This window comes from Triticum urartu, chromosome 1A, assembly GCF_056163025.1.
Source record: "Triticum urartu cultivar PI428250 chromosome 1A, HENAU_Tu73, whole genome shotgun sequence".
Classification (NCBI taxonomy): domain Eukaryota; kingdom Viridiplantae; phylum Streptophyta; class Magnoliopsida; order Poales; family Poaceae; genus Triticum; species Triticum urartu.
Window position 1 is genome coordinate 22935740 of NC_141873.1, and position 71217 is coordinate 23006956.

At 45.2% G+C, this 71217-nt stretch overlaps 5 protein-coding genes across 6 annotated transcripts; 3 read left to right on the forward strand and 2 right to left on the reverse strand.

Annotated features, from left to right (window-relative positions):
• Positions 1–6267: 6267 nt before the first annotated feature.
• On the forward strand, positions 6268–13300 carry LOC147988630 (uncharacterized). Its single transcript, XM_087535305.1, has 2 exons — positions 6268–6615; positions 11725–13300. Exons 1-2 carry the CDS (start codon positions 6314–6316, stop codon positions 13298–13300), a joined length of 1878 nt encoding a protein of 625 aa, XP_087391431.1. The 5' UTR covers positions 6268–6313.
• Positions 13301–16596: 3296 nt separating this feature from the next.
• LOC125543639 (2-oxoglutarate (2OG) and Fe(II)-dependent oxygenase superfamily protein) lies at positions 16597–18518 on the forward strand. Of its 2 annotated transcripts, XR_007298643.2 has the most exons (3): positions 16597–16923; positions 17059–18264; positions 18348–18518. XR_007298643.2 is itself a non-coding variant. In XM_048707052.2 (2 exons), the coding sequence occupies exons 1-2, from the start codon at positions 16645–16647 to the stop codon at positions 18196–18198; spliced, it is 1419 nt and encodes a 472-aa protein (XP_048563009.1). In that variant the 5' UTR covers positions 16597–16644; the 3' UTR covers positions 18199–18518. The 2 variants fall into 2 exon arrangements, 1 of the variants encoding a protein (XP_048563009.1); XM_048707052.2 differs by having other exon boundaries at positions 17059–18518.
• Positions 18519–20835: 2317 nt separating this feature from the next.
• On the forward strand, positions 20836–25625 carry LOC125543632 (replication protein A 70 kDa DNA-binding subunit C-like). The gene is made up of 2 exons (XM_048707045.2): positions 20836–21301; positions 22566–25625. Exons 1-2 carry the CDS (start codon positions 21009–21011, stop codon positions 25354–25356), a joined length of 3084 nt encoding a protein of 1027 aa, XP_048563002.1. The 5' UTR covers positions 20836–21008; the 3' UTR covers positions 25357–25625.
• Positions 25626–33080: 7455 nt separating this feature from the next.
• Positions 33081–35881, reverse strand: LOC125542182 (uncharacterized). Its single transcript, XM_048705167.2, has 2 exons — positions 35793–35881; positions 33081–35315 (listed from the first exon to the last, which is right to left on the reverse strand). The coding sequence occupies exons 1-2, from the start codon at positions 35879–35881 to the stop codon at positions 33293–33295; spliced, it is 2112 nt and encodes a 703-aa protein (XP_048561124.2). The 3' UTR covers positions 33081–33292.
• A 3355-nt stretch (positions 35882–39236) lies between these two features.
• Positions 39237–41168, reverse strand: LOC125542573 (indole-2-monooxygenase-like). The gene is made up of 2 exons (XM_048705683.2): positions 40273–41168; positions 39237–40155 (listed from the first exon to the last, which is right to left on the reverse strand). Exons 1-2 carry the CDS (start codon positions 41155–41157, stop codon positions 39541–39543), a joined length of 1500 nt encoding a protein of 499 aa, XP_048561640.1. The 5' UTR covers positions 41158–41168; the 3' UTR covers positions 39237–39540.
• Between the last annotated feature and the right edge of the window lie 30049 nt (positions 41169–71217).

Below are 71217 nucleotides of genomic sequence, written 5' to 3' on the forward strand. Positions count from 1 at the left end.
GCTCCATAGGTTTATTCGGCGTGAGGTCGTCCGGAATGCCGTTTTCGCCAGGGGAGGGATGTTCGGTTTCTCTATCTGTGTTGCCCTGTTCGGACGGTTGCTCTAAGGCCTGCTCGTCGTCTACCGGCTCGTCCTGCTCTATGGCTGGGTTTTTGTCGAGGCGTGGCTTGGGTCGGCTTTTACGCCGACGCTTTGATTGCTTTTCGGGGGGTCGATCTCCCGTCCCATCCCCTTTTTCCTCGTTGTCACTTCCTTTAGGGGTATCCACCATGTACACATCGTGAGATGAGGTGGCTGTCCAATGCCCGATGGGCGTTGGTTCGTCGGTATCTCCTGCATCGTCATCCATGCTGTCGATGTCTCCGGAGTCGAAGTTGAGCACGTCGTTTAAATTGTCGACAGTGGCTACCAAGTGGGTGGTGGGTGGGCTTTGAATTTCTTCATCGTCCGTATCCCATCCTCGCTAACCGTAGTTCGGCCAGGGCTCTCCTGATAAGGAGAGAGACTTGAGAGAGTTCAGGATATCGCCACAAGGCGAATGTTGAAAGATGTCTGCGGTGGTGAACTCCATTATCGGCGCCCCATCGGATTCGATTGGCAGGGGCGCGGGGGGTTCGGAGTCCGGGGAGGAGTCCGGATCCTCGGAGTCACGGGTCGTGCAAAGTGCGGGGCTAGCATTCGGCTCAATCGCTTTCGGGATCGCAGCCCCCGAGGTGACGTCCAACCGCTCATCCTCAATTGGCACAATAGGCTCCGAGTTAGGGGTCGGAACCGATGCGTGTGCGGCCTCCAGGACACTGTCCGGGGGCAGAGCTAGATCATGCCCCTCGAGATAGTGCGGCGCACTTGGCCGTGGCTCGAGCCCGTCGAAGATCAAGTCTCCGCGGATGTCAGCCGTGTAGTTTAAGCTTCCAAACCTGACTTGATGGCCAGGGGCGTAGCTTTCGATCTGCTCCAGGTGGCCGAGCGGATTGGCCCGCAGAGCGAAGCCGCCGAAGACGAAGATCTGTCCGGGGAGAAAAGTCTCACCCTGCACCGTATCGTTGTTGATGATCAAAGGAGCCATCGGGCCTAAAGGCGACGACACAGAGGAACTCTCAATGAAAGCACCAATGTCGGTGTCAAAACCGGCGGATCTCGGGTAGGGGGTCCCGAACTGTGCGTCAAGGACGGATGGTAACAGGAGACAAGGGACAGGATGTTTTTTACCCAGGTTCGGGCCCTCTCGATGGAGGTAATACCCTACTCCTGCTTGATTAATATTGATGATATGGGTAGTACAAGAGTAGATCTACCACGAGATCAAGGAGGCTAAACCCTAGAAGCTAGCCTATGGTATGATTGTTGTGTATGGAGTTGATTGCCTATGGACTACAACCCTCTGGTTTATATAGACATCGGATAGGGTTAGGGTTACACAGAGTCGGTTACAATGGTAAGAGATCTTGAATATCCGCATCGCCAATCTTGCCTTCCACACCAAGGAAAGTCCCATCCGGACACGGGACGAAGTCTTCAATCTTGTATCTTCATAGTCCAGGAGTCCGGCTGAAGGTATAGTCCGGCTACCCGAACACCCCCTAATCCAGGACTCCCTCATTCACCTTTTCCGCATCTGTGCATCCTGCTGTGGTCAACTCCCTAGTTGTCTTGTGGAGCCAATCATCTGCTACTATCGGCTCGGTGCTCCTAGAGAACACCAGCGGATTCAGCCTAAGAAAATGGGCTAAGTGGTCAACAGGTGGTGGTGGTGATGGTGGGTTGTTGTTGTTGTTCCCCTGATTCTGATTCTGGACTAGCAACTGCATCAATGTGTTCTGCTGCTGGATCAACTGAGTGAGCTCCGGTGGGAAGGTAATTCCGGGGTCACGTCTCGGAGGCATCTAAGGGTTTAGAAAAGATGAGATTAAGAATAGAGGGGGTCTAGAGAGAAAACACTACCCATATGCACATGAGGCAAAACAAACAATTCACTGCATTCAATCAAACAAGGGCATACAAATCGATCTAACTATCGCAACAGTGCTCGGACTACTATATTTACATGGTGGACTACTACTACTGATGAGGTGGTCTACTAGAAATATTCTTCGGTTGCAGACTCCATGATATCTACTCCAGCTTCATCAACATAGTCATCATCACTATCATCTGGATCCGAGTCGGTGTCGTCGATGATGATGTAGTCTTCAGGGCGAATCTCCTTGGGTTCTTCGTCTTCTTCTACTGGTGTAGGGCCTCCCATAAATATTCCAATCTTCTTGATCAGGTCGTCATTCTTCTCCACTAGTACTTCGATTTCCTCTTCATAATCTTCACGTGTAGCCTTGAGTTCTTCCTCCAGTTCCTTGATTCTTGTCCTCGCCTTCTTCAGATCTATCATGTCGGCGCACATCTAGTTCTTCTGACGTCGAATGTGCTAGTTTAACTCCTGGATAAAAGCTGCAATTGATCTATCCTTCTTGGTGCTGATCATCTCCCAGTGCTCATCTCGGCGCCCACAAATCTGGTAGATAGTATCCTTGAGATCATTGCGGTAGACTTCTCCAATACGTCCCATGGCGATGTGAGCTGCCATGCTCCTTGCTAGACTCCATGTCGGTGCATCAAAGGAAAACTCTATGGGCTCGGTGACTGGCATGAACGTCCTTCCTGGAACTTGAACTTGAATCATCCAGCGCTCCTCTTCAGGTAAAGTGGCGTTGTAGGTTCCGGTGAAGCTTGGTACTCCGATGTTTAGGTACTTAGTGACTTCCTTCAGGTGACGTCCAAAGGGTGTATCTTCATCCAGCTGTGTGAACTTGTTCCTTGCATCCGCCATCCTAAAAGAGTAGAAAAGATGAGGAGTCAGAATGAGAAGAGTGAGTAGTGATCTAGGGCTTTAGCTTAGTGGTCGTGTCCTACAGTCAAAGTGTGCTCTGATACCATCTTATAGCGACCAGACCTCAAACGGTCCAATCTCTGTGCTCCGGTGTCATCCCTGGATCAGTAATGCTGATACCACATAGTACTTGAAGGATTTATAACAGAGTAGCAATCACACTCTTATTACATCGAATGTCTCAAAAGAGAACTTATTACAATAAATATGGCTTAAGGCCATCTAATCACGATAACAGCGGAAGGCTTGGAAGATAAGTGAGTCCATCAACTCCAACAGCATCACTAAGTATAGAACCACGACCTAAAAGCACCTTACTCGTCGTCTGAAAAGTCTGCAATATGAACGTTGCAGCCCGAAACAGGTCAGCACATGGAATATGCTGGCAAAGTAACACATAGAGAGCAATGAAAGAATAAGGCTATACTACATGCATATTTGGCTGGTGGTAAACTCTATGGTTACAGTTTTGTGTAAAGCCAAATTTTCCCTACTGCAAAGGAATAAATTTTATTTAACTATCATGGTAGTTGTTAAACATTGAGAGTGTAGACACCCTCTCAATCCCAATTAAGCATCATCATTAAAACCCAACAAAATTAATTTAGAGTGACATGATGAGATTCACATGATAATCCAAGTACTAGATACTCAAGATGTCCATAACCGGGGACACGGCTAACCATGACTGCAGAGGTTTGCGCACTTTTCCCCACAAGACTCGATCTCCTCCGTTGGGATTCTCGCACTACATAATGTTTGAGAAACGGATGACCGAGACATAGTTTTTCAGAAGTGCTTGCACCTTACGAACGGGTAGACCGTACCAACCTACATCCCCTACATCTGCTAGTCTACCACTGTAAGAGTTCGCACGACTTAGTCAACTATGCTAGAGCCCATAGTAGCTTGTGGCTGCACACGGAAGTTTCTGGTATGAAAAATCTCATGATCCCTTTGAGCCTGGGTGGCGATCCAAAAGAAAAATAGGCAATCGCTGGAATACCCAGGTGCCTCAATCCACCCAGATGTGTGTTTAGGTTGCCACCTTAAGTAAACCATTAATTTAAAAATCTCACATCTGTCGTGGATACACTCACCCAATCCACGTCTACTGGCATCGCATGGCATAACAAGCAAACGTAGAAGTAACTCCCAAAGGTTTGATAATAAAACAGGTAATAGGTACTACCTCATCTACTTCCCAAACCCACAATTTAATTAGATCCTAATCATGCAATGGTGTGAGGATTGATCTAATGCAATAAAACTGGGTAGTAGGAGGTATGATCAAAGAGTTACTTGCCTTGCTGATGATCCGCAAAACCTAGCAATTCGAAGTAGCAAGCGGCGCACTCCGGGTACTCTATCGCAAACAAACAAGCATACAATGAGTACTCATCTAATGCACAGGTAAAACTCGAATAAGAGATCTAACCAGATAGTTCAACTTAAGAACTCCGGTTGGCAAAAAGAATCAAATCAAACGAAGCAACGAAAGACAAACGACGAAAGAAACAAGCTTCGTTTACTATTCTGGATCTAGGTCAAATTTTACAAAGGCAAAAACTTGTTTGACTTCGTTAAATGGAAAGAGGGTTTCGAGACGAAACTCCAGGCGCTTGAATCGCCTGATTCCGATAAACAAGCGAAAAGTTAAACTAGAACGAAAATCGGATCAGAAATCGCGATCAGAAATAATCACGGAATAATCCGAGAAAAAGAAAAATGACGGACAGAATAACGAACGAACGTTCGTTTTCTGGAACTAAACGATGAACGCGTTCGTTAAAACGAACGGACAAGCGAACGCTCGCTAAATAAATAAACCGGAAAAAAATGATCTATTTAAAAAAATGAAAACTAGGGTTTTCTAAAAAAACCGAATCGGTTTTTATCAAAAAACCGGGCGGCGGGGCGGCTACCTCGGCTCGGTCCGGCGGGGCTCCGGGCGGCGGCGATGGGCAGCATCGGCGGCGGGGCGGTGGGCAGCATCGGCGGCGGGGCAGCAGCGGCGGCAGGTGGCGGCGGCGGCAGCAGCGTCGGCGGGGCGACGTGCGGCGCGGCTCGGCGGTGCGGGCGGGGCGACTCGGGGCTCCCAGGGGGGCCCCGGGGTGGCTATTTAAGGAGGAAGGGGGGGCCTTGCTTGGGGAGGGGGTCGGCGGCGGAGGCGTGCCCGGCTCGGTCTCCCCGAGTCCGGCGGCAGGTCGGTGAGGGAGGCGGTGACCTCGCGGGCCGGCCTGGCTCGGCTGAGCCTTTGGCCTAGTCGGGCGCAGGTTTTTTTTTAAATAATTTCACCGAAATTAAGAAAAATTCTAGAAAAATAAATAAAAATCTAAAATTGCCAAAAAAAAAACCACAGTCTAAATAAAATTTTTAGAACAGGATGAACATTTTCTTGGCCCTAAATGCAATTTTTCAAAACGTGCAATTTTTCCTAAATTCAAATAAAACCACGAAAAAACTCGAGAATAAAACCTTATTTGATTTTTTTTATTAAATCCTCAATATTTCTTTATTTTGGGAAAGTCATTTTATTCCCTCTCTCATATTTTTATAATAGAAATAATTGAAGATAAAATAAATAAAATCAAATGATTTTATTTTCAAAATTTGAGAAAACTCAAATATGAAAATAGTGAAATCCCCAACTCTCTCCGAGGGTCCTTGAGTTGCGTAGAATTTCTAGGATCAACCCAAAAGGCAAATAAATATGATATGCGGTGATGATCTATTGTATAACATTCAAAATTCAAAATTTGGGATGTTACAGACATCTATAAGACGGAACGTGTGCTGGGTTCGTGGTTCGTGGATGACAGGTATGGTTTCCTCCTTCGGCGTTTTAGTCGTGGTGGGGTGTCAGATCTAGAGTTCGATGACGTGTCCGGGGTGTTGCCCCGGTCTAATTCGTTCAACGGCAATGGCTTTACTTTTGGTGAGCCACCTTGGAGGTCCGCAAAGCTGTATATCATCGATGGAGCCGCGTCGAGCTCGGGTGAGGAGGTGATCCGACATTTTTTTCTTCGGTGGCTGTTGTGGGGGTGCGAGAGGCAGGTGACCGGCGTTGGTGTCAAACTCAGAGATGTTCTATTATCTTTTCAGTTTTGTCACATGGGTCTTTACGTGACTTCTAATTTGTTCTTTATGATATAAATGAGACACGTATTATCATGTAAAATAATACCCAAACGGAACCTAAAAAATGGTAGTTGAATATATCCAGTCGCAAAAAAAAAGAATATATCCAGTAGAGTTTAGCCCAAGTCAAACGTATATATCTTATCTGGCCACGAGACGGCTCGTCAAATCAAATAACTAACCGTCCCAACAACTTGAGAAGACCTCGCTGCACCCAATCCCAACCCCTGAACCCTGCCCCCTGCCCCCCACTCTCCTCGGGATCGCCTTCTCCTCGCAGCCCGGCCGGCGATGGGTGGAGGGATGGCAGCAGACCTGACGCACGGGGCGGTGGCGGCGCTGGTGTCGGGGCTGGGGCAGGTGATGGGCGCCGTGCTGCAGGTTGTGGGCGCGCCGGGGCCAGCGCCGGCGGGAACCGTGGCCGGCACGGGGCAGTTCGGCCTCGTGCTCTCCGACGGCGTGCACTCGCTGGAGGCGGTGCTGGACGTCACCATGGACGTCACCATGGACGGCCTCGTCACCGCCGGCCTCCTCCGCGCCGGCTCCGTTGTCCGAGTCCTCGACTACCGCTACAGCTATGCCACGAACCGAAGGTACTGATCACCATGCGACGGATCGTTAACTCCCTCTCCCCACATCGATCGGTGCTAGATGGATTAGGGTTTTGCAAGGTTTTTGTGCGTGTTGCCGTGATTCTAATCATGCGTTAGGGTTTCGCATCCAGTCTAAGTCTAACTGGTTCATGCGGTGGAATTAACTTTCACCATTCAGGCAGGACCCCATGCAATTTACAAATCTGGAGTAAGTAACCTGACATCTATTTTTGGTAAACTGGGATCGGCCGGTGTTTCCAAAATTACAACCTGCTAGGGCTAGACTTGTCTGTAGGGATAGTTATTTTGTGCTCGGATCAATCACGTACCGAGAGTGTTTTATTATGTCTGTATATGTATCACATAAATCCTTCACAGCAATTCCAAATAGTGCTGGCTGCACGCAAACCCACCTGATAGCAGAAGTTTGTTTGGAAGATCGGAATTCTGGTTTTTCCTTTATCTGCTTGTGGGTTTAGCCTTTCTTGTTGGATGACAATAACGCCCACAAGTTCGGTCTGGGGACCCCAGACCGAACGAGTTGCTTGGTACCAGCTGTCAACCTACCGAACAATTTCGTTCGATAAGGAAACACCACAGCCCAAACGCTCTGCTCATCGGTCCCTACAGGCCTTTTCCGTGTAAAAACCCCTCCAAAAAATAAAAGACCAATAAAAGAAAAGACCAGATTTTCACTACATTTCCATTGTCCTTAAAAAAACTGGGCTTTATTAGTCACAGCAAAATCTGAGCTTTATAAAATACATTTGTCGTATTTTGCCATGGCAAAAAAACTACATTTGTCATTGTCCAGAAAAGTAAATTTGTCGTAGCAGAAGAAAAATAGAAACTAGAAATTTTTCATGAGCATTTAAAAAAATGCCGTGTATGTTATAGTAATTTGCCATTGCGATACAGGAAGATTAGCCATGCGAGAAAAATGAAGGTAAATTTGCTGTGGGAAAAAAATAAATTTTGCCATGGATGAAAAACAAATGAAAAAATCCTATGGTTCAGAAAAAGTGAAAAATGTCATTTTTGTATCAACTACATTTGCCTGATCCATAAAACTAAAAATGCCATGTGCACATAGAAAAGAGGTATTTTTGCCTTGTTGCGAAGAGAAAATTCACCATGGTTTTAAAAAAAGAACATATAAAAAATGTTCTAAGCTCATGGCAAAAACGGAGTAGTAATTGCCATGGCAATTTTGTAGACTATGAAAAATTGGGTGAAAATTGCCATGGTCCAATAAAGAAAAAGTTAGCCATAATCCAACCAAAAAAATTACCATGGTCCATAAAGTGAAAAATTGCCATGTTGGAGGAAAAAAAATTCCATTATCCCAAGAAAAATTTCCATGGTCCATAACATGAAATTGCCATGGTACATAAAGCAAATTTGCCATAGTTCGTAATTAAAAAATGTTTGACATCATCATGAAAAAACAAGAACTTGCCTAGGAAACTAAGTGAACTTGCCATGGGCATTAAGTGAATTTGCCGTGGGACATCTAGTGAATTTGCCACGGCAAAATCACTAAAAAAAAGTTTGCCATCATCGTGAAAAAAGAAACTTGCCATGCGCATTAAAGTGAATTTGCCATGGGACATCTAGTGAATTTGGCATGGCAAAATCACTAAAAAAATTGATATCGTCGTGAAAAAAACACTAAATTCAATTTGCCGTAGGACATCTAGTGAATTTACCATGGCAAAATCACTAACAATTTTTTGACATTGTTGTGAAAAAAGAAACTTGCCATGGCAAATTAAATTTTGCCATTGTGTTGTGTAAAAACGTGGTAATACTTTACCATGAGACATAGGGACAAACTCCAAAGCAATTACATGTGATCGCTACAAATAAAACAAGATTCTACAAAGTTGCCATGATTAAGAAGACATTTGCTGAGAATATTGCCATGGGCTTGAACAAAAACTTTACTAAAATTTGTCATGGCCCCCATGTACAACCACATGCCATCTTCAGCAAAAAGTACTGTCCTACTGCCCACATGTAAATTGCATATTTTGTAGATTGAAGGTCCAACCTCTCCCAGGAAATGCATGCTAACTGGATGAAGATTGTGGCTAAAGTACTATTGGGGCGCAAAGCAAAAAAAGAGAGAGATACATTTCAAAGAACTTCATCCAATAAAGGGATACACATGTCGTTGTGCTTTTGAGAGCAACTAAAACATTTGGTCAAGTTTGAAGCCACAAAATTTTCAGAAATTTTTTTTGTTTGCTATTTTTTACTGTTTGTCATAAAATCCAATAAAGAGATGTTTTTTTTTTTACAAAAACATGTCTCTCGTCGCAAAATCCGTGAAAGCAAAAACTATTATCACATTAACAACTAGATATACAGATTAACATGCGGCTCGTGTGAAAACACCAAGACTAGATTTTTCAACATAAATGCTTCTGTAATACTAACGTTTAACTAGAAAAAAACAGTAGTGTGGTGCCATCTCAGGCAAGACAACATCAATATTAGTAACAAGCACAGTAATTTTTAATAGCCGACATGGATTTTCAACTAGTACACAATTTGTATCTCCTTCTGTAGATCGTATACTTTTCTAGGAATACGTCTCTAACACTATAACTTAATCATCAAACTAACACTATAACGTGAAGTGTATTTGCATCTCCTTCTGTAGATCGTATACTTTTCTAGGAATACATCTCTAACACTATAACTTAATCATCAAACTAACACTATAACGTTAAGTGTTAATTTGAGGACCTGCTTTTTAACTATCACCAGGAATATTTTTTGCGATTTTCCTCTAGTTATCTTGGTGTCTCCGATCTCGCAGGTTCTCTTGATTTACCAGAGCAAATGTACCTTTGTTTCTTAACAACATGTGTTCGGACAAATTAACCCTTCTCGGTCACACACGCCGAGCGGCCTCCCAGCGACACAAACGCCGGATAGAGGCAGACAAAGGAGACACCATAATTTTTCCGGCGACGAACGCTGCGGCACACGAACGCATGTATCTTGGCTTTATTTCTCACAACGACTCGGACACATACATGGAGATGGAGGTACACACAGTACTACACAGAGGAGCTCTCCTGCCGGCCGGGCGCATATCACGGTTCCGACGAAGACTACGGGGCTGTTTGGTTATAGGACTACCATTGCCACACTTTGCCATAAATTTTTGCCAAACTTGTTTAAGGTTAGTTCATTAAAATAAGAGCCATAAGTTGGCAAGTCTAAGAAAATCTTGCCACACTTTTTATGTGTATGCTATATGGGGCCCAAGTGTGGCTTGCCTAAGGTGTGGCTTGAACCAAACACTCACCTAACTTGATCAAACTTGCCTAATCTTAGATGTAGCGATCTTTGACAAAGTTAATCACAAACCATACGTCTGCCTCATCTCTGGCTCCGCTGTGACTCGGCTCATACCGTCTCACACAAGAGAGGGTTTTATACGCGTGCACACACACCCACACGCATGACCAGGTCACAAGCACACGTACAAAGGTAACCAACTAACCCGGCCGCACTACCAGCACGACTCACACGGCGCCAGGACTCAGCCACTCCTCTCGCCACGGCTGCATCACATGCATGCATGCCATCCACTAACAGCCCACACCGCAAGCAACAGACATGCTCGCCACGACCATCGATGCGGCCACGCACCGGTGTCTGGCTCGACACGCACACACACGCGTGGCTTATGTATAACACTAGATTGTAAGCATTAATCTTGATCACAGTCAGTTGCTCTAGGCCGAGCCGTCTGCGGGAGCTGGCAACAAACAGCTGCACCCACGTATGGGTCGTGTGGCCGTTCAGTCAATGGCCGACGTCGTCGACGAGTCGGGGCTCCTGCTGCCAGGCCGCGAGGTGTGTTCGTGGCTTAGGGGGGGAGTTTTAGACATAAGCCACGCGTGTGTGTGCGCATCGAGCCAGGTGCTGGTGCGTGGGCGCGTTGATGGTCGTGGCGAGTTGCTTGCGGTGTGGGCTGTTAGTGCATGGCGTGCATGCATGTGATGCAGCCGCGGCGAGAGGACCGGCTGAGTCCTCCTGGCGCCGTGTGAGTCGTGCTGGTAGTGCGGCTGGGTTAGTTGGTTAGCTTTGTACGTGTGCTAGTGGCCTGGTCATGCGTGCGGGTGCGTGCGAACAAGTATAAAACCCTCCCTCCTGTATTGCTTTATAAAGTGTACTCGGCTGTGAGGCCATCAGTGAGGAGCCTGAGGAGAGATGTAGTCTTCAGGTGCGTGTGTGCGCTCACCATGAGGAGTAGTAGCCCGATTTAGTCTCCAGGGCATGTAGTCTCCCATGTAAGTGCTACAAATTGTTTTCGAGCCGGGTATGTTCCCTGAAAAGAAATTGCCGTTTGCGTGGCATGGCGCCGTTCGTGTAGCATTGGCATTTGTGCGCCGGAAAAAAAAATCAGTGTGCTCCTTCCTTCACCTTCGTCTGTGTTAGAGAGAGAGAGAGAGAAAGAGAGTTCGTCCGGGGTATTTCCAACAACATGCATCACTCTATGAATAGGAAAATCTTGTAACGATCAGAGCAGTATTTTAAAGAATGTCACCTTCGTCTGTGTTAGAGAGAGAGAGAGTTGGTCCGGGGTATGTCCAACAACATGCACCACTCTATGAATAGGAAAATCTTGTAACGATCAGAGCAGTATTTTAAAGAATGTGGTGAAACAATGTTATGTCACCCGTTAGATTCACACACTATTACAGGTTTAAGTGCTATAGGGACTAATGGACAAATTTATAAATACCTTGTCTTGAGTTTGTAATAGTGTACATATGTTGTTTTGTGATTATTTTTCTTAAGACTGCAAATTTCCGAGCTACAGATTGATTTTACTTTTACTGGTTATTTTGCGAGTTTTCACTTGTTTTTATCAATTATCATAGTCTGCATGAATGTTATTTCTGGTTCAATTCTTTTGTTTACTCCTTTGCTCTTGTTGATTTTCATTTAACGGTTCTGTTTTTGTCAATGCAGTCTATTCCACTTCCACGCAACTTTTCTTTCAATTGAACTACTTATGTGTGTTTTATCCGTCCACAATTATATAATATTTTCTGTTATGTATTCTTTTAATTTTCTGTTCAGGGCCTTCGTTGTTTTCCAGCTCGAAATACTGCAAGCTGAGTGCACGCTGATCGGGAGTCCCACAATTTATGAGGTCAGTGACGCCGCTCAGCTGAAGAACGGATGCTATTCTGATAGACTGGGCATATATAGGCCTGACATGATCTCAAAGGTTCAGCAAGGTGTTACCAACATAGCATGTTCTCGTGATCAAGGCTTGGCAGGTTCCTCTCGTGCTCCAAGGGTAAAGCATGCTGTGAACAATCTGCATGGATTTTATGATTTAGTGTCAGCCCAGAACACAGTAGATGCCAAGATGCAGCAGCTTTCACTGAGGAATCAAGGCCAAGGGCTCGCGGCTCCTCCGACAAACTGGGAAGGCTTCGACTGTACCGGCAATACATACCAAACCATTGCACAGATCAAGGATGAGAACTTTAGGATGTCCAGTCAACCTGACTTGATCACGGTTGTGGCTGCAGTTTCACATGTAGACAGTGGTGCCTTCTGCTACCCATCTTGCGCCTTGATGTTCGACGGTGAGAAATGCAATAACAAGCTGAAAGTTGATGGTGATGGGTGGTGGTGCACGAGATGCCTCTGGAGGTCCCAGACCTGCGAGTACCGGTACATGCTGAACTGCCAAATCAGTGACCATACTGGTTCAACCAATGCTACAGTCTTGCAAGAGGCTGCCGAGGAAATAATTGGCCACACAGCACAAGAACTCCTCATGATAAAAGATGTCGAGAAAGACGGTGTAAAATTTGAGGAAATCATGCAGGGGATCCTTTGGCGTCAGTATGTACTTAAGCTGAGAGTCGAGGGGCATGGTGTGATAACGAAACGCAGCATAGTTGAGGCTGAGAAGTTGGAGTCACCGTATACGAGCCATCTCCTAGGGGTGATCGGCAACCTGTTAAAGAGTGATTCGTCCTCAACTCCATGGGTGCAATGTGGCGTGGCCCCAACCGCCCGTCGTCCCACAAATCTGAAGGCACAACACACTTTTGGAACTTCCAACAACTCCTATGGCAGCATGAGGAGCACCAGGGGCGCAAGCTACCGGCGCCCCGCGGATCAGCTTCCGCATTTCTCTACTCCACCATCAGCCTATGGCAGCATGATGAGCACGGGTGGCGCAAGCTATCGGCACACGTCAGATCAGCTTCTGCAGATGGCTACCCCACCATCAGCCTATGGCAGCATGATAAGCACCGGTGACGCAAGCTATCTGCGCTCCGCACCAGGTCAGCTTCCACATATCTCTACTCCACCATCAGCCTATGGCAGCATGATGAGCACGGGTGGCGCAAGCTATCTACACTCCGCCGATCAGCTTCCACATATCTCTACTCCACCATCAGCCTATGGCAGCATGATGAGCACGGGTTGCGCAAGCTATCAGCGCTCCGCGGGTCAGCTTCCACATATCTCTACTCCACCATCAGCCTATGGCAGCATGATGAGCATGGGTGTGGTGCGACCTATCGGCACATGGCAGCTTCCACAGATGTCTACCCCACCATCAGCCTATGGCAGCATGATGAGCACCGGTGACGCAAGCTATTGGCCTTGGGAAGGTTATCTTCCATAGATTCCTGCTCCACTGTTAGGAACAAGAATCATGTAGGAGGAGCTAATATTTCGGATGGAACAGGCGCAGCAAGGGATGGCTCAACGATGATCCACTGCAACTAGGCAGCCTCGCGTCGGAGGCTGCCAGACAACTCTGCTTGTCAGCTTAGTTATATTTATATATGAACATATGAAGTTTGCTTTGAGTGGTGCTAGTGTGTGGAATTTTATTTATGTGGACGGTGGGTATGGGGCGAAGTGCCTCATCCTGTTCTGGGTTTATATGGCCTCAGCTTCCGTGTTATCGAACTTCTGCTAGTAACTTGAGTAACATCAAGCTATCGTTTTGATCAGTGTGTGCCTTTTATGCTCGTGTTGTTTTTGTTTTGTTATTTTGAATTTTTTTTATACTCCTATTCTGATCTTGGCTGATGGGCTGATCGATGGTCTTTCTTCTGTCACTCATTCCTAAGATTTTTGTAGGGTTCGATCTATCTATTTTCGTTTGTTTGTGTTGGTGTTCCTGTTTCCGTTGCACCCCTGGATTTCGCTTAACTTGTTATTGGTCCATGGTATACAGCGGCATTAGCTCAAAGAAGCAACAAACCATCTCAAGTCAGCAAGATTTTGATTTAGCAAAAAATATGTTTATAGTCCCTTAATGCACAAAGTGTGTGTTTGGGTCTTTTTTGTCAACATTTTATCCCTCCTGCTTGGCACGATTCATCCAAAACCATATCGAGCAAGGACGCGGAGTATTAGTCCCGAGCTCATATGCTCAGTAACAAACAGTAAAATAAAAATAAATAGTAAAACCATTAAAAACTGAATATATCTTTTTGTGTGCAAATTGTGACAAATGTTCTCGGTGCTTGAAATATTTTCATCTCGAAATAACATTTGTGAAAGTCGTGGTAAAAAACCGACACTCCCAAAATGCTATTCTCGAAAGCATTTTAGAGTGTTGTTTCTTTTTTCACGACTTCCAAAAATGTTATTTTGAGATGAAAATTAGCAAGCACTAAGAAAATTTCTCAAAGTTTGCACCAAATTTTTTTACTTTGTTTTCAATTTTCGGATTTACTATTCATCCCGAGCTCATTTGAACTCGGAAGTAGAAGGGGACTTCCGTATCGAGCGATATATTAGTCCAACAAATAATGTTGGAGTACCCGCCTCGTGCGAGCTTTCACGGGCATGAGTGCCCTCCACGCTGTCCGTTGCACGGTGGTGCACACTTGGGCGACGTCCCTCGGGGGTCCATGACGGATGGACTGCGGGTGCGACCAGGGCAATCGTCATGTGGTAACTTCGGCTGCGCCGACGTATGTCGTCCTGTCATCTGGCCCACGCACGAGAGACGGGTCAGACCCGCCTGTCGGCATCTTCGTCTCGTGTTCTGCTAGTTCAATCACGACAGGCGGGGTGTGTGTCGCGCCAGCCGGCCAGTGCGAGAGACTGGCTCAGCGAGGAGGCCTGAGGCCCTCCGCGTTGTTCGTTTCACGCTGTCCCTTAATTTTGCACATAGTATGTGTATGGGTCTTTTTTGTCAACATTTTATTCCTCCTGCTCGGCACGATTCATCCAAAACCAGGAGGACGACACGGGGTTTGTTGCGGCGTTCTTTAGATGGGAGTATGAGCTGGGGAGTAGAAGGCGACTTTTCATATCAAGCAATATATTACTCCTATAAAGAATATTGGAGTACCCTCCTCCTAAGAGCTTTTCCGGGAGAGAGTGCCCTCCACGCTGTCCATGGTGGCGCGCACCTGGGCGACGTCCCTCGGGGGTCCATGACGGATGGACCGCGGGTGCGGCTGGGGCTATCATCATGTGGTTGAAGGAAGTATGCCCTAGAGGCAATAATAAAGTTGTTATTTATATTTCCTTATATCATGATAAATGTTTGTTATTCATGCTAGAATTGTATTAACCGGAAACTTAGTACATGTGTGAATACATAGACAAAACAGAGCGTCCCTAGCATGCCTCTACTTGACTAGCTCGTTAATCAAAGATGGTTAAGTTTCCTGACCATAGACATTGTATTAACCGGTGGTTATTTGATGAACGAGATCACATCATTAGGAGAATGATGTGATGGACAAGACGCATCCGTTAGCTTAGCATAATGATCGTTTAATTTTATTGCTATTGCTTTCTTCATGACTTATACATGTTCCTCTGACTATAAGATTATGCAACTCCCGAATACCGAAGGAACACCTTGTGTGCCAACAAACGTCACAACGTAACTGGGTGATTATAAAGATGCTCTACAGGTGTCTCCGATGGTGTTTGTTGAGTTGGCATAAATCAAGATTAGGATTTGTTACTCCGAGTATCGGAGAGGTATCTCTGAGCCCTCTCGGTAATGCACATCACTATCACTATGAGCCTTGCAAGCAATGTGACTAATGAGTTAGTTAGGGGATGACGCATTACGGAACGAGTAAAGAGACTTGCTGGTGATGATATTGAACTAGGTATGATGATACCGACGATCGAATCTCGGACAAGTAACATACCGATGACAAAGGGAATAATGTATGTTGTTATGCGGTTTTGACCGATAAAGATCTTCGTAGAATATGTAGGAACCAATATGAGTATCCATGTTCCGCTATTGGTTATTGACCGGAGATGTGTCTCAGTCATGTCTACATAGTTCCCGAAACCGTATGGTCCGCACGCTTAACGTTCGATGACAATTTGTATTATGAGTTATGTGATTTGATGTACCAAAGTTTGTTTGGAGTCCCGGATGAGATCACGGACATGACGAGGAGTCTTGAAATGGTCAAAACATAAAGATTGATATATTGAAAGGTTATGTTTGGACACCGAAATGATTTCGGATAGGTTTGGACATTTTCCGGAGTACCGGGGTTACCGAAACCCCGGGGGGTTAATGGGCCTTCATGGGCCCTGGTGGAAGAGAGGAGGCGGCGGCCAGGTGGAGCCACCCCCCCCCCCCCCCCCGCCCCCCAAAGCCCAATTCAAATTGGACTAGGGTTGGAGGATTTGCCATGCCCTTCAGCTAAACTTGCTATCCTCGGCTAATATATGTTGCCATAAAAAACGTTTGATTTGTCATATCTAAAACTTTGACGATAGCGGGATATTTGAGTCCTTAAAATTATAGTCAAAGTTCGACCCACAGTACAAGAGGCTTATAGAATGTTCCTAAACAAATGATGCGCATTTATAAGTTTTTTTTGAATCATTTATACGCGGTTTCAAAAGATTCCTTCCTTGGAAGGAACTTGATTGATTTTTAAATTTAAACAAAGACTCAAAAAAGTCAAAGAGCAACACGCTGGGCCACCCTGGACTGGAAGGTTCCGGGCTCGAGCCCACACCATGGCGGAGACGGTGCCGGCGACGGCGCTGGACATCGACGAGATCCCCTTCGCCGACCTCCTCCTCCTGCTGCTCTCGCCGGAAGCGGCAGCAGCGGGCGACGCCGATGGCCGGCGGCGCCGCCTCCTGGCCACCGTCTGGGCCGCGCTCGGCCCAGGCGGCACCGGGCTTCTGGCCGTCTCCGGTGTCCCGCGCGCCGCCAACCTCCGCCGCCGGCTCCTCCCCCTGGCCCGCCGCCTCGCAATCATGGACCACCCTTCCCGCGCCCACCTCCTCAAGGTAACCAACCCCTCCCTCTGTAGTCTCATCGTCTTCCTCCTCCCGCCCCCTGTTCCTCTTCCCAAACTGCGATTGCAGTGCGGCGGCCGTGGATTGACAGTGATTTCCTTCAATGGGGATTTGATTCCATTGCAGAAGTACGGATTGGGCAGCGACGTGCCTCTCAAGAAGCCCGACAGGTCCGTCTCCTCCTTCGCGCGGCTCCTAAGGCACGATTCAGGCAAGCTCCACTCCCTGGAGTCGATGTGCGAAGCCACCGGAGACACCGAGATCAGGCCTGGTTGTCCGGACGGGGAACAAAAGGGTGATGCTGATGATGACATGGAGAACCTTGGCGATCTTTTCAAGGAGCTGGGTCTGTGCATGATGGAGCTTGGCATCTTGGTTGCCCGGGCCTGCGACATTGTTATCGGTGGGAATCAGCTGGAGCAGAGCATTACCGACTCTGGAAGCGCAAAGGCGAGGCTCATCCACTACCACTCTGAGTTGGATAACAGGATTATCAAGGAGATGAGCAGCACAAGGAGGAAAAACTTGGCAAACAATGCAGCAGCAGCAAGACCTGTATCGGATCACATGGATACATATCAAATGCCAGGATCAGAAAGATCGAAAAAAGATGGGATGGCCGTTGTAAAGTCAGCCGAAGAAAATGAGTCCCAAGGTGCCGCAGTACAAGGTCATGTCAGCACGATTTCTCTTGTGAACTTATGGCAAGAGTGGCACTACGACTATGGAGTGCTGACAGTCTTAACAGCGCCATTATTCTTGCGCTCTGCTCTCGGACAGGAATGCCCGGTCAGCGAAGAATGCTCTGTTCCTGATGGGCACTCACACCTGCAGCTCTTCAGTAAAAGGAGGATTTTCTCAGTGAGATGCTCCCAGGAGAGCTTTATTGTTCAGGTTGGGGAGGCAGCAGGCATCCTGTCAGGGGGGAAACTGAGATCTACGCTTCATGCTGTCAGTAGACCTTTAGGCTTGCCAAACATCAGCCGAGAGAATTTCGTGGTTTTCCTACAGCCGTCATGGGACAAAACTCTACCTTTCTCGGGTTACTCTTGTGCCGATGAAGATGATTCAAGTGATCACATGGAATTGGCTTTCAGGGGTGATGGACCAGCCGGGTCTTGTGGTGAACATATATTGATGCAGGAGATTCTGAAGAAGATCCCCCCGCTGTCGTCAAGGCTGAAAGAAGGAATGACGTTTGCAGAGTTTTCTAGGCAGACAACAAAACGGTATTATGGTGGTGGAGGCATCCAACAAAACAGTTAACCAGAAGACGTATGGTGATGGAAATGCATCTCATACAAACCGTAATGAAGTACTGAGTTCTACACCGTATGTTGAGAATCCACTCTGTAATTACTCCATGCCACAGTATGCACTTTTTATCTTTGTTGATGGCTTATTTTCTCGTGCAGTTGTGAAGTCACAGTGTTTCGACCTCAGAAGTGCTGGTTTCCGATAGTTTAAAGTTCTTGTGTTAGTAAGTTTAGCTTCCTAAACTGATATTGATGATAGAGATGTAAAAAATGCTTACTTGCTCAGTTGTAAAAAATGTTAAACATTTCAAAACTATTGATGTGTCTGCATTCTCAGTTTCTCTTTTTCATTCTAAGACTGTTGGGTTCCTAGTGTTGCATCAGATCCAAGGTGTTAAAGTATCGTATGATCGATATACAGTAGCAGGAAAGCATGTATCTCTCTGGTTCGTTGGTAGTTTTAGCTTCCTAAACTGATATTGATGGTAGATATCTCACGTCAACGGAGGAAATCTGTCCAGCAATGGTTGGCAATTAGTCAACAAAATGCCCAGCTGCAAATGAAGTTAAATGTTTGAAAACTCTACACTTTGCAGTATCCCCTTTTCTTTCTAAGACTGCAGAGATCCGAATGGTGGGTTTGAACTCGAAGTCTTGTTAATTTTGTTCCAGATCAGAGGTGTTAAAATCGGTATTCAGTAGCAGGAAAACCCTCTGCTGTGCATGCTGGATAATAGTTTTCCCCTGTGAATCATTCAATTCCACTGTACATGACTTAAATATTCTCATGCCACATCGGTGCGGTATACAGTAGCAGGAAAACAAGATAAGCAGTGTGGTCTATCTTGTTTTCCTCTGTTTTTTTGAGCGAGGATGATCTATGTCTCTTGTAAAGTGCAGAGCTTGATTAATTGTCACCGTGATTTCCTGCTGAATTATACCTTTAACTCCTTTAAGTCAAACCATACGAGTATGTTTCATCGAAGATGAATATGTGGTATCTCTGCCTATTGATGAATAGCTTGCTGCTGAGGGTAGCTGTCAGATTGGTGATAGCTTGGAATCCATTGTTTGTTCCTAACAAAGTAGCAGGAAAAGCGGTGCACTGGAAGTGTAGCGCTGGTCATGGTTAAATTGATTGTGTTAAGTTGTTAATTGGTCGTTTTGCGTAAATGATGTTTGTTGGTTCAGTTGTTCAACGTATGATGCTTTGCCTTTGCTTAGTGTTATGGCAAGCAGAACTTCAGTATGAACTTATGAGGCTATGTGGTGTTTGCCTACCGTTCTGCTAGGTTTTTTAGTATGACATCAGCTTCCCTTACTCTAGAATATGTGGTGATGATATAACTGCTATAGTATGTTAAAAAAACTGGATATAACTAGTATTTGCTTGATTACTTGTTCATATGTTCAACACTACAATTGCATAACCTTCACAGCCGGTCAGCTGCCTTTCGCCGGCCTTCCATATAAAGCCTTGTTTGGCAGGCGGGTATTGGCAGGGTTTCTAAGGGTTTATCCCGCTCAGATTGAACATCCCTAATAGTCCCAAGTGGGCTGTTTGGTACGCGGGAATTGTGCTAGGTCAACCCCAATTCCCCCCGATTTTCCCGTGTGAAACCCTTGATGCCCCGTGGAAACGAAGCGACGAGCTAAGGGTCATGGATCTCTATTAGCGTTAGCCACGGCAAGGCGATGCCCAACAAAATCTCCATGCCACAGTTACTTCCAGCCGACACCCAACTCCTACCGCCACACTCTTTTCCTGGCAGCATAGTGACCTTCTCTCTACTACGATTATCTTCCTCGCACTTGCCCTGCGCCCCCCTTTGTGTATAAAACCACACTGCTGTAGAAAATGGATTAGAGATGAGAAAGGAGGGATGGGGGTGGGGGTGAGTCGGGGATTTGGTGAAGGAGAGGGATTCACCAAATCACCCACTACTGGTGGAGCGTCAGCGGGACCCCCTCCCCCCATACAAAATTGCCATGGAAAGCACAATCTCTCTTCTAATTTTCCGGCGTTTTAATCATCCTAGTTGTTTGCCCTCGCTTGGCCCCACCTTGGATTTTGTTCACGCTCCGCCACCGTCGGCCACCATGGGGTCTGAAAAACCTCCCGCGCCAAACAAGGCCCAAGAGGGAGGGGGCGGGGGTACCGAAACGCCAAACGACCATTGACACATGAAATTCCAGTAGAGGCGGGGGTACCGAACGCCAAACGACCATTGACACATGAAATTCCAGTAGAGGCGGGGGTACCGAAACGCCAAACGACCATTGACACATGAAATTCCAGTAGAGCCGCGCAAAGACTCGACACACCAAACCATCGACACCTCCCCGTCAGGTCCGAAGATCGCCCCTATAAACATCCTTGCCCGCCAAAGGCTTCCCCTCGGCCCTTCTCCGGCTTTATCTTTGCGCATTCATGATCTAACCCTAGAAACTCGCCTCCGTCCGGCCTGCAGGCATCGACCCACGACAGTCGCCGGGGAGGCAGAAGACGAGAAAACCAAAAAAAAAAAGAAAAAAAAACAGTTGCTTGAAGCGGCGAATCGATCGAAATTTTCAGTTTCCCTCGCCACCGAAAACGCTCCCCTCCACTACCGCGCTCCACCCGGAAACTTAAATCGAGAACCCCCCCTGCACCCGGTCCATAGACCCCACCTCGCGAACCGCCTCCTCCTTCCTTCCCCCGCACACCACCCGCCGCCGCCGCCGCCGCCGCCGCCCCGCCTCCTCCTCTCCCACAACCCCCCCTAGGGTTCCCTCCACCCAAATCCGAACCCAATCCAATCCAATCCAGCCGGCGACGGGATGGATGGGGCGCCGCGGCTGACGGCGGGGGCGGTGAGGGAGATATGGGAGCTGCCGGACGGGCCGGGGACCATCCAGCCGGTGCTGCAGGTGGCGGACCTGCGCGCCGTCACCACCAAGAACCCCGTCGGCCACCAGTCGGAGCGCTACCGCATGCTGCTCTCCGACGGCGTCCACTCCCAGCAGTCCATGCTCTCCACCAACCACAACCACCTCGTCAAGACCGGCGCCCTCCGCCAGGGCTCCATCGTCCACCTCCAGGACATCACCTGCAACACCATCCAGAACCGCAGGTCCGTCTTCCCCCTCCTCCCCCCGAGAAAGATTGGATCTTGCTCCGCTTGCTTCGGTTCGATTCTTGCTCATCCAAGATGGGATCTTGCGGTAGATTCTTGGGTTCTACAGTGGATTGTTTGCGCACGATGGGGGTTTCAGAGTTGCTTGTCTTGCAACTTCTGAATCAAGATTTAGGGATTTCATCAAATCTACACTCTCCGCCGTAATGATCTCTAAGACCACATTTACAGCCCACACCAATGATAAGTTGGGTTTAATCTAAAGCGTCAAGCAATGCACTGGCCCTGAAATCCAGCTTCAGTTGACTGTATTTTTTAGGTAGCAGAACATATATGCCACTGCTGATTCAGTTTTGAGCGTTCATTCAGTACCAGCAGAGTAAGTTATCTCTGGTGTGGTCTGCATACTGATGAAGAAAATGAGGGGAGTGTCTGATTCCGTGTTATTCAGATGAATGTTTTTAACTTTACATGTTTGCTGGTGCGCGCATAATTAGTCTGCGAGCTGCAGTCTCGCGCTTCCGTGGCCTGTAAAAACAATTTGGTTTCCTATCCCACCGTGATTGGACATGCCGCTGTCTTTTTGCGAGTGTACTCTGACCCAATGAAATGCACTTTGCTTTTCATGTCTTCCCAATTAACAAGTACCAGTGCCAAGAAAGCCACAGGCTCCTAGTATGTGATACACAACTTTTTTAAGAACTACCCTTGCTGTGTTAGGATTTTATCAGCCCATGCGTGTCATGTTTTTAAGTTTTGCTTGGTGCAGTAAAAAGGGTGTTGTATTTTGTGTCAATGCTGCTGCTAAAGCAAAATAGAACCAATGAAACAGTTTACATCATGTGTTGTCATGATCTGAGCTGGTGTAGGATTTCCGTAACCTGTCGTTACCAAACACGCCATAAGTGTTTGGAACCTTGTTTGTTCTTGTGTCCATGAGTAAACATGCATAATTCCAGAATATAGCAAGTAGAATGGGCAGGCTGGATTTTCTAAATTCTAAAGGTGTGTCTAGTTATATTCTGCAATCACTTCTTGAAATTGCTTTTTTTTTCTGGTAACTACTCCTTCCATATCAAAATATAAGACATTTTTTTTGACATTGTCAGTGTTAAAAAACGTCTTGTATTAAGTTACAGAGGTAGTACCATTGTACGACCTGACTTTGTTTCTATATATAAAACTAAAATCCTATGGTATAACTAACAGATATCTTTCAGGGAACTTCCGGTAGCTGACAATTTTTCTCTGTTGCATTCAGGATCATTATTGTTGTCGAACTTGATGTTCTGCTAAGTGAGTGTGATTTGATCGGGAAGCCAAAGATTTATGACAAGAGCTTACCTGCGGGACAGGTGCCTAACTTACCAGCCAGTGCTGCTCAAGCAAATAGTGGAAACCATTCCAATGGTCCAGGCATGCTTGGCAATGGTGTAGCCCCAAGGGTGGAGCAGAGTACTAACAATCAGTCGTATGGTGGACCCTACAATGGTGTTCACAGCCCAGCGGACCCTTCTATTGGCCGGACACTCCAACCTGGACCTAACAATGTGTCGTCTGGTGGATCTTATGGTACAATGCCAGCACAGAACACAATGAATGGCGGCAATATGGCGCAGCCAAACTCTCAGCGGCCTTACAATGGTGTTCACAGCCCAGTGGGCCCTTCTATTGGTCGGACAGTCCAACCTGGACCTAACAATGTGTCGCCTGGTGGATCTTATGGTGCAATGTCAGCGCAGAACACAATGAATGGCAATATGGTGCAGCCAAACTCCCAGCGTCCTTTAGTGAACTCTCATCAAAACCAAAGATTTGCAGTTCCTGGCGCAGGTGGGGGCATAAGCCCCCCTGGCAATGTTTATGGGCGACCCGCTCAGCCTTCGTATCAGCAGCCACCTCCAGTTTATACAAATAGTGGCCCAGCTGCTAAGAACGGAGCTGCCCTTCGCACCGTCCCGATTTCTGCACTCAACCCTTACCAACGTACATGGACAATAAAGGCTAGGGTGGCTGCCAAGAGTCAGGTCAAGCACTACAACAATGCAAGAGGTCCAGGCAAACTCTTCAACTTTGATCTCCGTGATGCACATGGTGGAGAAATTCGTGCAGTATGCTTTAATACACAGTTGGATCAGTTCTATGACCTGATTGAGGTTGATAAAGTGTACTTGATATCTAGAGGGTCGCTGAAACCTGCAAATAAGCAGTTTAACCATTTGAACAATGACTACGAAGTCACTCTGGATGGTGCAACAACCATAGAAGTTTGTTCTGATGATGATAGCAGCATCCCTAGGCAGCAGTTTGATTTCCGACAGATCAGCGAAATAGCTAACATGGATAAAGACACCATGGTGGATTTGCTTGGGGTTGTTACATCAGTTAGCCCTTCTTCTCCATTTACACGGAAGGATGGTGTGGAAACCCAGAAAAGAGTCCTTCAACTGAGGGACATGTCTGGTTGCAGTGTGGAAATAACCTTTTGGGGTGGCTTCTGTAATGCTGAAGGACAGCAGCTGCAGTCGCTGTGTGATTCTGGTTCAAATCCTGTGCTTGCCCTGAGATCTGTCCGTGTTGGTGAATTCAAGGGCAGAAATGTAAGCACAATTGGCTCAAGCTTCTTAAAAATAAATCCAGACTTCCCTGCTGCCGAAAGTCTGAGGCAGTGGTACATAACTGAAGGGAACAACGCTGCTTGCACTTCTTTATCTATGGGAGGGTCAGGCATGGGCCGGACTGATGACCGAAAAACTGTTGAGCAGATCAAGGCTGAAAACTTGGGGAGATCAGAGAAGCCTGATTGGATCACTGTTAAGGGTGCAATTTCACACATCAGCACCGACAACTTCTGTTACCCAGCTTGCACCACGGAGGTTAATGGTACACGCTGCAACAAAAAGGTCACGAATAATGGCGATGGTATGTGGCAATGTGACAAATGTGAGCAGAGCACTCCAAATTGCGAGTATAGGTACATGCTCCAGTGTCAAATCCAGGATTATACCGGGACCAGCTATGCAACCGCATTCCATGACGCTGGCAAGGATATAATTGGCCTCCCAGCACAAGATCTGTACAGGATAAAACATGAAGAGCAAGATGATGAGAAATTCGCAGACATCATACAGAAGGTCCGTTTTGAGCTATTCCTTTTCAAGCTGAAAGTCAAGGAAGAAGTGTTTAATGATGAACCTCGGGTGAAATGCTACATTGTTAATGCTCAGAAATTGGAGGACACGTCGAAAGAGTCTCGCTTTCTACTGGGACCAATTGATAGCCTTTTGGTGGACGATGGCTTAGGTCCAACCCCTGGGGTGAGTGGTGCTGCTGCTGTCAACACTGGTTTCACCTCCAGCACTGGTACCTACAGCACGAATATGAGTGGCCCAAATCAGTTTGGGCAGCGAACGAGCTCATCTAGCATGGTGCCTGCCACACCATCAGCGACACGATATTCACAGAACTGCAGTGTTTGTGGGTCCACTGGGCATAGTGTGCAGAACTGCCCTGCAGTGGCCATGGATATGCAGCAACCAGCAGCAAGCGGCTACGCGGCTAGTTCCTATGGCTCTTCACCTGGTGATGCCGGCTCGGGTCTGTGCTTCAAATGCAACCAGCCCGGGCACTTCTCCAGAGACTGTCCACAGCAGGAGGCTACCTCCTACAGGTCTCCAGCCGCCAACGCCAATGCCAACTCGGGTCTGTGCTACAAATGCAATCAGCCTGGGCACTTCTCCAGAGACTGCCCAGGGCAGGCGGCTAACTCCTATGGCGCCTCAGCTGGTGGCAACACCGGCGCAGGTGGCCTGTGCTTCAAATGCAATCAGCCTGGGCACTTCTCCAGAGACTGCCCAGGGCAGGCGGCTAACTCCTATGGGGCCTCAGCTGGTGGCAACGCCGGCGCAGCTGGCCTGTGCTACAAGTGTAACCAGCCTGGGCACTTTGCCAGAGACTGTCAGGCGCAGGCTGCTGCTCCCCAGCGCCAGGCTTACGGGAACGGTGCCGCATCAGGAGGGTACAACCGGCAGTCCTATGTTGGTAGCTTCTGAAGTATTTTGGCTGACCCGATAGCATCTTGCTTCGGTTTTAGTTGCGCGGCGATGTCTACAACTGGCAGTCCTTTGCTGGTGGCTTCTTGAGTATTTTGGCCGACCCAATAGCATCTTGGTTCGGTTTTTAGTTGCGCGGCGATGGCATCGCAGCGTTTTATGTATAGTTGTTAAAGAAAATCTGCATGCTGTGTCTCTGCGTGGCAGTGGCGTCTGGACCTTGTGCTACTACTTTCAAGTCTTTATAAATCAGTGTGTGTTAGGTATAATATTGCCTTTCTGGTTAGTTTTGTGAGCTGCAAATTACTTGTGGTTTGCTGTTCTGTTCTGATCTTTGGCATCCTATTTGTTCTGTTCTGTTAATGCGTTTGCATTGTTTTGGTCGTCACTTGTTCAATAGCCAGAAAGCGGTGTGTTTGTGTGTGTGTGTGTGTGAGAACACCTATTATTATTCCTTTGATATGAAGTCGGGCTATTAATCTGTACTCCCTCTGTTTCTTTTTAGTCTGCATATAAGATTTGGTCAAAGTCAAACTTGGTAAAGTTTGACCAACTTTGTAGGGAAAAATATCAACATCTACAATACTAGTAAATCTATATGGTATGAAAATTAATTTCATGATGCATCTAACGATATTGATTTCATATTATGAATCTTGATATTTTTCCCTACAAAGTTGGTCAAACTTTACCAAGTTTGACTTTGACTAAATCTTATATGCAAACTAAAAAGAAACGGAGGGAGTATATTAGTAGGCATGCTTAAATCTTGCTTATTAGAAAAAATATTTATAGTAAGATTAGATACATATTTTTTCTATATTACTATTAAACAATTAAACAAGAATTTTTTTAAGCACACCCCACAAAGCGTATACAGATTCAATACCACCGCACGATTAGGCCCACTAAAATCAATCTAACGGTTAGCCTTAACCTAAACCATTTTTTGTGTGCACTTAGCAATTTACATTGAGTGACCATACTCCACCGTGGAGGAAAATATGAAACTCCACGCCTGATCAATTAGGAAACTAATAATCACGGGTGCATCCTATTCTAGGAAACTAAATCAAAGTGCATCCATCCTATTAGGAAACTAATCTTAGACAAATCCATCCTATTAAAAAACTTATCCCGGACGCATCCATCATATTAGGAAGCTAAGCGAGCCGCATGCCGCCATCATGCACGCTAGCCACGATGGGGGAAGCGCGAGAAGCTTCGTCTTCCTCCGGGAACACACGTGCTATCGCCACCATCGTCTTCTGTTTGGAGGTCAGGCGCTCTTCTGCCGCTACTGCGACGACTCCATCCACGTCCAGGGCATGCTCTCCGGCAACCATCGACATCCGCGTTGACTTCAGCTCCGTTCGCAGCACCCATGTCAACAAAGTGTCTGTTCAGTGGGTGCACGTGCATTACATATTAAATAAGAATCGTGGGGCTTCAAGCAATCTAGAATTATAGATTTGGGATTAACTTAGGTTGCCGATTGCTGTACTGAAAATGTGTAATTATATATGGCACGTACATAAGAATGCAACAATCTTGTCTTACAAAGTAGGATCAAGAGGGATACTGAAGAAGTCAAGATGCAGAGTCTATTTCCCATGATTACTTCTCATGTTCATGTCGCTTCCTTGGGCTTTACTTCGTACCACCATATGCATTAAACTGGACCGTATCAAGAGGTAACGCCATCCACTTGATTAGAATTGTCTTATTTGTGCTATTTGATCAGTGTGTGTTTTACGTATGACGTTGCTTTACCTAGAATTAAGGTGGGTTGCACCTGACTAGGCACTATCTCCAGGGATAGGTTGGAAATCAAATATATGATTCATTCTTAGAGAAAACTTTACACGCGTCACTTTAACATAATTGCACAGCAATCCGGTAAATTATGTAAGATTCAGTAGGAGGCAAGATATTGAAGATGTACTACTATTTCAGTTACATGATTCTATACATCTAAAACGGGTCACATGACTCCGTAGCTGTTGTTAGAGAATATCTCTCGCTGTTCTGTAAAGGTATGCAATCTCTACTGCGTTCCAATAAAGAGAATTTTACCATACAGAAGGATCCAATGAAGAAACTAATCCGGCTGAGTTCCAATAAATAGATCCTTCAAAGGATCTGTCCTAATACAGCTGCCGTATATTGGTACAGAGAAATCATATAAACTGTACTCAGTCGGATTTATTTTGTTTCATGACAGAGAAACCAAATACCTTTCGCTATTTTGGCACATATATTTATTCTTATATACTTGTGCAGTTTCGAATGATCCAACATATCTGCAGTCATCAAACTTGAAGACATGATGTTTAAGGCCTTATTTGCACCGCCTCTCTTTCTTTGTCTGCACGCCTCTTTCCTTCAATAATAATAATGAACAACTTTTTCTGGATCAGGTATTACACTGTTACAAATGTATGCTGAAGCTACTCCTTACGACAAGGAAAAAGAGGATGAATGCTTTCTATCTTCACCAGTTTTGTAGCATGTTCCAAATTGTTGGCTCTTTCTTATTTGAGGATTCATCATTTTTTTTTGTAATTTAGAAGCTGACCTGAAAGCTTGATAACGTCAAGCTTGACAATTACTTTAGAATACTTTTCCTTCCATCTTTATTTTTCTTCATAACTCATTTCAGTTTCTATACGTACAAAGCGTCTTACATCATTGTAAGTTAGTATGGTTGCCAACGCATAAACACATACAAAACCGGATAAATATTTTCTATCATGATAATTATTGAATTTCTTTTAGCCCTTTTACATTTCAATAGTTCTTGTAAATCATCTTTATTTCATATAGAAGTCGTTGTAGTCACATATCATCTTCTATTTCCTATTATCCATAGTAGGTAGCTATATAATTTTGACAGTCCACACAACCAAAAAATATATATAATTTGATCCAAATTAGTACAAATATGTATTTTGCTATGCAGATTAGTAGAATAAAATAAGATTCGAGAATTAAGCATCTTGAACAATATAATTGCATCGTAAGGCAGTTTATACTTTTTTTCCTGGCTACACTCGAAGAGAAGACTATACTACATGCCTATATTACTGCATTAATAAATAATTGCTGATTTTATTTAAATGAGAATATTTTCCTGCTATTACTCTATGCAGCAACATAACCACTATTGTGTCTTGCTTTTGAAAATACAATTTGAGCGACATCAAACATTGTGTATCCATTTGATTTATATTTTTAAAAACGTTTATTTTTTATATTATGTGAATTCATCTGTTTTACGTTTGAGACGTGTGTTGCACGTGCATGCTTACTAGTTATAGTAATAACATAAGTAGATCAAATAGGATGTTTGAATGATTTGTACTACAACATGAGTAATACTCTATTAGGGCATTTCCAAGGCGGACCTGTAAGCCTCCCGCAACCATCTGGACCGCGAAAGCCATCAAACGTGGTGCTGTATCGGTCCATGGGGTGGTTAGGACACGATTTCTGTTGCAAAAGGGAGACACAAGTAAGTGGGGGGGGGGGGGGTTGCTGGAGTCTGGACACACGAAATATACGAATTCGACACCCCAGGCCTACCCAAAACCCTTGCGACTCCATCCCCCCCTTTTCCATGACACACCCCTGCCGAAAATCTGCGTCTCCGACACCTCCGGCGATCTAGCATGGCTCCCCGCCGCTTCTCCTCCGACTGCCCCGCCAGGTACCATCCTTTACCATGCTTGGCTATTGTTTGATTAATCCCCGGAGTTGAAAACAATTGTCCCTTCTTGTTTATAGCAATGGATTCCGATTTAGAGTACATATACGAACAATATGTTGAGTCCACAGACGACTCGTCAGACGAGGAGTACTCCGATGAGACGGCGATGATGTAGGTGGTCCTTGGAGACCCGCGGAGCGTGCGGAGGAGCATGTTCTCAATTTCAAGGGCTCGATCAAGGGTCATCTAATGCTCAACCGCAACAGGACGCGCGGACATTTGACTACTTTGCCCCCGATGCACTATTTGCTAACCATTTTCGCCGGCATTTTCAGATGCGCAAGACTGTCTTCAATCGTTTGTACCATGGCGCCCGGTCCTATGAGGACTACTTCATCCCGAAGAAGGACGCCGTGGGAACGATTGGCTTCTCTGGTTACTAGAAGTGCACGGCCGCACTTCGGATGCTTGCATATGGCACGGCCGCTGATTCGTGGGACGAGTACCTACGGATGTCTGAGAGCACATGCGGAGATGCCACGATGAGGTTTGCAACTGCCGTGGTCAAGGTGTTCGGACCTCAGTACCTGAGAGAACCAACTGTGGCAGACACGGAGAGGCTCTTGGCAATCTCAGAAGCAAGAGGGTAGCCAGGTTTGCTTGGATCTCTTAACTGCATGTATTGGAAATGGAACAACTACGCGAAGGCTTTACAAGGGCAATATTAGGGGGTATGTTAAGAAGCCGACATTCATTCTTGAAGAAGTTGCATCACAGGATCTTTGAATTTGACACGCTTTCTTTTGCATGTCTGGTCTCACAATGATATCAATGTGCTGCAACGTTCGCCGTTGTTTGCGAGACTGCTTCTATACTGTCAATGGACATGAGTACAACATGGGCTACTATCTAGTTGACGGTATCTATCCTTCATGAGCTATCTTTGTCAACACCATCTCAAACCCACTTTGCTAGAAAAAGGCTCACTTTGCCCAAAGATAAGAAGCAGATAGAAAGGATGTCGAGAGGGCATTTGGAGTTCTTCGTACCAGTTTTGCAAGTGTCCGTGGACCTGCAAAACAATGGGATCCGAAGACGATGATCGTCGAGGATGAGGGTGACGATGTTGTCGCAACTCTGAAATTTGAGAACATGAGCCCGTCCAACTTTCGAACCAAAATCCGTCCAGCTTTGAGGAGTTTATTCAAATGCATCAAAAAATTCGGCATCGACCAACTCACGAGCAGTTCAAGGAAGATTTGATCGAGCATCAGTGGACGGTGAAAGGGAACAACAATGTTTGGATGTAAATATTTGAACTTTTATAAATATGAACTAGTGCTGCATGCGGCTACTTGGTTGTGTAGACCGCAGAAAAAATCCGGAAAGCCAGATGTATGTAGCTACGGTTGGATGTCGACATCCCGCATCTGTGTCCGCGGACTGGTCCACATTGTGACAGGGCGCGCACCAAACAGCATAATTAGGCGATAAAATGAGGACCTCATATTTATTGCTGTACGCACCAGCCAACAACGAAGGGAGCACGCAACCCCCGCTCCCCCGCGCGCCCTCATGCGCCGGCCCATGTGTGGGGCGGAAAGCATTTTCTTTTTGCTTTTTTTCTATTTTCCGTTGCAAAACCAATTTGGGATTTCAAAAAAGTTACAAATTTTGAAATTTTTATGAATTCGATTTTTTTTCATGATTTAGAAACATGTTTGGGAAATGATAAATACTAACGGAATTAAAAAATGCCGAATTAAAAAAATTCTTGACTTAAAATATTTGCCATTACAAAATAATGTATATTTTTGGAATTTGATGAACATGTTTTCAAAATTAATGAACAATTTTGGAATTTGATGAACATTTTTCTAAATCCGATGAACAAAATTTGAATTTGAACAGTTTCTGAATAATTGAACATTTTTTACATAGATGAACATTTTTTGGAAACATGTTCCTGAATTCGAAAAGGAAATTATCACAAAAATTTAAAATTTAAAAATTAAATAATTTAATAAAATGTTCAAAAATTTGTGAAAAATATTCATGAATTTAAAACAATGTAAATGTATTTTAAAAAAATGTTCATAATTTCCAAAACATTTCACCATTTTTAGAAAATTCAAGCATTTTAAATATGTTTGGAAATTGAAAAATTAGAAAATACAAATATAAAAAATGGTAAATGAAAAATAAAAAATAAAACATAGCTGCAAAAAAAAGAAGAAAAAACCGGTTCAGGGAAGTTTTCCCAAAACCGGACGGGTAAGAAATCCGTTAATGGCCGGCCCGAATGGTGATCGGAAGGGTGGAGGGGGCATGCGCTACGTGCAGTGCTTTACGAAAATAGGAAACGCACAATAAATTGACCCAAACAGAACAGACGGCGACAGTTAGCGGTGCGAGGTCACCCAGGAGCGAGGCCCACTGCTCAAAACGCTAATCTTGCAGCAAAATATGAAACTACACTTCATAATGAATCTAATCATATTGATTTGATATTATGAATATTGGTACTTCTCTTTATAAGTTTGATCAAATCATTGATGCTTTGACTTTAAACAAAAGTTATATGCAAAGTAAAAAGGACGTGGGGAGTAATAAAATCCTCGCTCTTGCCTTGTTCCATGTACAACGTACAATTCGTGTGCTCATAACTGTGCATGCATTAGCTGTGCTGTTTCTAGAAGTGTCCAGCGTATCTAAGTAAAGTTGCCTCCTGCAAAAAAATAACGATAACTGTGCATGCGTTTATACGAGCATATCTAAGTAAATTGATTTTCCTCCTAATGATAAAAATGATCTTATCGCACAAAGAATTGTGACCGGTTACAGAATAGTAATTGATTTCAGGAAATTAAATAAAGCCACTATAAAGAATCATTACCCTTTGTCTTTTATTGATTAACTGTTAGAAAGATTATCCAAGCACACGCACTTTTGCTTTCTTGATGAATATTTTGGTTTCTCTCAAATACCCGTATCATAATCTGACCAAGAGAAAACCACTTTTAATACTTGTATGCATGCAGTCATAATGACAATGTACTACTTCCTTCCCTTTCCTTCCTTGCATGAGAGCATGGTTAATAATATATAGCCAACAATTGGCTATATAAACATGACATGTCATCAAAAGTTAGCAGTATTAATTACTCATACAACAGAGCCAACTATAAGGTTCACTATAAGGTCAGGACACATCATTACTACTCCCGGGCTCAGCTGCACCCGCGCTGACGAAAAAAATAAAAAAATACTACAAAAATTCAAAGAAATCCAGTTTTTTGTGTGATAGATAATTTGATGCGTGAGGCCCGCTCTAAATTTCAACTCATTTGGACATTTGAGCAGCTTTCGACGAAAAAGACAAAAATGGGTCTGCAAAAAAGTTTATTGTTCACACATTGTTCTGACCTGGTTTGTCTTTTTTGCCTAGGGCTGCTGAGATGTCCAAATGAGTTGAAATTTGGAGCGGACCTCACGCATCAAATTATCCACCACACAAAAAAAACAGATATTTTCTTAAAAAAAATTCTAATATTTGTTTTAATTTTTTTCTGACCGGGAGCAGATGAGCCTGGGCAGCGAGTTGGATTTCCGATAAGGTTAGACCTTTTTTTTAACCTTTTCTCTCTTTTCTCTCGTTAAATGCTTTTACCTAGTAGCATGCATAGAGGCTGATTCTTGCATGTTAGCCCACCCCTGTCACCTTTTTCCTGTCTCTCTCCCTACACATGGGCAAAAGTGTCATGTAAGCTGGCTTATAGCCCACTATTGTACTTGCTCTAAAAGCGGCGTATCCATGGTCCCGGTTAGTGAAAAGAAAAGTCAACTCTCAAAGCAGTAATTAATTTTTGCCTTGGTATCTGTAATCTGAGTTTGTGACATTGTATAAGGAATGGAGGGAGTAGTATTTATTAAGAGTAAAGTATCCAGTGGCCAACATGTCTTACAGAAAGTAAGAAAGGAGCATTAAGATGAGAACAACCGGGTGCTAGCAAGATTACATAACTCAATCACAACTCCTACCACTAGATAGTCATCCAGCTGGTTGAAGATAACCTGTTGATCCTCTGTTACATTGGACTGGTGTGGCCCATCGATGTGCACATCAAGCTATAGAGCGGAGGAGGAGATGTCTCTGGATCAATTAATTGTTGTAACCCCGATGAGTAATCAATAAAGCTATTGATTCGCAAAGAAACAAAAAAAAAGTTAGTGTGTGCGTAGAAGAAAGATGAGGAGATGGACATGAGTGAGGAACTCCCCGCCGGAGCTTAGCTGCTTGGCGTGGAAGCCAGAACCACAGTTGCGTGCAATGTAGCAAACCATCTCCACCCATACCATCGCAATCAGCTCCCACCTGTGAGCTGCTGATATTACAGATTCAGGTGCAAGCAACTCGTCCAACACAATGATCAAATGGCCAGCTACCTTATCATCAGATGAAAAAACGGTGCGAAATACGGGGTCTTGGATGCCCATCACCAACCCCTTCCTCTTATTATTGCCGACGGCGGCGCTTCGGTGATGAATTTGCTGGCTCAAGCTCAACACACTTCGACATTCCTGTAGCGTGTTGTGTCCGTCGCTATCGAGCATCACCTTGCACTGGGCGACAAGATACATCACGTAGTTGGACAGTTGCTGGCTGCAGGTTCTGAACATGCAGTTAGAAGGTTTGCCATTTTTGTCGCCGTCGTACTCGGACATGATAAAGCATATCTCTGTCACCAGGTGCCAAAGCAAGGCACTTGACACGAGATCCATATCTTGGATGTTGCTGGCCGCCAGGGCCTGTTGGGCTGCACTACTTCCAGCTGTTTGAGTCCTAGCTCCAGAAGCCGCCCAAGATGCAGCCCACTCTCCACGGAAGCTGCCGCTAAATGCCAGCTTATCTATACTATCTGGACTGGTGGCTATTTCACAGAGTTTATGAAGCAGCACCTTCTTTACCTCTGGAGAGACGACGACATGCTTGCTGGTGTAGCCTTGCTTCATTATCTGTGGTAGTAGCCAGTTGACAGGTCGTTGTGCCATGGCCTGGATGCAATCATCCATCAGGCTATACTGCTGCACCTTTCCTGACCACTCCAATCTTTTTTCTGGATGGGGACGGAGACGCTTGACGGTGCTCAGCAATATTCTACCTGCACATCGGGAGGCTTTGCTTCGACGACGGCCTCGTAGATGCAAGAATGCGGTCATGTATGCCCAGTATGATGACACGAGCCACATCAGGACAGAGGATATCTCCAACACCATGGCGCCCACAAGCAACACGTAAGTTATCCAAACATCAACTCCACTGTAGCTGCCTCCCTTGCTGGCTACAACAAAGAAAGCGAGAGCCGTAGAGGTTATGGCAAGAGTGGTTAGCCGGTACAGGAACAAACCCTTCAGCTTGAGGCTCCCAAACTTTGTGTAGAGGTGGTCATAGATCAACGAGAGACGGATCTCGGATAACTTGTACGCCCAATCAACTCCATTGCCGGAAGATGTAAATCCCCTGGCAACCTTCTCAACAATTGCCTTTGCTTGGCTGTAATAAGCTCCACGGGTATACCTTTTCGGTGTCACGTCCATTAGGAACCCGATGCTTTCCTGGAATGCACCGATACCCATAGCAACCTCCACGATGCGCCCGGGATCGACATCTTCCCCTGCTGACGAAAACATTGACGCGAGCTCAGTATTCATTGTGTGTATATCCAAGCCAGAAGTTCTTATCCGGGGTTCCCATGAGCCAGCTATCCTGAGTGCCCATATTCTCTCTGCATATTTGGTCGTCCCAGAGATAAACATGAGCACCATGGGAGCCACAAGCTTCTTGTCCCATCGCAACTGCTTGCCCACAACGTAGATGGCCATGGCCAACTGGGTTGTCAGGTTTAGCAGATGCCGCTTCCACAGAGAGCAGTCCTCCATGGAGAAGGCGGTGATAGTATCTTGCCCGCCAAGGTGTAGCAGCAGGAAGGGCGCCCAGAAAAGCACCAGCTGGTGACGCGGGTCGCCCTCGCCGGTGTGGAGCGTGAGGTGGCCGAGGACGTAGACCGCTATGGAGTCAGCCGACAGATAGGCCAGCCATAACAACACGCTGAGCACGTGAGAGATGTGGCGCTTCCGGAAGCCTGCCGAGAAGAGGAGGAAGACTTGCAGGGAGAGGCTCACCAACACCAAGCACTGGATCTCCCACTCGTTCAAGAATTGTTGGACATGCGCTACTGTTGTCACAAAGCTGAAATGGATATTAATTGTACACTCAGAAATCATCTTTGACAAGAATTGGAGGTTCATTATTGGGCCCGGGCAGTTTGTTTTGAGAGGAATTCAGATGGATAGTATTTGTTTCTCTAGTAACGTGAAAACAAATTTGAACTTGATCCTAGTAATGCTAACTTATAGTAATTCAGATACTACCAAACAAAATACGCGCCACATATTTTCGGACAAGGCGACTACACTTTTGCACCTAGAAATTGAATTTGATGCATGTGCGCAGAATTAAAGGATGGATTTGTAATGAAGTATGTAACTCTAGCACTAGTAGTATGAACATTGTAAACTTTTTTGGACGTAAGGGTTGATCATCGCTAGCTCCAAAGTTTCATTGGAAAATGTATGTGTTCCCCACACATTCGCCCAGTTAATGCATAACCAAAAGAAAATGTAATACTGTCTACTTTGATGGGAGGAATGAATTAAGGGATTATACCTGTGTTGAGCTGTGGTGGGGGCGTTGGCGTGCTGGACGCAGGCGCAGGCGCAGTAGTCTTGATGATGATGATGCCTCAGCACCCTCATGTTGATCGATCGATTGATGTCAACCAAGGAGAAGATTGGCTAGGATCGACTAAGGCAGATATCAGCTGTGTGCTTATGCATGATTCATATATACTCCCTTCGTCCAGAATTACTTTCGTAGAAATGGATAAAAATGGATGTATCTAGAAGTAAAATACATCTAGATGCATTCATTTCTTCGACAGGTATTTTCGAACAGAGGGAGTGGCTGCACACGCGAGGCCATCGATTCCATGCATTGCTGGTTAGTGCGTGCGCGCATGCATGCATGGTTTGCTGCAAACGGCCGGAAGGAAGCGATTCCAGATGAAAACCCTCGCGCACGTATTCTCACGGTGCTTTGCTTTGCTTTGCTTTGCTTTGTGACTGAGCTTCCCCGTCCATCTCCAGGCTCCAGCACAACTTCTCTTCGTAGCGAGATGGCACAAGGTGAGTGGAGAGACGTGTTGCGCAGCTTGCTTGCTCTTGCAGTTTTTTGATTGTTCGTCCACCATGAACACCGACACTGTGGGACTTGACTTGGGTTGTGGAAGTGAAACTAAGTCCACTAAAGGCTATGGAAGTCGGGCTTGGGCTATAGAAGTTTGACTCGGCCTGTGAACGCGGGCTCGATCGTGCTATGGAAGTCGAACTTGAGTTGTGTAAGTCAATTTTTTTTAATTACACAAACTTTTTTTATATTGCATAGAATTTTCCAAGCATGTCAGGTACATTTGTTTGAAACACATTAACCTTTTTTAAAATATGAGATACATTTTTAAACATTATACATACATTTTCTGAAAAGTTGAGTGAACATTTTGTACACTGTATTTATTTTTTTAAATGTATGATTAACATTATTACAAAAGAAAAAATATTCTTTATATTTGTATTTAATGAAAAGACAAGCATACAATGTCAAAGTGACAGGACCACGAGGTGGGTGGGTGGGCCAGCCCACTACGGATTCCCAGGAGTTGATGCATTCTGCTGTCTCGCTCGAAGCGAGACATAGTCGCGTCCTCTTTTCTTTGTAGTGTCCTTGGCAGAGCTTCTAGTCAGCGCTTATAGCAAGCAGTGGCTAACGACCTGTCACTCACGCCCCGTCACTATGGGCCGACCGGGCAACGGTGGCCATTCTGGCTCGCACGCTCGCTCGCTTTGTTAAACGGTTGATTGGTTGACCAGTTGACTGTTTGACTTTTGAAAAATGAGTCTAAGAAACTTTGAACTTTCAAAAAAACTTTATAGGTTAGAAAGTTTATGTATTTCAAAAACCTCAAGAATTTTAAAAAATCATGAATTTTCAAAAAGTTTGTGTGTCACGTGGATTTGAAGAAAGTTCATGATTTTGAGGGGAGGGGGGGGGGGGGGGGGGTCACATATTTGAGTGTAAAAAATTCAGGAATTTTAGGAGAAAGCTTCTTAATCTTTTTGCGAATTTGCAAAAAAGTTCATGGTTTTGAAAGAGTTGACGAATGAGATTTTTTTGTGTATTTTAAAAAATAAAAACCTTGAATAAAAACCGATACAGAAAAGCTGAAAACGGAAGGGGGAAGCTATGGCATGAGGCATACAACTTTGTGTACCACCCGACGACAAGTAAGTACAAGGTGGTTCACGTCCCATACAGATGGGATCGCATCTTTGAGTTCAAAACCGTGCAGGTGCTCATGCTGGGGAAAAGACGTGGCAGGATGTGCCGATCCCTGCCAACATGAGGTGCAAGCTTGTTACAGTATCCAATGTGACCTGTGGGTTTTGGACAAGGGGAGGAGGTGGAGCCACCGGTATAACATCGGGCATCGTGTCCCCATTTCATGTACGGTGAGAACGTCTTTTCCCCAGCAAAGAAGCACGCCATCCATTAATATCTATAAGGCCCCTCTCGGGCGGCTCGAGGGCGACAACCCTAGATCTTGCCGCCTCCCCCCTTCCTCCCCTCCCTCCTCGCCGCCACCAGAGGCATCCGCCGGGCAAGCCCGGGGCGTCGCCAAGGAAGGTGGCGGCGGGGCCTCTGCTGCTCCGTTTCTCCAGCGGGGGGCGTCGGAATCCGGGGCGGCGGCCTCGTTCGGTGAGGCGCCACCGTCTCCTCGGCTGGTGGTGGCGCGGGTGTGGTCCGGTGGGTTTGGTTGCGCGGGCAGCAAGCTCCCCGGCGGACGAGATCCGCGGCGCCGGCGGTGGGGCTTCTGGCCTCTTCGGCTCCGGATCTGGCCGCCCCTTCCCCCTTCTGCTGCCCTGCGTGCTCCACCCCTTCAGATTTGGTCCGGGTCGACTTGGTTCTCCGGTGCCTGGAGCTGGATGTGGTGTTGGTGGTGTGGAGCCTTGACCGGGAGAAATCCATGGCGGCGACGTCCATGGACGCCGCTCCCCTTCTTGGAGGCGCCATTCAGGTCTTTTGCTCCACCCTCCCCTTCCCCTAGCCTCCCGGGTGAAAGCTCAAACTTTGTTGGGCGGCGACGGTGCTCTTGGCTCCGTTTGCTTCTTGAAGTCGTCGCCTTGGATGCTTTTTGGATTGTGGGCACTACGGTGTGGTGGTTGTCGGGCGGCGGCGACTGTGTGCCCCAAGTGGTGGCGGCGGCAGCTTGGCAGGTCCGGCAGTGTTCGGGTTTCTTCTGGTGCTCTCTGTGCAACTGGTGACAGCTTGGTCCGGCGGCCTCTGGCCAGGAGGGGATCGGGTTCCCCTCCTCCGGCGGCTACAGTAGTGCAAGTTGTGAGTGTCGGAGCATCATTCCTCGGCCTTGGCCCTGCCTCCTCGTTGCTCCGTCCTCCCTGGACACCCTGTTGTTGTCTGATCGGCATCTTTCTACTCTCCGAAGGATCGTCAGTGGGCAGCGGCGATGCGGTGTTTCTGGTGAAGTTTCTTAGTCATGTAGGGTGTGCTCTGTTCCTACTCCTTCTGGTTGCATCCTTCCATCCATGTTCTAGGGTGAGCAACCCATATGTCGACGGTTCGGCGCCTTTCGAGCCAGGCGAGGAGGCAGGGGCCTCTTTCGACAGTGGGAATGGATGGTGATGTTGGTTTGGTGTTGTCATAGCCTATCCTCGACAGCGGGCGCTTCCCGGAGCCCCATTTCTTCTTCCCTGGTGAGCCTTGGGTGGACGAGGGCCTCTGCGTGCTTCAACTTATGCTTATCATGTGCTATCTCCTAGTTGTAGTGTGTGAGGTTTTGAGAGTTGCCTTCCAGCACCCTTATATCTTGCCGTGTTTTGTTTTTTGTTTGTTCGAGTTTGTATTGCAGTGGTTGTAATCCTGGCCGGTTGATGGCTTTGTTAATTCAAAGCCGGGCTCTCCTTGAGCCTTCGTTCTAAAAAATATTAAACTGTAATTTAGAATTCACTAATGGAAAATTACAATTTTCTCTCGAATCAATCATAAAATAAAAGGTAAAAATCAATGTGATGACGAATATTTCTCTTTCACTAGAAAGCAGTGAAGACGATGCTAAAATATAGCTGCGCACGCACATGCATAGGTACACATTGACGCACGTATATAAAGATTGGGCCAAAATCAGCAATCCTGCTTCCTTTCATTAACCACCGGTGGCTCTCTCATGAAACTGCTTAAAAAATGGACTGAAAAAAGAAACTGGTGACTGATCAATGGCAAAAGCCCTGACTTAATCATTGTAGATAGACTACTGGCACGAGGATATGGATCATTGAAAACCAATCTAGACCATGCGTGGGACAAGAAGCAGCTTCACCTTCCGATGCACATCGATCCCGTATTCCTCCGTCATATCGACGCCCGGGGATCCCTCCGGCAGCTCCCAGTTGAAGTGGTAGATGAGGTTGGCAAGAATGATCTCGAATGTGACGGCGGCGAAGGTTATGCCTGGGCATATCCTTCGGCCAGACCCAAACGGCAAGAAACGGAAGTCGTTCCCCTGGAAGTCGCAAGCAGCATCCATGGCTCCTTCCAAGAACCGCTCGGGCACGAACTCCTCCGCATTGTCCCAGCAGGTGGGGTCCCTGCCTAGAGCCCACGCGTTGACCATTAAGCGCGTCCCGGAGGGTATGGTGTAGCCCTCTACATCGCAGTCGGCTACGGAGAGGTGGGGTATCAAGAGAGCCCCGGACGGGTGCAGCCGCATGGCCTCTTTCATCACGGCCTTGAGGTAGCTCATGCTTGCAAGGTCTTCCTCGGTGACCATTTCTTTGCCCTTGGTCACGCTGCTCCTCACCTCGGCTTGCAGCTTGGTCATCACGCGTGGGTTCCGCATCAACTCAGCCATGGCGTAGTCAAGCGATACGTACGTTGTGTCGGTCCCAGCTTCAAACATGTCCTGCATCGATTAGTTCGTACATAAAATATCAGTCAGAAATTTGAGTAAAATTATAAATAGAAAACTTGTGCGAATTAATAATGGAAGTGGAACTCGATCGATCTGCATAGTGCATACCATGAGTATTGCCTTGATGTTATCTTTGGTCAAGCCGTACTCTTGTTGAACGGAGAGCAAGACGTCGATAAAGTCTTGCTCGTCCTCGTCCATCACCGTCTTGCTCGCGTGCTTGTCGATGAGGTCGTCCAGCAGGTCGTCCCATATTTTCTTCTGTTTCACCGCCTTGCCGGACGCCATGTCCAGCCTTGCAAGGCTGGGGAAGAAGTCGGTGAGTATAAACCCACCTAGGAGCTTGGAGTTAATCTCCAGCAGCTCCCGGAACATCTTGTTCCGGCCCGCCTCTCGGGGCAGCCTGCCAAGCACGGCCTGGCATATCACGTCGTTGGCGAAGTAGCTGAAGACCTCGCTGACATCCACCGCCGAGCTCGCGGCTGTCGCGGCCTTTACCCTGGCCAGGACGAGCCGCAACTCTGTCTCACGGGCAGCGCGGTTGGAGCGGACCTTCCTAGCGCTGAGGAGGTGGGTGGTGACGATTTTCCTTAACTGGCGCCAGTAGTCGCCGTAGGGGGCGAAGGCTATGTTGGTGGAGCCACTGAAGAGGATGTCGCCCACGGGGGAGTGCGGCCGGGACGCGAAGAGGTGGTCGTAGGTGCGCAGGACGGCCTTGGCAGCGCGAGGCGACGAGACGACGAGCGTGGGGACGACGCCGAGGCGGATGAGCATCACGTCGGGGCCGTGCTTCGTTGCCAGGTCGCGGAGGGCGACGTGGGGTAGGGACCCGACGAGGTGGAGGTGCCCGATCAAGGGGAGCTTGAATGGAGGCGATGGGAGCTTGCTGTACAGCTTCTCTGCTCTAGAACTCGACGTCGCGAGGTACACGATGATGAGGAAGAGAAGGACGAGCCATAGTGACTGCGGAGTTGCAATAGCACCTAGATCCATGGCTATCTTGAACTGTGCGAGTGCAGTTGATAACTTGATAGCTGTCCTATCGGTTCTTTTATAGGCATGCTACGTTTCCATTTTGGACGCACGGCTAATTTCGTACCGTGTGTGATGCTTTTATATCGTACACAATTTTGGGCTAACTATCTGTGATTGGAAGGACTAGTAGCACCACTCTGCACTTGTGTTTTTTATGGCCAAATTCACTGCTTTGACCATTTTCCGTTAGTTTAGCACGATCTGATCCTATGTGAAAAATTATTTCAGATCTGATCCTTTTTCTATTACCACTGTCTATGGTGGTAGGGCAACAAATCCTACCGCCAAGGCCTTTGGCGGTAGGACATACCTGCTTCGTCACGTCCATTTTATGCTAAAAAACCCTACCGCCATGGTCTATGGTGGTAGGATGTGTTACCCTACCATCATAGGGTCCTTTCCGCATAAAACAACAGTTCTATTGCATGTGTGACCCCATCATAATTGCATGCATGTCCCTACCGCCAAAGACCATGGAGGTAAGGTGGTTTTCACACCAATAGGGCGTGACAGTGTAGGTAAGTCCTACCGCAAAAGGTCTTGACGGTAGGATGTGCTATCCTACCACCAAAGACAATGATGATAGAAAAAGGATCAAATCCGAAAAACTTTTGCACATAGGGTCAAATCATGCTTAAGTTAAGAAAAAGGGTCAAAACAGTGAATTTTAGATAGCTTACACATAGGCCATGTGCTAAGTGGGGTTGTTTATTTGGTCAGTCCTCTATGGAGATTGTGGATCGAAAGTTATTGTCAATTTTTTTAAATAAGACACTTTACTAGGATGTCGCTTTTAACTGCGGAGACTATGGCACTCATACCCTTCAAGTTTCGCCGACGAACCACTGGACAGTGATTCCGGTGCCCCGGCTCTGACTAGTAGTTTAGTTTAGTCTTTTTTTCCTCTTAAGAGTAGTATTCATATGAATGACAACGCTTTATCTTCGAGCTGATCTTAAGGGCTTCTATCGTCCTCAAGTTCGTTCATCAGGCCGGAGTCGATGGAACTCCAATGTAGATTCATTCCGTCTCCATGGGGAAGCGATGTTAGCATTTGTCATCATGTGTGTGCAATGTCGAGATTCGATGCATATCGGGTGCTTCAGATTCAGTCAAGGATTAAATTGTGACAACCACGGCTCTCGGATGTTGGTCTTTTGGGGCACATGCACGAAGACTCCAATATAGGACCTACAAGAGTGGCATGTCAATGATGGAGGACCCTCGATTGAATTCTTTTTATGTTTGGGCGTTTTCTACTCCTTACCAATCTTCATAATAAATCTAGAGTGATGTTCCCAAAGCAAAGTCCTCCACAGATATATGCAACTTACAAAGTATAAGTCTAATTCATAGGTGTGCCGCAGCGTATGTTCGAAAACTTAGGTGTGCATGTGCCTGAACATTAGGTGGATGACAACGTTGAGAAATATATGGATTTTAAGCCCATATTTTTTTTTAGAAAATCTTTAAAGGTCCATGTGGATGTCATGACTAGGTGGTGCGAAGTTTAGTCATACCTAATGAGTGAGGAGACTGGAGGCCCAATTATATGGGTTTCACTTCTACAATACATGCTATTGGAGATTGAGAAGAGAAGTGGTACATATGAGCTCCTCCTCCTCCGCCGGCGCTAAGGCATATGTCATGAGTGCATTTAGTTTTTGCATCCAGGAATGAATAATTAATTGGTAATTAATTATGAGTTATTAACGGCCGCTTCATGAATTTGAGACGTCGAATTATGAGCTGTTGTCAACTCGGCATGGGTCCAAGCCACGTGGACCTACCACGCCTGCCTATATATTGAAGGCGTCGACAAGCCATGCATTATCTGATCGCCATGGCGAACTGGCTGCTGAATTGTACAAGTTGTATATTTCAGTATACGTGTACGCCCAGCCAGTTTTAACTACAGAAAGCGACGTGCCCAGCGTGTTCGGCGTGGAAATAATTACGATCATGCTCCCTTGATAAAGAAACGATATCACCCATGCATTGTCCGTAGATGAAGCGTGTTCGCCATGGCGATTTATTAGGTTTGTCTTGTGCGGTTACAAGATTGGTGTGTCGGTGTGGAGGGTCTGCAATGCGGGGCATCATCTTTGTGAAATTACGCCGACAACATAGTTTATAAAATCTGTGAGAATAACCATCTAGCATGATTTTTTTGCAATATAGTACAATCACAGATATTTACTTATCCATACGTACACTCATCCCTATAAACGCACACAGGCATACTCTACCCATATGAGCACCTCTGAGATACTGAGCCGGATTCACATATTAAGATAGACGAAGTCACCACAGGCTTCTCATAGTCGACGAGAACGTCTCCTCTCACTGAACGAATATCGCCGAAAAGTCTATGAATAACATCACACATATCAAGACAAGATGAGTCTATAATCTAATAAATGAAGTATTACATGCACTACATATATATTACTTCCCATTGTAGAGATAGTAATAAAGACTAGTAACATATGCATGTTACTAGTCTAATTTACTAGTCACTATGGCTAGTCTAGTACAACAGCAAAACCTCGTGTGGGCAGCTTATGTGCATGCGTGTTGCTCGTGATAGCCCACATGGATGGCGCATATCCACCTGACAGACAGTGTTGCGCCCCAGATTTAGCCCATACACATGCGGTCCCCTCACTGGGCACGTGTTTCGTTTTGTGTAAATTTCTTCACGTGCTAGTACACTCATATACAGCACGCTTTGCCAGTGCACTGTTTTGGTACTTACTACAATTATAGCTGTTTCCTGTAAAGTTAAATACCAGTAGCTCCTGTTTAATCCATAGTTTTAAATAGCTGGCTATAGCTTCGCTATAGCTGTTTGAGGATGTTGCCGCTAAATGATTTCATGTACAATTTACCGCTATAACCCGTTATAGCCCAGCTATAACTGTTTTCAAGGGTTGCCGCTAAATGCCACAGCCCGCTATTTAAAACATTGGTTTAATATGACTTGTGGAGTTTGTGAAAATTAATGCCTATAATTATTTCTTGAGAGTGATGTTCATGGACCATGCATCTACACTCATACGACCCTAATAATGTGTTTTTAACAGGAACTAGCAGGGCGGTCCCCGCAAAATGCATGGGCACAATCTATAATTGACCATATCACTGTGAGTACTAAATCTGGGACCTCTTGATAGGTATCTAGTAGGAGCATATGTTGTTTCAACGGGACGCGGGTTGTGGTTGGGGACGCAGGTAGTGATTGCCTTCTACAGTGGACGGGGGTGGATTCAGGATGAAAATGTCCCGGTGTCCACGCCTAAATTACACATATGTGGACACCAAGCTATGTTATGCATACAACTAACATACTCAACCATTGTAGATATCCAGTAGTAAAAATGCTCATCAAAATACTGGTCTACTTGTAATCGTAGTTGATTATATGAAGTTTTTTGCCCAAGTTGAACAATAACGCATAAAAACTTTGAAGACAAATTTAGTCGGCTAAGGCTACACTATTTATGTTTGAACAGGCTAACATTGAAACATAAAATAAAACATATCGATTGAATTTATAATTATGAAGATGTACTTACTTACTTACTTACATTATGTTGTAGGAGTACTGAGTTGTGCATTCAAAGGTCGAGGAATAATCCATATAAATGAGAACCACTTGGAATTGATTCTTACTTACCAACACGAGCAAATGGTACTAATTCAATTCTTAACTGTGGCATCGTTGAAACTAAAAGCCCTAGACCTATGGAAAAAGTTGTATAGGTACGCACTTGGACTTGATTGTGCTCCCTCTGTAAAGAAATTTAAGAGTGTTTAGATCACTAAGGCTCTCATATTTCATTACAAAGGGAATAGCGACCTGCGGTACTTCTTTCATCAATTGTCCAGTGATTAGGCGAATATGCTATGGCAGCACAGACGCTTCTATGGCGATTGGGCGGGTGGATGAGGCAATGCCATGACGAATCTTTGCAGGGGGGGCGGGGCAAGAAGCCATGAGTAGGCGTAGGTGTTTTTTCAGGGTTGCAGGCCTAAATAAAAGCGATCAAATTAGTTTATGAGAATCTTATTCTTCCTTATCACTTCGATACAGTATATCGCAACGTTGTTGCCGCTAACAACACTTCCTGAATGATAGCCATGCATGCCATGGAGAGTGCGCCAGATCCTAAGACTAGGACTTTCTATACAAGCGAACCAACCTGTGGTTGGATGGTTAGAGGGACTGTGGTATCCCCAGCCCACCAGGGTTCAACTCCTGGTGCTCACATTTATTTCTGAATTTATTTCAGGATTTCCGGCGATGCGCATTCAGTGGGAGGAGACGTTCCCGTCGATGACGAGGTGCCTACGGCGACTTCGTAAATTTCAAGATGATATGCCAGCTCAGTCTTTCGGAGGTGCTCATAGGGATAGGGTGTGCGTTCATAGAGGTGAATGTATGTACGTGTATATGAGCGCTTGCGTCTGTACCGTGTTAAAACAAGGACTTTCCATAAAAGACGTTTACAGAACACGCACATGACTATACAAATGTTACAGTACAGTTTAACAAAATTGATCAATAGCCTGGGGTGTGGCTAGCTAGGTGCCTCAATCGCCAATAGATGGGCCAGGCCTGTGCACCCTCTCACTTCAGCCGGTGTCCACGTACGAATTTTACCGCTGTCCCACACAATATATCAGCGGTCGCTTAAGGTAATCTGATTACTTACTTAGTGTCATGTGACACCGGGTGTGTCTACGTGGGTCCGCCCCCGATGGTGGAGGTGTCTACCCAGACACGGGGACTGATGTCGGGCAAGGAGTAGATGGACTACCATTGCACTTCCTACCATAGTTGAGTCCGTTGTGATGTGAGCGGCGTACGATATCTCGCGACAGAGATGCCAGGGCGGTGGCCACGTATGGTGGTCCGCATGGTTATTCTTCGGCGGGCATCATTGCAGTGGTGGTGGCCATCGCTCTGGATTGTGTGGGCAACATGAGGTGTTGTGGCCGTTAGCTTGGACGCGCCCTCTCTCTCGGAGGGGCACCCTCCTGATCCGGATATGGAGATCTGACATCGTTGCGATTCCCCTAGGGGCCTTGTGGTGGAACGGATGAATTGTCAAGCGAAAGCTCCGTGCTTTGGCGCCGACGTGGGCGACACCCGTGGGTGCCATGATCTTCTTGAAGACGTCGCTGTAGTTCTTTTCTCTGTGTCAGGGCTCCAGGTTAAGACCTATGTCCGGTGTGGACTCAGCAGCGGCGAGGCTCTGCACCGCTCTTTCTCTTGTGGGGCGTTGTCCTAGAGCTTAGTTGTGCTAAGTCGTAGCATTGGGGCTGTTTAGTTCTTCTGGTGCTAGTTGCTGGTAGCGTAGTCGCGTGCGTGTGCGTGTGCTAGACATGCCAGGATCGGCTTTGTAAGAGAGCTATCTCACTATCTTATATCGTTGGTGTACTTCTTCGGGTGTTGCTTTATTTATAAAGCGGGACAAAAACTATTTCAAGAGAGTAAAATGCATTCAGAGAACTACAGTGTAGTGATCCCAACTCAATAAAGAACGGCTAAATTAGCGTGAAGGAGGCGGACGGGCCTGCCTTGCTAGTCTCTATATAGGTATCACTCTACTCAATAGTACTCCTTCGTCCGGAAATACTTGTCATCAAAATGGATAAAAGGGGATGTATCTAGATGTATTTTAGTTCTAGATACATCTCTTTTTATCCATTTTGATGACAAGTATTTTCGGACGGAGAAAGTATAATTTTAGAGATTGACTGTGCTTTTGTGGTTGCGATCCTTGCAAATGAAAAAGCTGGCAGGTCAAGAAGGAAGCGATGAGTATCACGGAAGGCAATTTGTGGCTCTCGGATGCCACACACCCCTATATGTATATAGCATTAAGAAAACATATCAGGAAATTTCAAAAAAATCTGAAATTTTGGGATGTGAAACTTGGGTGCCCGTTGTACACATGTATTCAGTTTCGTGGGGAATCGTTGCACGTGGTAATGTCAGTAGAAAGGATAAATAAAATTCGTGTAGAAAAAAATGGGTGCAACGTATGTTGGACCATAATTCCTGCGCCGGCACCTATTCCCCACGAAAATGAACACAGGTGTACAATAGGCACTAAGGTTTCGTATCAAAAAATTCAGGATTTTTCTGATATTTTTCTATTTCTATTTTCATATATGGGTGTGTGGCACCTGGGTGCTCCAATGCATTTCCCTGAGTATCGCAAGCCTTATAAATAACTTTAAAACTTCCAATTAATCATTCGCCATTGTGGTAGACCATCTGATTGCAAAGTTTAGTTTTGGTAATAGATCGGATGGTATTATTTTTAACAATGTTCCGCCTTGCATGGTGAAGTTTGTAATGAACGATTGCAATTGCTTTTTTATTTAATTAGTATATGAGATAGTGGAATATAGGATCTACGTAAAAGATAATAAAACTGTTGATCCTCCAGTTGATACCATAGATCGAGTATATGCGCCTCATACGTGCATGCAAAAGCCTCGTTGTTGTTGATCTTCTCGGGTCCAATGAATTAATTAGGCTGTCTGCCTCTCCACCACAATTGGTGATCATGGATCTCATGCGCGTGGGCACGCGAAACTCGTACTACAAAAGCACATAGCAAGTCAATGACCGAGCAGTGCTTATACTTTACATTATTGGATGCCTACAAGGTAATTGATCCACTATTTCCACAAATTAACTCCATTCACATAACAAATAATGTTGCCGACATCCTTTCAAATGTAGGAGTGTCAGGACAAGGTGATCTATTGTTAGACTTATTACTTTGCACATGAAGGTGGGTTCTACTACCTCCATCCTTGGTACATGAAGGAGGGAGTAGTTTTTATGGATACATTCATTTATTATTTTGTAGAGTAATTTTTTATGGGGAAGTCCTATGTGATGATAACATATCATGTTGCTCCATTTGTCTCTCTCCACTTTAATTAATTTTCAAATTGTTTTTCTCTTATGTGGCATGGATGTTACTCTTTCATTTTGGGTTTATTAGGCCAACACTTATTTTGGAATAAAATTTGATAAAACATTTTAACTAATGAAATTAAGCTATATGTCATAAAAAGTAAAGAAAGCTCTTTCAAATACAAATCCAAAAGTGTATTTTTTGTAGCATATACTTTACTTTTATTTTTATAGATGGTCAAAGTCTAGTCCAAAATTTGACAGGGTCCAATAAAACCAGATGAAGGCAGCACTAACTATGTTACTCCGACTACGAGTGGTCTAACTGTTCCTTTGGTACTCCGTTGGTGCATTTTTGGAGGGCCTACAATTTCAATCTCTCGTACCAAGGATAGCACGGACGTTAGTGCAATTATAGGTGGTTAGATCTAGGCCAAACGGATCTCAGTAAATAGTTGGCCGCCCATCATTAAAATCTCACATGCAGCGCTTATTAAAGCATGTACAATGGTTGACAAGGTAGTCTTGAGCTCGCTACATGATCTAAAGAAGACAATAAATAATTATACACAATGGGTTATTTCTTAGTCATATCTTTGATAACTAGATACGTCTAAATACATGGCGACAAATATTTATGCCAAGAAATCATATCTTAACACAAGCCTTTTCTTATTGTTCTCTCTCCTCCACCTAACATGTGTACTATGTGACACTCTTAGGATAATAACATTATACACTCTTAAAATATCCATCGCTGATCCAATGAGTATGCTTTTCTTATATTGATCTTTGCTAAGTTACTATTGTTGTTGTTGTTGTTGTTGTTGTTGTTGTTGTTGTTGTTGTTGTTGTTGTTGTTGTTGTTGTTGTTGTTGTTACAATCACTAGAAAACTGCTACCGTTACTATTGCTGTTACTATTGCTACTGTTACCACCGTTATCAAACTGTCATATTACTATTTCCCGTGCTTCCTCTAGGAGCTCTCCACCGGTCACCACATGACAAATATCATCCAACTTCATCACCGTCCCATGGACACCGCCGGGTCACTACAAAAGTGAAGCCAGTACGTTTCTCGTGCTGCCGCTCGCCGTCGCATGGCCATGCGCGCACCACCGCCACAAGGAGCTCTCCACCGCTCACCCAGCTCACATGGCAATGGTGACGGGCAACGTCGTCATTGACACTGACTTGTGGCCCGTCAGCTTGTTTAATGGGAAAAAGAAAGAAAACAATTTTTTGGTGAAGCTGTTTACAGAAACTGAGAAAACACCTCACCAGAAAATGTTCCCAAAATTATATAGACTTCGCTATAACCACTTACGGGATGGATTTTATAGGAGCACAATTGGTGTTGCTCTTGGGCCTTGTAGAAACGATTGGAGGGAGAATGGTACAAGGGCCTGATGGTAACTCCTTAATATGTGCCTGGCATCACATTTCAAGACAGGCCATGAAACGTCAAAATATTTTTTGAATTCCTGGGAACTTCTCCCGGACAACGATTCAATAAATAAGGAAATCCATTGAATATACGTGATTTTACTTAAAATCTCCTTGTTTTCTGTAGTACCAATGATAGAATATGAGCAAATAGTTGCAGTTGTAATTCTTTGCCATCACATGTATTGAAATAAGCAACTAAGAAAATCCCTTACGTGGTCACAGATTATAATATCTTCAAAAGGTAAGTTTTAATTCTTTCCTTATATTTTACTTTACAAATTTAATCTTGAGAGGATGACCTGAATGAATTTAAAGTGTAATTTAAAGTTTCAAACAGAGCTAGCATCTCTTGCATGGATTGATGTCGTACAAACTGGGTGCCTCATCTTTTTGGGTAATTCTTCAGGTTCATTTGACACTAACATGAGTTACAAGCATGTATGTAATAAGAGAGCAAGAAATTCAATAATATTTTTAGGATACAAATTGTATAAATGAAAAATCTTAGCCCAGGATATTTGGCCTACTCCAGATATCTCACTGTAAGTAGTTCCAGCCAAAGAATAGATGCTGCATTTCTGGTGCCATATTTTAAGTCCAAATACAATACCACACGGTCCGTTATTTTTTCCATTTGAATTTATTTTTAAAGGTTTGGAGACACCCACGAGTTGCAATTATTTTTGAAGAATTAGGCATAACACTTGTTATTTTCTCCACTTGTATGTTTTTTTTAATTTCAAATTGTATGTTCAGGGTTATGAAAAAGTTACAATGCATAACTGGTCATAAAGGAAATAACCGAAGAAACATGTATTTAGGATTTTTTTTTTGCGAAAATGTATTTAGGCTGATATGAATAAGTATGAAATCGGTCTATATGTTCTTATGATATATTTCAAAATCATTCTGTAGTTCTGCAATGTTTCTAAGTTAATGCGTAATTTTTTTTAATTGCTAGCTAGCTTGTGTGTTCACAGAAGTTGATAACGGAGTAGTAAACAAAGTTTTAAGAGTAAAATGCATTCGGTGGGCTCTCAGTTTTGTGCTCCATACCTTAACAAATACCGGGTAAATTAGCTTTATGTTTTGATGAACTATTTATGAAAATTTAGACTCTCGCTCCGTCCGGAATTACTGTCCCAAAAATGGATGTATCTAAACATATTTCTAGTACTGTAGATACATTCATTTCCGCGACAAGTAATTCGGGACAAGGGGAGTACTAAAATTATTGATCAGCCACTTTTTTTTAAGTTGTATTGATCCGCCACTTGATACCATAGATCGTGTATATGCCCCGCATAGGTGCATGCATGTGCGTTGGTGCGGGTCTTCTCGGGTCATATGAACACGCGTGCACGTGGTAGCATGAATAATTTGGGTACTGTACATGCCCTTATGTGTGTACCTGCTGGCTGCTGCCCGTGATAGACCACATGGACGGGCGCATATCCGCCCGACATGGACAGCGCTGCGCGCCCAGCGCGCGTGGTTCTCTCGCGGCGTCGTCGTCGCGCGCGATCGCGCGGACTGGTCCACACGATTATACAGCACGCTTTCTCAGTGCACTGTTTTTGTACTCCCTCCGTTTTTGTTTTTGTTTAGTCTGCATATTAGGTTTGATTGAAATCAAACTTTGTAAAATTTGACCAAGTTTACAGAAAAAATATAAACATTTACCATAACAAATCTATATGATATGAAAGTGCATTCGATAATGAATCTAATGGTATTGATTTGTTATTGTATATGTTAATATTTTTGTCTATAAACTTGGTCAAAATTTACAAAGCTTGACTTTGACCAAAGCTAATACGCGGACTAAATAAAAACGGAGGGGGGTACAATGGTAGCTGTTTCCTGGTAGCTCATGTTTGGTCCGTGTAGCTGTGTTCTCGCAAGCTCATTTCAGCCTCGTCGGCTTGCTGACATGTAGAGCACGTGAAAATTAATGCATGTAACTATGTGTTGATAGTGACGTTCTTGGACCATGCATCTACGTCCACAGGACCACAGCAGGGCGGTCCCCGCAAAAATGCGGCGGCATATCATTGTGAATTCTAAATCTGTGATCTCGTGATAGATATCTTGCACATGTTATTTGAAAGTATATGACGGTGAAAAGCTTTGTAAAGTAAGTAACCATCCTTGAGTACCGAGCCCTGAACCATGGACTTCTGGATACCTCCCTGAGTGCACCAAAAAACAAACTAGCAACCAGTCCATTATCATAGCTATCATATATAGTCCATATTAATAAGTCATATATAGGAATATTCATATAAACATAGGAAGCTCACAAGCATCGATCATACAAGCTAGTCACATAAAGGAACTGTGCAAGTAGTTCACAAGAAAAATATCAGCTCCGCGGACATGGGGAAAAAAACGTTGCACATTCTTAAGGTTAAATTTGTAAAATTGTTTTCTTAATTTTTGTTTTTTTCCTGAGAGTTGAAATGATGGTTGATGTGTCTTTTCTATACTAGAAGAAACAGCCTATATGCTGTCAAAACTTTTGATTTTGATATTCTACCTGTCTCAAAATATCTAAGTCAGATGCATATTACTGTGAACACGTATGGGCAGATCCAGCTGGATAGCCTGGTCGGTCCATCCATATGAGATGGAATCACGTTGGAGCAAGGGGGGTAGGGGGCCACTCCATTCCCAAAGAGCGTCGGCACGGGTTCAGCTCAGTGCCTGCCGTATATGCTTGTAGGCCTAAAAAATGATTAATTAATTCTTTTAATCCTTCAAATAATCAATTTCGTTCGGAACTCTCCCTGCTCTCTCTAATATCATTGTCGTTTGTTCTCGCTTCCCAGCTGCCAATGCAAGCATGCAAATTATGCAAGTGCATGTCATAAAAATTATATCATTGAAATATATATTCAAATACAAATTCAACGATATAATTTTTGTTGCCATTCATTAATATTTTGTTAGTTAAATCTTTGATCAAAATCTGACATAAATTACAAAGAGGGTCCATAAACCAAGACGGAGGTAGTAGGTAACAATCTTGTAGTCAAACCTTCAAAATAACAGGCCGGCTGCTGCATGTTTAGAGTTTCTTAAGCGACATCATTAATGCTAACTAGGCTTTTTTTATGACGTGACATACAAATTAAATGAGAAAAAATGATTTGGTATCACATAATTATACCTTTTGTAATATTAAATATTGTACTCCCTCCATTCCAAAATATAGTGCGCCCACGCTTTCCGAGGTCCAACTTTGACCATAAATTTAACCAACGAGACCAACTGCGGCGGGAGAAAAAAATTATATAATTGATAACTTTTTTCAAATACGAATTCACTGATATAATTTTTGCTCCCGCCGCAATCAGTCTTGGTAGTTAAATTTACGGTCAAAGTTAAAGTACGTGGATAGAGGAAGCACTACATTATGGAATGAAGGGAGTACTACTTTGTATCATGCATAAAAACTAATAATATAATTTAAGATACTAACTTATGATACTATGCATTGCAGAAATAGTATTATACATCATTATCATATGCATAATACTAGTATATGATATTTTCCATTACTTCTCATTAGGGGCAGCACATATACTTGTTTTTAAGATTGAAATGCATTAAAGGTTGCTCAGTTTTGTGCTCCAACACTCCATAAAGGCATACTCCCACCACCTGAAAATACTATTTTTTATTTAATACAACTTTGTGATAGAGGGAGAACTAAATTAAAAACACTTATTTTGTGACCAACTGAGTATTAAATTAGTATTTTCGACGAAGTTTAAAGGATGCCCCACTTATACCATAGATTGAGTATATGCCATAGTAGTAGATGGAGTATATGCCCCGCATACTTCCATACATGCGCGTGGTTGTGGACCTTCTTCGGTCCCATGAATTAATTAGGCTGCCGGCCTTTCGATGGCAGTTGATGGTCATGGATCTCATAGGCATGGGTGCGTGAAACTCGTGCATAACAGTACTCACTACGTTTCTAAATATTTCATTTTTTAGACATTTTAAATGAACTATCACATACGAATATATATAGATATATTTTAGAGTGTAGATTTACTCATTTTCCTTCGTCTGGAGTCACTTGTTAAAATTTCTAGAAAGACAAATGTTTACGAACGGAGGGAGTAGTAGGACCGAACATTGCCTATTGGATGCCTAAAAGGTAATTGCTGCACTATTTTGACAAATTAACTCCATAAATTAGTGCACTATTTTTTTTGACTAATAGATAATGTTGGCGACATCACTTTCTAATGCAGGTGTATCTGGGAAAGCTAATCAATTGTTAGACTTGCTCTGCAGATGGAGACGGGTTCTACGTTTAGGTCTAAGTACCAAATACGGCAGTACAAATTTTGTTCACAAACCAATGTTAGTTGATAGCTCATGTTGACGTCGACTATGAGTTCTCCGTTATGAATAGGAGGACATTGATATCTTCAGCTCATTAATGTTTATGTTTTAGACTTAACACTGTTACTCACATTTTTCAAGATTTATTCTAGTCCTTCTGATGATTTGCCTTTAGTTGGATGAGACATTCCTGTTGACTATGAAAGCGTATGTGGCTCAAGATGATGTGCGGGCTCAGTCTCTCGGAGATGCTCATAGGGCTAGGGTGTCGTGGGTGCGTATGTATGAGTGTTTGTGACAATACAATGTCAAAAAAAAAAACTTCCACTAAATGCACATCGCTGGAAGGTTAAATAGCGGACAATACGAGCACCAATGTAAGTCTATGTGTGACGTCCTCGATTTGATCGTACACTAAACATACACGCAAATGTGTACGATCAATATCAAGAATTCACGGGAAGATATCACAACACAACTCTAGACAGAAATTAAAATAATATAAGCTTTATATTACAAGCCAGGACCTTGAGGGCTCGAATACATAAGCTCGAAAACAAAAGAGCCAGCGAAAGCAATAATATCTGAGTACAGACATAAGTTAGATAAGTTGCCATAAGATGGCTAGCACAAACTGGGGTATAAATCGAAAGAGGCGTAGGCCTCCTGCCTAGGACCTCCTAACTACTCCTCGAAGCCGAACTCCATGTAGAATCATCCTCGGGATCCCCTGACTCTTGGACTCCATGATATGATCGCAATAACCGGGAAAAGGGGAAAAAGAAGTAGCAAAGCAACCGTAAGTACTCATCCAAAGTACTCGCAAGTAAGAATCTACACTACATATGCATTGTTATCAGTGAAAGGGGTAGTATATGTGGAATGAACAGCAGAATGCCAGAATAAGAGACGGATAGCTAGTCCTATCGAAGACTACGCTTCTGGCAACCTCCATCTTGAAGCAGTAGAAGAGAGTAGATGGTAAGTTAACCAAGTATCAACGCATAGCATAATCCTATCCGGCGATCCTCTCCTCGTCGCCTTGTTAGAGAGCGATCACCGGGTTCTATCTGGCATTTGGGAGTGTGTGTTTTATTAAGTATTTGGTTCTAGTTGTCATAAGGTCAAGGTATAACTCCGGGTCGTCCTTTTACCAAAGGACACGGCTATTCGAATGGATAAACTTCCCTGCAGGGGTGCACCACATTTCCCAACATGCTCTATCCCCTTTGTCCGGACACACTTTTCTGGATCATGCCCGGCCTCAGAAGATCAACACGTCGCAGCCCTACCTAGGCACAACAGAGAGGTCAGCACGCCGGTCTAAATGCTATGGCGCAGGTGTCTGGGCCCATCGCCCATTCCACACATGTACGTTGCGTACGCGGCCGGCGAGCAGACCTAGCCTCCCTTATACAAGAGCAGGCATTCCAGTCCAACCCGGCACGCGCCCCTCAGTCGCTGACGTCACGAAGGCTTTCACTACTAGGGAAAACCTTATACACAGAATATTACCATCAGCGCTCTTCAAAATACGACGCTACTGCTATTTAGCAACAACGCGTGCCAGAAAAACGCGCTGCTAAAAGAAAAATAGCAGTAGCGCGTCATCTCTAAACCATGCTACTGCTCTAATTGCCATGACCTCGCCGTCCAGCTAGTTATAGCAATAGCGCCTTACACCGTACTGCGCTACTGCTATTCTCCTTACCTGTAGCGCTTTTTCATACCCGCGCTACTACTAACCCTACCTTATCACCACGCGGCCGGCCCTCTCTCTCTCTCACTCTCCCTCTCAGTCACTCTCGCCCGCGCCGATAACCATTGTCGTTCGTCGCTGCCGCCGCCGCCGTCGTCCGTCCGCCACCGAGGTACTCCCTCCTTCCGTCCCTCCTCCTCCCACCGCGCCCTCCACCCTCCTCCTCCCTCTGCCTGCGGCCGCCCCCTCCTCCATCCTCCGCCGGCAGCCCTCCTCCCACCGCCCCTCCCTCCTCCTCCTCCTCCGGCCGGCCCCTCCCCCTCTTCCTCCGGCTGCCCCTCCCCATCCTCTCTCCTCCCTCCCTCCCTTGTCTCTATTTTTGCAAATCGTAGGTAACTAGTTTATTTAGCAAGTGATTAGTATAACTAGCTTATTTATATTAAGTGCTTAATGGACCTAGTTTATTTAGTAAGTGCTTAATAGAACTAGTTTATTTAGTAAGTAGTTAATAAAACTAGTTTATTTAGTAAGTAGTTAATAAAACTAGTTTAATTTGTGTTAGGATTATATATAAGATATTTTCGAATATTTTTTTCATATTTTGAACCATTGAATGCAATGACCATCGATAAGTGGCCTATGTTTTGCCGGAGTGTTGATTAATTTCCGTTCCGGCAAATTTCAGGTGCTCGATGTGTCCTTTTTTAGAAAAAGGTCATGCCAAATTTTTTGGGTTTTGCTGTCGAGTTATAATCTCTGAATTTTGAACATGGGAGATGTCTGATGGCGATGGGATCCCGGAGTGCGGGTACTGCTATGATGACCGGGGTGTGTGCGACAGGTTTCCTCACCTGCAAAATGATAGGTTTTTCACCGTGAAGCTGGAAGAGACCTTCGATGTTTGTACGGTATGCAACGACAAGCATTTCATCGTAATTAATATCATCACTTGTGCTTCTTTTGTTCAACTTGACCTTCGATGTTTGTATGGTATGCAACGACAAGCATTTCATCGTAATTAATATCATCACTTGTGCTTCTTTTGTTCAACTTGTAATTTATGGATTTTTTTCAATTCGACTAGTACATCCCTGCCATACTAGACCATATGTATTGGAGAAGCTTGGTTTTGGTTTAGATGACTTTGAGAATGTGGAGACGAGGAGGGCTCACTTAAGAACTAAACATGGTTACGAGTTTCTGGTTAAGTTCTACAATGCGGTCGATCGCTCCCATTTCGGTTGCTCTAATTGGGAAGCTCTTTGCAAGGCATATGGATTTGACGAGGGAATGCGAATAAGATTTGATATTCGTCCAGAAGATTATGATGATGATGATAATATCGACATCTGGGTGGATGTGGATATGCCTCCAGTTTTGCCTAAATGTGAGTTTGTCAAACTAATTTGTTAAGTTCAGTAATTTATGTTGTTAATTTAAAAATATTTGGTGTTCGTCCATACTAAACTTATTTATTTATAATTTTCAGCTTATTTCTTATCTTCAAGAAATACTCGGAAGGTAGTAGACAACACATACTACAGCTATGACTCCAAGCTTAATTGTGAGGAGAAAGGTTATCTTGTCTCATTCATAGAAGATGTTGAGGCCTTCAAAACCAGTCACTCTATCAGCCAAAATTATACTAGATACGTGCCACTAGTCCATACATTGCTTGATGATAACTTCATTGCTAAAAACTTGGTAAGATTTTGTTAATGATGGTAACTTCATTGCATACATTATTCTTAAGTAAACCATTGCTAACTATATATGTTACTATTTCGTTTTTGAACAGAGGCTCCCGAAGTAGGTTGTGCCTGACATGCTATTTACCGAAGGTGATATGCATATGGTTAGCTTACGACCAACTCCTTCGAAGGCTTACCATACTGCATACTCGATTTCTTCAAACGATGGAAGGCTCAAAATCAAAGAATGGAGCAAAGTGATGAATGCGCACACACAAATAATTGCAGACAAAATGAATGTGCGCAAGCCACAAGTTGGAGATAGGTTTATGTCCATTCTTCATTATGGTGAAGGACCGGTTTATCTGTTTTATGGTATTTTAGCTAGGAGAGAAGAGTAGGTCCTAAGTATTAAGAAAAATTAGTTAGTGTTGATTATATATGACTACAATGTCTTAGACTTGATGGTGATGCTGAGTAGGAGTAGTGACTATGAGTACTATGATGATGATGAGGACGATTTGTTATTATAACTAGTGACGAAGTTGTTATATGATGTCCCATCATGGACGAAAATGATGATTATGAGGAGCTATATGACAATGATATATTACGATGATAAGTTGTTAATGATATTATGATGATGATGATAAGTTATTATGTCATTGGGTGAAAGAACCGCCGATTAGTTTCAAATGGATGGATCCAAAGTGACCATTGGTTACTTTGGATCCATGCACTTGAAACTAATCCAAGGTTCTTTCACCTAGTGATTTAATAACTCATTATGATTTAAAAACAATCTCTAAATTGCTACTGTATGAAAAATTGTATACAGGTATATGAATACGACCTAAAATTCAAAAGAAATGGAATAGGGAATAATAGTAGTAGCGGTTGTTTCCGAAAGCGCTACTAATAATTAGAAGTAGCGATTGACTTGGAAAGCGCTACTACTAAGTAGATATAGCAGTAGCGAGTGCCAGTAGGCGCTACTGCTAAGCATTAGTTGTAGCGCCTTATCAGTAGCGCGCTTACCCACGCTACTGATAGGCCAAAAACCAGCGCTACTGCTAGGCTTTTCCCTAGTAGTGTTCAGCTGATACCACGACGTCAAGTGCCCATAAACGTTCCTGCGTAGTTGGTTAGTGCGTATAGACCAGTGGCCAGACTCAGACCAAATACCAAGATCTCGTTAAGCGTGTTATCTTGAAGTAAACGTGAATGGCGAACAGGGCCAGGCCCACCTCTCACCTGGGTGGTCTCAACCTGCCCTGTCGCTCCGCCACAAAAATCCACACAGGGGGCTGTCGGGACAAAGGTCCTTTCAACCCCCAATTCATGAATCACTCACGGGTACTCTACGAGCCGACCCGACTTTAGTCACCACATGTATCATGTATAAAGTATAAAGTATATACCCGTGATCACCTCCCGAGTGATCACGGCCCGATAGTATAGCATGGCAGACGGACAAGAATGTAGGGCCACTGATAATAAACTAGCATCCTATACTAAGCATTAGGATTGCAGGTAAAGGTAACAACAGTAGTAGTAAGGACAGGCTATGTATCAGGATAGGATTAACGGAAAGCAGTAATATGCTACACTACTCTAATGCAATAAGTAGAGAGAAGAGTAGGCGATATCTGGTGATCAAAGGGGGGGGGGCTTGCCTGGTTGCTCTACAAACAAAAACGGACCCTCGAAGGTGAAGTAGTCGACCACAGGTTCAACCGCGGTCTTGGGGTCTACTGGAAAGAAGTAACGGGGGGCACAATAAATAACAGAACAATCAAAGCATCACAAAGCATAACATGGCAATACGCGGTTCTTGGGGTGACCTAACGCAATACGTGGAGATACCGGTGAAGGGGAAAAACAACTGGGAAAATATCTCCGGTGTTTCGCGTTTTTGGACAGATGAACTGGGGGGGGGGGAGTTGCGTGTTCGCTATGCTAGGGATGTGTGGCGGACGAACGGTCTGCGTATCCGGATTCGTCTCATCGTTCTGAGCAACTTTCATGTACAAAGTTTTTTCATCCGAGCTACGGTTTATTTTATATTAATTTTAAAAGATTTAAATAATTTTAGCATTTAACTAATTACTTTAATTCAACATTATCCAGAATAGTGCTTGCTAACGTCGGCATGACGTCATCAGTCAACGTTGACCGATGACCTGGTCAACCTGACAAGTGGGTCCCACCTGTCATTGACTGTCTACTAATTAACTTAGTTAATTAATTAATTATTATTTCTTTTTAATTCCTTTTTTAAATAAAAACTAACAGGAGCGGGCCCCAACTACTAGTGGCCCAGGAGGCCACTGGAGCGGGCGAAACGGGCGTGGGCGGGGCAAAGGCCCCGGGCGAGGCCAGCTAGGCCGCGACGAGGCCGGCCGTGTGGGCGCGCCGGGGCGCCGGCGAGCAGGCGCAGCGGGGCAGCTGGAGCAGCGAGCAAAGGGGGGCGCGGCCACGGGCGGGCCAGTGGCCACGGTGGGGCAACCGTAGGGTGGCGGGCGGGCGGGCGGGGGGGGGGGGGGGACGGGACGCGGGGAGGAGCTACGGGCAGAGCCGGTGAGGGACGGAGAGGGCGACAGTAGCAGCAACTGGCGTCGGCGAGGAGCAGTAGCAGCAGTTCGCAACGGGCGTGGCGTGGGCACGTGGGGGCGTGGTGGGCACACGCGAGCGTGGCTGGAGGCGGGACGCCGGTGGCAGAGGGCGAGCGAGTGCGGGGAATCGGAGATGGCCGCCGGCGGCAGCGTCGCAGGCAGGGCACGCACCGGGGCGTGGTGGGAGGTTCGGCGGCAGCGTCGCGGGCGGGGCGAGCGACACAGCAGCGGCGGACGGTGCAGGCGCAGGAGGTCGGGGCACCAGGGAGGCGATGGTTGGAGGCGGCGGGGTGTGGCGGTCTGCGTGTGCGGGCACGGCTTCGGTCGACAGGGGGCGACGGCCACGGCAACCAAACGAAGGGGGAAAAAGGGGGAATCGACGATGCTCACAGCGGTCTTGTAGGGAAGGTCAGCGGGCTCGGGGAGGTGTTGGTCTTAGCGAATCGGCGGTGGATCGACGCCGACAGCGACGAGCGGCTCCGGGGAAGAAAATGTTGAGGGTGATGGCGATGAGGTTTCTCCGCCTCGATCCAGTGACGCAGACGAAGTAGTGGACGACGAAGGAGAATATGGACAAGGTCGCAGGAGCGGGGGAGCGTGGTGGGCACGAGGACGAGGTCGGCCATGGCGACGATGCACCGATGAAGGCCTCGGGCGTGTGCGAGAGAGAGAGGAAAAATGAGCGGAGGGGCAAGAGGAAAGAGCAGCTAGGGTTTCGGGGGAAGGGTCATATTGCTTTATAGGGCGAGGGAGGCCGTGGATACGCGCCACGGTGCCATGGCATCTGTGGATGAGCTCCACGCAGCCCCCCTGCTACAGGTTGAAGACACCCAGAGTGGGCTGCGCCAGTGCACGGTAGCACTGGGCCATAAGTGCCCAGTGAGAGCCTTTCTCTTTAGTCTTCTATGTAATTTATTTAGCTACAGTTCTCTATTTGTCTACCCACCAAATGACTTTTGGAAAATTTGCAACTTTTCAAAACAAATACTAGGCATTATTTAGTACTGCCATAAAAAGTTTGGAGGCAAGATGACTTTGTTTGAATTTTACTTAAATACAAATGGATTAAAATGGGTTGTTTTGGGCACTGTTTTAAATAGGTTAGGAGAAATTTAATATTCCAAATAATATTGTATTATTCATTAAAATTAGTTAGTGAATTATTGCAACCTAGCGAACATTTTTGTTTTACCATTTGTAGAAATAATAATTTGACTTTCTTTTCAATTTGAATTTGAATTCGGTTTGGATCAAAGTGAGGTTTAGAAAATTAATTACGATTACATGGCACCATTAGTGTGTGGTTACTGAAGCTTAACTACCGGGGTGTTACAAATCTCCTCCACTACAAGAAATCCCGTCCGAGATTTAAGAAGTCGGATAGGCAGGGAAAGGAATTTGGGTACGAAATGCTATTGAGTCTCCTCGGTCTTGCCTGCTCTTCTCAAAGAGGTTGTTCTTTCTCGTTGATGTCTTAATCTCCCTACTTCAGGACATCATGATGAACTCGTCACCTTTTCTTCGGAGTCTTCATCGTACGTACAAAGGACAAGGGGTAACTTCGGAAGAACGGACCACTACAATGTTGCTTTTCTGGTAGATAACCTCAGGGAAGGTGGCAGAAAGCAACTCTCGAATTGAAACTTAAGAAATTAACGAGAGTAAAGTAAGAAGGTGCAAGATAGGAGTTTCAAGCGCATAGGCAATCATTCGTTGCCTGAAATGAAGTGTGAAAGGGGTTCAGAGCAATGGGAATAAGTATTGCATCTGATACCAGAATATATCACTAATCAGGTGGCCCATGAATTACATACAAAGTCAAGCGTGAGTAATAACTCTGGCAACAGGGTGTACAGGAGAGTCGGGTTTTGATCCTGGGACCGGTGGGTTATGGGCCCACCATGTGGGTTAAATGTAGGAAGGGTACTGACGTCTTGCACGGTCATGATAGCAAGGCATGTCACAGGGTAGCCTGCCAATTATGTCGGCAACAACGTTGGTACCAAGGGCGAGGGACAAAGAGAACCATTTTCCTGCTCGTTGAACGAGGCGGGCCAATAGGCAAAGTTCTCGTCCATCGATGGCTACCGGAATGTCATCAACAATAAGAACAGGGTCTTGCTAACAGAATTGTACACCGAGATGTTTACATAAGCAGGAGAATATTACTACTTAGATCTTATAGATCACAAGCAACGTTAAACCAACCAATGGAAAGGAAATATGATTATCAGATTAAATAGAACAATGGAAAGGAAATGTTTTTAAACACATATTTCAAGGGTATATCCTTCCCAAGGACAAGCAGAGCATGATATCCATGACAGGATATGATGTAGAAAACTCTTTAGGTAAGGGGAGAGAAATTTCATGACATTACCCATACATCAGTGTTTGGATAATTGAGCAGGAAACATTTAATATTGGGATTCAAATGTTCTTGTTGAAATTCGGGGTACCACAGACATGTTTCGAGATAGCATTGACATGGTCACTGGGTAAAGATCAGACTTTGGATAGACAAGGGGTCCATCAAGAACAGCTTATAGAATAAGTATTACAACTTCCTCATGGAAGAATGGATAACCTTGCTGAAAAGAAATCTATAACAATAGGGCCTCCGGTCAGGTGTGCTAGGCACGACATCACCTTAACTGGTCACGTAAAGATGTCGTAACTCCTGGAAATATGTTCTAACCTTCATATCTAATTGGGGCCAGGATACCTCAGACTCAGGATGCCTGAGAAGAAAAAGGTGCGACACAAATTGACGAGAAGACATCGTAAGATTCTCGGGAAATGAACTATGGAAGCGAGACCCGAAACAAGAGTTCATCATTAAATCAAGGAGAGGGTGAGGAGGTGGCTGATGGACTCAACGCCAATTCATTGAGATTTCCAAAAAGATGGATTTCCACAATTATATGAACAAGGACATAACATTTGCGAGATCAAATGATATAATGATGTATGCTCGAGGAAAACATACACAATTAACATTGGTTGAAGGGTGCACCCGAAATATGGGCTTAGGTAGCAGAATCAATGTTAGAATGGTGATTCAATAATCAATGGCCTAAGGATGTAATGTTTACCATCAACTTCAAAGCAATAGGGTTGCTAGGAGTTTTGATTTCGCACATCATAGTTCAATTGTCGGTTTTCTAGTTAGAAACAACACGGGGACCAAGGAATGAACAGACTTGGCAGGAAGTATCACTTGTACCAGGAATTCATAAGAGGTGATGAAATTCCCACGACATTCTTTACATAAAAGATGGTAATACTCCAAGGTAGAGAAGAACAATTGCTGGATAGCAAGGATCTCAAGGTATAACATGAAACAAGAAGAAGTTTGTGTTGAACGAAAGGCAATAAAGTGGTCGATGATAACACAACTCATTGAGGGGCAAGGATGGTATTTCTCATCAAAAATTCTATATATATCTTGGAAGAGCTCAAGATGTTGATGAAGATCACGACACAATTGTCGAGAGATTTCATGAAGATGTAATCGGTCGGCGATGCTATCAAGTCAAATGATGATGAAGCGAAAGGTTATGGGAACCGAGGGTAAGACACAAACTCGAAATCAAGTTTGATGTTCAAGGAGAAATGATATGACGAGGAAGCTCGACGTAAGATTAGTTCATCGTCGAAAATTTTGCTCCGAGAAAGACCAGGTAGCACAATTAAAATTTAGCACGATAATGATATAGCTGACCGGGCGAGAAATGACTTGAAGGATTATTAAACTCATAAGCCGAAAATTACTTAGAGTTAATGAATCGGATTACAGACTCGATTCACTATCGGTGTCCCTGAGTGTCTAACAACTCAGACCGAGGGAAAATTGGAATCGATGAGAAATAATACTTGAAGAAGAACTCATAAGAAGTAATATGGTTCTGTGATATTATCGAGATACCACGGGGTAATACTCAAAGGTAGAACATAATAGAGGTTGCAGAGGTGTATTGATCTACGGAAGACAAGTGCTTTAACTTGTTTGAGAAATGGAATCAAGGAGAAAATATGATCGGAACCACGATTGCAAAGGATCAATTCACATATACCAAATGATATCATATCAAGGGAATAGTTATTGTTAGAAGAAGCTTCCATGATAGGATATACATCGTGTCCATGGGCATGAACACAAAGTTCAAGGTCGACTCCCACTTCTTCAATGTATAACCTTCCATTCACCTCTCGCCTTTTGAAAATGACATTAGTTGTTGAAAGTTTTACTTGATGCAATACCAAATAAGTATGACCCATGAAATTTTTCGGGTTCACACAGAGTAAGGAAGGCATAGGTTTAACCCATCGGGGCATCTTATGAACACATACTACAAACTTCAGGAGCGATTAACTCAAGCTCGGGAGCAGAGCATGGTTGACAAAAGCAGGGGATACAATTTACCAAAGGCATTATGTATCTGATGAAAGGCCCACAAGGTTAATAAATATGAAGGACAGTGTCGGACAAAATCCAATAAAGGATCTGGTGGTGCATAGGGGATCTGATGTGAGCATCGGTACTCAACCAGAAGAAGAAAGAATGCAAGGAGATCTGATTATAGAAACAACTAACTAATTCAAGCTCAAATGCAAAGGGGAATTGAGATTTCCAAATCAAGGGATCAGAAGCCATCGGTCTGATGAAGAATGGATAAGTTGAATAGACTTAGGGGTACAATCGACGGCAATTTGATTGGTTAAGAACCAGCTCCTGTTCAAAATGACGTCTGAGCCCAAAAGGATGAATTCTAGGATCTGATTGAGGATTGCGAGCATTCTCAACTTATTGAATCAATGGACTCAAAATGATAGTGACAAAGGATGGCAATAAGATTACTATACTTATGGGATTAACCATAACACAAGCAAGCAAGAATTTCAGGAGCAATAGGCTGCTCAGGATTTTTGGAAGACCGAATAGTATTTCGAAGACTTTTGTGAAATGCATGAATCATCCGGGGATGAATAGATACTCGATAAGTGCGAGAAATTATCCGTAGGGGTATTCAGGTGGCAAAGAACAGCAAGGCAGCAGGCACAAAGTATTCTTGAAACAATAGAGAGAATTTCGATGTATCTTGTAATAACAAGATCAACTGGGGATGAATGTATGAATGATAAATATAGGTAGTTATCTATAAGGATCCATCGGTGGTAGGGAATTTTAAAACTAATGGGACATAGTATCGAGGGAACATCGTAGAGTGTCTTCGGAATCTTCTAGTAAAGCAAGCGATCGTTCGGACCGAGGGGCTCTATGGGAGAAAGTATTTACGAAAACCTAGAGTTAGAGTTAGCATATTCATTTAACCCGAATAGAGGAGAGATCAGAATCCCAGAGTATAGACGAGGAATAAAAGATCCTAATACCACCCAATGGAGACGTGGGCCCGTAAGCCGCACAACCATGTCAGTAAAAGTTTTGCAATGACTAGACTCGACTTCGGCCAAGGAGTTGGAAGGGGGATTCCTACAGGCAGTTGGCTCTGATACCAACTTGTGACGCCCTAAATTTGACCGTACACTAAACATACACACAAATGTGTACGATCAAGATCAAGGACTCACGGGAAGATATCACAACACAACTCTAGACAGAAATTAAAATAATACAAGCTTTATATTGCAAGCCAGGGCCTCGAGGGCTCGAACACATAAGCTCGAAAACAAAAGAGCCAGCGGAAGCAATAATATCTGAGTACAGACATAAGTTAGACAAGTTGCCATAAGATGGCTAGCACAAACTGGGGTACAAATCGAAAGAGGCGTAGGCCTCCTGACTGGGACCTCCTAACTACTCCTCGAAGCCGAACTCCATGTTGAATCATCCTCGGGATCCCCTGACTCCTGAACTCCATCATATGATCGCAATAACCGGGAAAAGGGCAAAAAGAAGTAGCAAAGCAACCATGAGTACTCATCCAAAGTACTCGCAAGCAAGGATCTACACTACATATGCATTGTTATCAGTGAAAGGGGTAGTATATGTGGACTGAACTGCAGAATGCAAGAATAAGAGAGGGATAGCTAGTGCTATCGAAGACTACGCTTCCGGAAGCCTCCATCTTGAAGCAGTAGAAAAGAGTAGATGGTAAGTTAATTAACCAAGTATCAACGTGTAGCATAATCCTACCCGGCGATCCTCTCCTTGTCGCCCTGTTAGAGAGCGATCACCGGGTTGTATCTGGCACTTGGGAGGGTGTGTTTTATTAAGTATCCGGTTCTAGTTGTCATAAGGTCAAGGTACAACTCCGGGTCATCCTTTCACCGAGGGCACGCCTATTCAAATAGATAAACTTCCCTGCAGGGGTGCACCACATTTCCCAACATGCTCGATCCCCTTTGTCCAGACACACTTTTCTGGGTCATGCCTGGCCTCGAAAGATCAACACGTCGCAGCTCTACCTTGGCACAACAGAGAGGTCAGCACGCCGGTCTAAATGCTATGGCGCAGGGGTCTGGACCCATCGCCCATTGCACACCTACACGTTGCGTACGCGGCCGGCGAGCAGACCTAGCCTCCCTTATACAAGAGCAGGCGTTCCAATCCAACCCGGTGCGCGCCGCTCAGTCGTTGACGTCACGAAGGCTTCGGCTGATACCACGTCGTCGAGTGCCCATAACCGTTCCCGCATAGTTGGTTAGTGCGTATAGGCCAGTGGCCAGACTCGGATCAAATACCAAGATCTCTCACCTGGGTCGGGCCCACCTCTCACCTGGTTAGTGCGTTTACCTTAAAGTAAACGCGAACGGCGACCAGGGCCGGGCCCACCTCTCACCTGGGTGGTCTCAACCTACCCTGTCGCTCCGCCACAAAGATCCACACAGAGGGCCGTTGGGACAAAGGTCCTTTCAACCCCCAATCCGTGAATCACTCGTGGGTACTCTATGAGCCGACACGACTTTAGTCACCACATGTATCATGTATAAAGTATAAAGTATATACCCGTGATCACCTCCCGAGTGATCACGGCCCGATAGTATAGCATGGCAGACAGACAAGAATGTAGGGCCACTAATGATAAACTAGCATCCTATACTAAGCATTAGGATTGCAGGTAAAGGTAACAACAGTAGTAGCAAGGACAGACTATGCATCAGGATAGGATTAACGGAAAGCAGTAACATGCTACACTACTCTAATGCAAGAAAGTAGAGAGAAGAGTAGTATATATCTGGTGATCAAAGGGGGGGCTTGCCTGGTTGCTCTGCAGAAAAACGGACCCTCGAAGGTAAAGTAGTCAATCATAGGTTCAACCGCGGTCTCGGGGTCTACCGGAAAGAAGTAACAGAGGGGGAACACAATAAATAACAAAACAATCAAAGCATCACAAACCATAACATGGCAATACACGGTGCTTGGGTCGACCTAACGCGGTATGTGGAGATACCGGTGAAGGGGTAAAACAACCGGGAAAATATCCCTGGTGTTTCGCGTTTTCTGACAGATGAACCGGAGGGGGAAAGTTGCGTGTTCGCTATGCTCGGTATGTGTGGCGGACGAACGGGCTGCGTATCCGAATTCATCTCGTCGTTCTGAGCAACTTTCATGTACAAAGTTTTTCCATCCGAGCTACGGTTTATTTTATATTAATTTTAAAAGATTTAAATAATTTTTAGCATTTAACTAATTACTTTAATTCAACATTATCTGGAATAGTGCTTGATGAAGCTATGTACCTAGGGTAGGGTCACAGGTCTGACCTAGACGCCCTCCTTAAGGTCATCGCCCTAATGCCAAAAGTATTCGAAGGGTATCATCATCCACTCGACTAAAGACATTCCACTCGGAAGAATCAATGACACTCGACCGTCACAGAAGCCACTCGACGTACAGAAGATCTAAAGCCACTCTGCTCAAACAACGGTCGGGCGTTTACTCATAGACTTAATTGTCATTTATATCACTTAATTGCTAGCATTACCAGTAACGTTCCACTCTTAATGTACATTGAACCCTGTGTAACGGAGGGGAGCAGGGGTCCTGGCACACTCTATATAAGCCACCCCCTCCTCTGGGACAAGGGTTCGCATCTTTTGTAAACTCACACACACATACAATCCAGTCGACCGCCTCAGGGCACCCAGACGTAGGGCTGTTACTTCCTCCGCGAAGGGCCTGAACTCGTAAACTCGCGTGTACAACTACTCCATTGCTAGCATCTTGCCTCCTCATACCTACCCCCCATTCTACTATCAGTCTTAGATCCACAACAGTTGGCGCCCACCGTGGGGCAGGTGTCTTATTAATTTGTTGGAGAAGTTGCGATTCTTCCGATTCCCATCATGATGGTTTCCGGCGGAGAATTGGCTGAAGGCCACGAGATCCGTCTCGGCGTGCTCGTCTTCATCGCCGACGACTCCGCTTGGCTCCACGAGGCTCCACTCGACGTTGAGGCACTCCCCGTCTGCGGGGCGACGCACATCCGTGCATGTGTCTACGGCGTCCTTCTTCGACAGCCGTCGACTCAGTATCAGTCGACTCCTACGGCATCCTCACTTCCTGTTGTTCGCAGGCGCCAGTGATCCGGTCGGTCGCGGCTTCAGTGGTGGGTGAGACATGTGGTGGCCCACCAATCGGCCACCCCACAAATCGCGGCAATCGAGCCCGATGAAACTCTCTACGGCATGTTCCATCTATCGACTGGCTCCGTCGAGACTGGATCCGAGTGCGACAGCAGTGACCCCGCGGCGAAAGTTTTGATGGTCAATGGACCACACAGTCCTCTTGGCTTCCCCCGTGAAGACGGTGGCGATGGCGTCGGCGACCCATCACATGTCCATGAGGAGTACCGCCCCGAACCCCTCTCTTCATAGTGGAGGGAAGATCTTCGTCGCCGTAATATGGATGCACTTCACACTCCTATCGTTGGAGAGACCCCCGAGGCCCAGGCCTTGGAGGAGGCGCGCCTGGCCAACTTGGCTGAGCGCACTCGACTGGAGAACCTCCAGCGCGCACTCGACGAGCGTGCTCGGCAAAGGATTCCTGAGTCCAGTCGACGATAACTTTTTCTGCCTCCAACTCAGGTATACCGAACTCCGATCCAGAATCTCACAACTGCAGCTCAAATACCAGAGTCAATTCAACCTTCCCAGTCAAAAGCTGGCCGAGGTTTGATGCAGATCCGGGCTTTACTCCGGGCAGCAGGAGAGCAGAATACAACATTATCTCAGTCGCGGAATAGGATTCATAGCAGATCTGTGGTGGCAGATACTGTCCTATCTGCTCACAGCCCAAGATCGCCTCCGCGGCGTGAGGGACGTGGGCACCGACAAGTTCAGTACAGGAACTATGAGTAGTATGATCATCGTCGTTGAGTGCCCACGCCTCCTCCGAGGAGTGGGTCATACGTGCCTCGGTGGCAAGAAGACAGGCGCCCCCACAACAGCGAACGAAGAATTCCGGTCGACCCCAGAGAGCTAGGCTTTTATGCAAGATCTATCCTCGTTCAAGGTCTGGTTGATAGGACAGGGCTCACAGACAAGGCCATGATAGAGATCATCCGACTAGAAGCAGGGTGCATGTTTTAGGACCCAAGTGTTTCAGCAGAGCCATCAGAGCAGCAGTGATTCCTCCCAACTTCAGGTTGGTGACTGGAGTCAGCAAGTTCACTGGCGAGTCCAAGCCATACACTTGGCTTGAGGACTACCGAGTGGTTGTGCAGATTGGTGGCGGCAATGATGATGTGGCTATGAAGCACCTTCCCTTGATGTTGGAGGGCTTGATGTCTACTACACAACCTTCTTCTTGTAGACTTTGTTGGGCCTCCAAGTGCAGAGGTTTGTAGGACAGTAGCAAATTTCCCTCAAGTGGATGACCTAAGGTTTATCAATCCATAGGAGGCGTAAGATGAAGATGGTCTCTCTCAAGCAACCCTGCAACCAAATAACAAAGAGTCTCTTGTGTCCCCAACACACCCAATACAATGGTAAATTGTATAGGTGCACCAGTTCGGCGAAGAGAGAGTGATACAAGTGGTATATGGATAGTAGATAAAGGTATTTGTAATCTGAAATTATAAAAACAGCAAGGTAACTAATGATAAAAGTGAGCGTAAACGGTATTCCAATGTGTTGAAACAAGGCCTAGGGTTCATACTTTCACTAGTGCAAGTCCTCTCAACAATAATAACATAATTGGATCACATAACTATCCCTCAACATGCAACAAAGAGTCACTCCAAAGTCACTAATAGCGGAGAACGAACGAAGAGATTATGGTAGGGTATGAAACCACCTCAAAGTTATTCTTTACAATCAATCTGTTGGGCTATTCCTATAGGTGTCACAAACAGCCCTAGAGTTTGTACTAGAATAACACCTTAAGACACAAATCAACCAAAACCCTAATGTCACCTAGATATTCCAATGTCACCTCAAGTATCCGTGGGCATGATTATACGATATGCATCACACAATCTCAGATTCATCTATTCAACCAACACATATGACCTCAAAGAGTGCCCCAAAGTTTCTACCGGAGAATCACGACGAAAACGTGTGCCAACCCCTATGCATAGGTTCATGGGCGGAACCCGCAAGTTGGTCACCAAAACATACGTCAAGTGAATCACGTGATATCCCATTGTCACCACAGATACGCACGGCAAGACATACATCAAGTGTTCTCAAATCTTTAAAGACTCAATCCGATAAGATTACTTCAAGGGGAAAAGTCAATCCATTACAAGAGAGTAGAGGGGGAAGAGAAACATAAGATCCAACTATAATAGCAAAGCTCGCGATACATCAAGATCGTGCCAAATCAAGAACACGAGAAAGAGAGAGAGAGAGATCAAACACATAGCTACTGGTACATACCCTCAGCCCTGAGGGAGAACTACTCCCTCCTCGTCATGGAGAGCACCAGGATGATGAAGATGGCCACCGAAGAAGGATTCCCCCTCCGGCAGGGTGCCGGAACGGGTCTAGATTGGCTTTCGATGGCTATGGAGGCTTCTGGGGGCGGAACTCTCGATCTATTGCGCTCACGGATGTTTTTAGGGTATATGGAGATATATAGGCGGAAGAAGTACGTCAGGGGGGCCACGAGGGGCTCACGAGGGTGGAGGGTGTCATGGTTCTAAGTCTGGCAATAGAATGGGGGGTAGGAATGTAGAGGCAAGATCTTAGCTATGGAGGAGTTGTACACGGGAGTTTTACGAGTTCAAGCCCTTCTCGGAGGAAGTAACAGCCCTACGTCTCGGAGCCCAGAGGCGGTCGACTGGATT

What these genes read in the sequence shown, in the direction of transcription:
- LOC147988630 (XM_087535305.1), top strand. Translation starts at nt 6,314, where the DNA reads ATGGGTGGAGGGATGGCAGCAGACCTGACGCACGGGGCGGTGGCGGCG. An exon ending in AGCTATGCCACGAACCGAAG is followed by an intron (nt 6,616 to 11,724) that starts GTACTGATCACC and finishes TTTTCTGTTCAG; the next exon opens with GGCCTTCGTTGTTTTCCAGC.
- LOC125543639 (XM_048707052.2), top strand. Translation starts at nt 16,645, where the DNA reads ATGGCGGAGACGGTGCCGGCGACGGCGCTGGACATCGACGAGATCCCC. An exon ending in CCCGCGCCCACCTCCTCAAG is followed by an intron (nt 16,924 to 17,058) that starts GTAACCAACCCC and finishes ATTCCATTGCAG; the next exon opens with AAGTACGGATTGGGCAGCGA.
- LOC125543632 (XM_048707045.2), top strand. Translation starts at nt 21,009, where the DNA reads ATGGATGGGGCGCCGCGGCTGACGGCGGGGGCGGTGAGGGAGATATGG. An exon ending in AACACCATCCAGAACCGCAG is followed by an intron (nt 21,302 to 22,565) that starts GTCCGTCTTCCC and finishes TGTTGCATTCAG; the next exon opens with GATCATTATTGTTGTCGAAC.
- LOC125542182 (XM_048705167.2), bottom strand. Translation starts at nt 35,881, where the DNA reads ATGAGGGTGCTGAGGCATCATCATCATCAAGACTACTGCGCCTGCGCC. An exon ending in CCCACCACAGCTCAACACAG is followed by an intron (nt 35,316 to 35,792) that starts GTATAATCCCTT and finishes TATCCATTTCAG; the next exon opens with CTTTGTGACAACAGTAGCGC.
- LOC125542573 (XM_048705683.2), bottom strand. Translation starts at nt 41,157, where the DNA reads ATGGATCTAGGTGCTATTGCAACTCCGCAGTCACTATGGCTCGTCCTT. An exon ending in ACATCAAGGCAATACTCATG is followed by an intron (nt 40,156 to 40,272) that starts GTATGCACTATG and finishes TAATCGATGCAG; the next exon opens with GACATGTTTGAAGCTGGGAC.